At 41.9% G+C, this 72,089-nt stretch overlaps 1 protein-coding gene across 1 annotated transcript; it reads left to right on the forward strand.

Moving 5' to 3' along the window:
* The first annotated feature begins 7,167 nt into the window (after positions 1 to 7,167).
* KDR (kinase insert domain receptor) lies at positions 7,168 to 47,340 on the forward strand. The gene is made up of 30 exons (XM_040334843.1): positions 7,168 to 7,413; positions 9,938 to 10,010; positions 13,461 to 13,657; positions 16,146 to 16,276; positions 17,593 to 17,761; positions 17,865 to 18,004; positions 19,925 to 20,090; positions 23,284 to 23,398; positions 23,483 to 23,637; positions 23,745 to 23,901; positions 25,694 to 25,817; positions 27,521 to 27,629; positions 28,998 to 29,330; positions 29,438 to 29,584; positions 30,731 to 30,862; positions 33,410 to 33,516; positions 33,917 to 34,052; positions 35,062 to 35,166; positions 35,246 to 35,359; positions 36,747 to 36,835; positions 38,062 to 38,215; positions 38,449 to 38,543; positions 40,234 to 40,356; positions 40,450 to 40,561; positions 40,996 to 41,095; positions 42,505 to 42,610; positions 42,753 to 42,895; positions 44,166 to 44,259; positions 44,355 to 44,440; positions 45,644 to 47,340. The coding sequence occupies exons 1-30, from the start codon at positions 7,302 to 7,304 to the stop codon at positions 45,855 to 45,857; spliced, it is 4,038 nt and encodes a 1,345-aa protein (XP_040190777.1). The 5' UTR covers positions 7,168 to 7,301; the 3' UTR covers positions 45,858 to 47,340.
* Positions 47,341 to 72,089: the final 24,749 nt, after the last annotated feature.

Genomic DNA, 72,089 nt, shown 5'->3' on the forward strand with positions numbered 1-72,089 from the left:
CTTTGCGTACACACTGTCAAGACAAAATCTCGTCGTTCTCAAACGCGGTGCCGTAAAACACGTACGATGGCACTATAAAGGGGAAGTTTGATTCCACTGGCGCCACCCTTGTCAGCATGCAAGGGTTTCTTAGCATACACACGAACGTGTTTCTCGTCGAAAACCAGCCCGACGAGAAACACGACGAGGAAATTGAGACTCCTGACGAGGAAAAAGAGAACTTTTTCTCTTTTTTTCTCATCGAGTTCCACGACGAAAAACATACACACGACTGTTTTCCTCTGCAAAAAAGCTCTGTCACCAAGTTTCTTGATGGATTCTGACGAGGAAAACGGTTGTGTGTACGAGGCCTATGTTTTGGACTGTGGAGAAAAATTGAAGAACCCATTAAAGGTTTTCTGCTCTTGTAGTTTTCCCAGTGTTTCTCTGGTTCTCAGGTCCTTGGCACTCACAAGACCCTCTTGGAAAGGTGTTTATCAGTGGCGGTTGGTGGGTTTTTGTTTGGGGGGCGACAAACAACCGACCCCCCCCCCCACTAGACAACTCAACCCCGCCAATGCTGTCTGCCGATCAATCCACATAGGTGATTAAAGAGTAGATCCTCTTTGATTGTCTCTATGGCCTTTAACCCCCCTGGCGGTATTCCCGAGTCTGACTCGGGGTTAGATTTTCATGCTGCGATCGGTAACCCCGAGTCAGACTCGGGCTCGCCTCGCTGGATCCACAGGGAGTGTTTACTTACCTTGTCCCTGGATCCAGCGATGCCACCGCGATGTGTGAGCGAGCGGCGTCTTCACTCGATTCACACAGTGTCCTCCTGTGCCGCCGATCTTCGTTCCCTGCGACGTTACGACGCACAGGAGCGGAGAACGGCGCCAAATTCAAAAACGTAAACAAACACATTACATACAGTATACTGTAATCCTATAGATTACAGTACTGTATGTAAAAATACACACCCCCTTGTCCCTAGTGGTCTGCCCAGTGTCCTGCATGTACTTTTATATAATAAAAACTTTTCTTTCTGCCTGCAAACTGTAGATTGTCCATAGCAACCAAAAGTGTATTTTTATGTCAAAAATGGTTTTAGAGCAGCTAGAAAACAGCGATAATAAATTATAATCACTTGCAGAATTGTGCGATAGCGATTTGTGGGGAAATTCGTCATAAAAAAATTAAAATAATGACAGCGACAATTCTGCAACTGAGCAAATATCTGTGATTTTGAGTTGATTACATTATTGAATAATTTTTATTATAATTATATTATTATTTGTTATAATTATTTATAATTATTTATTATATTATAATTTATAATTTTGTTTTTAAAAAAATTCATACCCGGGATGCCTACAAGACTCTTGTTTGGTCAGATTTAAGTGAGTTATTTCTAAAAATTACAGGCCTACAGTATAAAACGCCAAATTTCCTTGCAAATAATGGTACCGCTTTTAGCACCTTTTTTTCTGAAAGAATCATACCGCCAGGGAGGTTAAGGACCGGAGCGACATCATGACATCACTTCCGTACAGGATTTTTATATTTTTTTGATCTTTTGCTTTTAAAGGTAAACAAGAGATTTGGGGTCTTTTCGACTCTAGATCTCTCCATAAAGAGGACCTGTCATCCATCTTTTTATTACAAGAGATGTTTACATTCCTTGTAATGGGAATAAATGTGCTAAAAAAATAAAAAAAAATAAGGGACAGTGTTAAAATCAAAAAATAAAAAGTAAAATAAATAACAAAAAAAATTTAAGTGCCCAATCCCTACATGCTCACGCACAGAAGCAAACACATTCGCACACGCATATGTAAACAGTGTCCACACCACACATACGTGAGGTATCGTTTTGAAAGTTAGAGCGAAAGCAATAATTCTAGCGCTAGACCTCCTCTGTCAAACATGTTAGGTATCTATTTACTCAGCATTATCTTTCACATTTTACAAAAAAAATAAAAATTGGGTATATATTATTTTCTTTTTTTTTTTATTCATTAAAATGTATTTTTTTCTCCAAAAATTGCTTTTGAAAAATAGCTGCACAAATATCGCGTGACATAAAAAATTGCAACAATCACCATTTTATTCCCCAGTGTCTCTGCTAAAAGCAAAACTATTGATTTAAACATGTAAACAAAAAGTGCCAGAAAAAGCTTGGTCGTCAAGTGGAGCGCAAACTACAGCTTCTATGAATGAAACATGATCTATGAATGGGGGGGGGGGGCTATCAATCATCCATCCACCCGCCCTCCATTCATAGGTCACATTTCATTCATAGACAATATAGTCTGGCTTCTATGAATGGAGCATCTGGGCGGAAAGTGTGGGCATAGTCTGGCACTGTTGATGCGAGCCTATCATAGTTCTTTTAACCCCCCGCTGCACTAGAAAATGATGGTGGAGAATAGTGGGGAGGGATCAGATATAGATGGAGGTGGATTTCAATAAACAGAACAGGTATCATTACAAGGGACACATCCTACTGACTGGACTGTATGTTATGTCCCTTGTGCTGATTTTTCTTTTTTCTTGTTTTGGCTGCACTTTAAAGCTGATAACCAGGTATAGTTTTCATTGCAAAGTAGGCATATTCCATTACTGGGGGATTGCTGTGGATCGTTTGGATTCCATGCTGTATGGCTGCCCTGCTGCACAATAACCACAGGGGTCACTTCCACCATTGGGTTGCATGGAGTGATGAAGCCACATGCTCCACCGTGTCCAATCATTGGGTAGCACAGTGGCTAGGTGGTTAGCACATCTGCCTTGCAGCGCTAGGGTTGTCGGTTTAAATCCCAACCATGACACTACCTGCCTGGAGACATGCTGGTAGGTTAATTGGCTTCTGTCTAAATTGGCCCCAGTATGTGTATCTATGAATGTGAGTTAGGGACCTTAGATTGTAAGCTCGGCTGGTGGCGGCTGGCAGGTTTTTTCTTTGAGGGGGTGGCAAACAACTACCCCGCCTCGGTCGGCCGGCGGCAAACCAACCCTCAATCCTTCTCCTGCCGCTGTCAGTCAGTCACCGCACAACCCCCGCCGTTGGTCGATTGGTCATCCAGCCCCGCACTTACCTCATCTAGGTTGCGGATGGGCAGTGCTCCTACATGGTGGCGGCTTCTATCGCATCTCCTTTGCCCTGCATCATGGCGGCTTCTGCCATGCGTCTCCTCCCTCCCCCTCCTAGGCGTCTAATAGGATTGCCTGTCCTTTCACCTGATCTGCTTCCTGATTGACCAGGAGGAGGATAAGTGTGGCAATAGCGAATATTCCTTCACTATTGTCACACAACTGAGTGGGCTCGGAGTGCAGTGCTCTGCGTTTTAAGCCCACCCCTTTTTTTAAGCCTATTAGAGCCTCTGGCTCTAATCACGTGCTTCAAAAAATTCAAACCTCCCCCCATTGGAATCCATGTGTCTGGTGCCCTGCATGTAGATCAGAGGGCCGGACGCATGAATGGGGAAGCGGTGCCCGTGCGCCCCTAAAGGATGGGCCGCCACTGGGAATGATGTGAATGTACAACATATATGTAAAGCGCTGTGAAAATTGGGGATTTTATATGAGTACCTCTAATAAATAAAAAATAAATACAATTGAATGAGAAAATGCAAAGCACTCTCTGAATGGCTCCCATGCCGAGTGAGTGACCCCCTGTATTCACTATACAGCAAGGCAGCTGCTGGCCACTGGACTCTGAAGACTGCGAGGATCACTGTAGTAGCAGTGGCTACTACACTGATTTACAACTTCCACAGGGATCCCACAGGTAGAAATATGTATACTTAAAGTGATAGTAAAGGTTCATTTAAAAAAATAAAAAATAAAAAACATGCCATACTTACCTCCGCTGTGCAGTTCGTTTTGCACAGAGTGGCCCTGAACGTCCTCTTCTGGGGTCCCTCGGCGGCTGTCTCGGCTCCTCCCCGCAAGAGCTAACCCCCCCTCTGGGAAGCTCTTTCGCAAGGGAGTAACCTTGCAGGCGCGCTCTTGTGTGATACACTCGGTGACCATAACCGCCAAGTGTATGACTCGGCCCCTCCCCCATTGCGCCGCGTTTGATTGATTTGCATAGGATGCATTAAGGGGAAAAAACATGAAGCTTTACAACCCCTTTAACAATGGTCGAAGCTGGACCAATGTAACTATGCAAAAAATAAAATGGAGTTCAGCTTTATAGTGAAAACCCCTAACTATAACTATTACTAAAAATGTTCCTTCTTTCCTCTCATGCTGTACAGCGGCTGCACGCTGCAGGAGCGTGCCCACGGGTCAGGCAGACTCGATGTCTGATGTCCGCTAGCGGGCCCACGATCGCCTATTACTCAGGCAGAACGGGGAGCTGCCTTTATAAACAAGACGATACCCCTTTTTAACAGGTGACATGACAGAGATCTTATCTTCCCAGTGATCTCTATCATGTCCCTGGCAGCCCATCCCCCTACAGTTAGAACATGCTGAGGGCACACATTTAACCCCTTGATGGCCCCCTAGTGTTAACCCCTTCCCTACCAGTGACATTTACACAGTAATCAGTGGATAGTTATAGCTCTGATCGCTGTATAAATGTCAGCGGTCCCAAAAAAATCTGTTCGCCGCAAAGTCGCAGTCCCACTAATTAATAGCAGATCGCCACCATTACTAGTAAAAAAATATATAAAAATGCCATAAATCTATCCCCTATTTTGTAGACACTATGGCCCAGATTCAGAAAGAATGTACGCTGGCGTATCTATTGCTACGCCGCGTAACTTCTAGGATGCGCCGGTGTATCTTTTTTCTGTATTCAGAAAACAAGATACGTCGGAATTTTGCTAAGATCCGACTGGCGTAAGCCTCTTACGCCGTCGTATCTTAGTTGCATATTTACACTGGCCGCTAGGTGGCGCTTCCGTAGATTTTCGCAAGGAATATGCAAATTAGGTAGATATGCCGATTCACAAACGTACATACGCCCGGCACATTTTTTTACGTCGTTTACGTAAGGCTTTTTCCGGCGTAAAGTTACCCCTCATAAAGCAGGGGTAAGTCATGTTAGGTATGGACGTCGGAAACGTACGAACAGCGTCGTATTTTACGTCGTTTGCGTAAGTCGTCCGTGAATGGGGCTGTACGTAAGTTACGTTCACGGCGAAAGCATTGACTATTTGCGGCGTACTTGGGAGCATGCGCCGTCCGTTGGGATACGTTCACGGACGCCGCATGCGCCGTTCGTCAAAAACGTCAATTACGTGGGGTCACAAGTAATTTAAATAAAACACTTTTTTTTTACCAAAGATAATATATCAGCCTAAACTGATGAATACATTTGCTTTTTTATACCTTTTTGGGGATATGTATTATAGCAAATAGTGAAAAGAAATGTATTTTTCAAAATTGTCGCTCTTTGTTTGTTTATAGTGTAAAAAAAAAAAAAAAAAAAGATTCAGAGGTGATCAAATACCACCAAGAGAAAGCTGTATTCGTGGGGAAAAAAAAAGGACGCCAATTTGGTTTGGGTACAACGTCGCCATGCAATTGTCAGTTAAAGCGGCACAGTGCCGTATCGCAACACATGGCCTGGTCATTGAGGGGGCAAATACTTCTGAGGCTAAAGTGGTAAAAGTGGAGTTCCACTCAAAAGTGTAACTTCCGTTTATCCGTCTCCGCCCCCCCACCGGTGCCACATTTGGCACCTTTTGGGGGGAAGGGGGAACAGGTACCTGTCTCTGACACCCCAGTGTCCCGGAAGTTCAGCCCCGTCGCCCAACCAATTAGAAAGCGCAGCGCGATTCACGCATGCGCAATTTGGGACCAGCTGAAAAGCTGAAAATCCGAAGATCATCTGGGGTGCTGACATTGTGGGCTATCTGTACAGGCAAGTGTCCATATATTAAAAGCCAGCAGCTGCAGTATTTGTAGCTGCTGACTTAAAAAAAAATTGTGGGGGGGGGGGGGCTAGACCTACTCTTTAAGCCCAAAAGTAAACATTTATAATATTACAGCTTACCAATTCTTAGATGTGATGGCTGCATTCATTTTCTTTTTAGGCTTTCTTACATTTTTCCCTGGTGATCCAGCCTGTAAGTCTGTTGTTTTTCAACAGAACAAGCAGCAATTGTCTCCCGCTGCTGCCAATCAAATCTAATGATGTGGGCGCCAGGGGGCAGAGCCGAGTCCTGCTGTCTGTGTCAAGAGACGCAGCAGCAGGACACGGGAGCACGCCCGCACCGGTGTCATGTAGGAGATCGCTTCTCGAAACGGGACACTTGAGAACAGAAGGAGCCAGGAGTTCCGCAGTGGGACCCCAGAAGAGAAGGATCAGGGCCACTGTGCATAACCAACTGCACAGAGGAGGAAAGTGTCATGTTTATTTCAAAAAAAAAAAAAGCCTGAACCCCTTTAGATAATCGATGGGGGAGTTGTCGACCCCTTTCACACTGGGTTGCTTTTTTTAGGCGTTTTAGCGCTAAAAATAGCACCTGTAAAGTGCCTCTCAGGCCTCCCAGTGTGAAAGCCCAGGTGCTTTCACACTGGGGCGGTGTGCTTGCAGGACGGGAAAAAAAGTCCTGCAAGCAGCATCTTTGGGGCGGTGCGGGAGCGGTCTATACAGCACTCCCAAAACACCCCTGCCCATCAAAATAAATGGGCAGCACTGCAGAAGCTCCTGCAAATCGCTTCGCCAGCGCCGCAACACGGGCGATTTGAACTCTTTCTTCAGCCGCTAGCGGTAGTTAAAAGCGTCCCGCTAGTGGCCGCAAATTGCTGCTATACTAGCGGTAAAGGGCTGCTAAAAACTAGCGCGCCTTACTGCTTATGTCAGCACCACCCCAGTGTGAAAGGGGTCTTACTAAAACTGGTGCAATTAGCAAACCAATCAGCTGCTAACTTCAGCTTCTTCAATGAAACTTGAACTATAAAACCTGGAAGCTGATTGGTTGCTATACACAGCTACACCAGACTCTGTGTGCATCAGTTTTAGTAAATCTCCCTCAATGTCTATAATAAAAGAGTGAGAAAGTTATAGAGTATCGCTGACCTATAGTGTAGAGAGGCTGGATAGGTGATGGAGCTCAGGGTGAAGCTGATAGTTTCTATAAAGGGGGCGGGGCTCCCTGTGTGGGCGGGGCAGATAAGATCAGGGAGTAGATCAGCCTGCCTGCTAGACTCGCACATACAGATACAACTTCGGACAGAGAGACACTCCGTGTGTGTTGTACTGGGAGCGGCACCGAGGAGCTGACTATCACTGGGCACTATCACTGGGCACAGGAGCTGACCATCTACTCCTGGGGAACTATACATTACTATATTGTCAGTCCATGAGAGCTCCTGACCTGGGATGTAATCTGTCTTCAATGGACAATCTGAGGATTAAGATGATGCTGATGGTAATTGTGCACTGCTGTCTGCTCGGGTCTCTTATGGCATCAGGTGAGAGATCAATGAATGAAAGTATTTTGTGAATGTGTACAAAGAACACAAAGTGCATCTTGCTCTAGGATTGTTTGTGTAAAAGTACATTTTATAGAGATATATATCTATGGACACATATATAAGGATACACACGGTGTATCCTTATATATAACACACTTATAACACACTTATATATAACAAACTTATATGTAACACACTGCTGTGTATATTAGCTGCTTTATATTACTAGACTTATTTTCAGAGATTACTGTACTTGTATTGTCAGGGCTGTTCATTTCAATGCTATTGCACCTAGATTTCTATTTAAGAATCTAGATTTTTTTTTATTTTTTTTTTAATCAGTATAACATTCCCTAACTAACAAGAAAAATATTAGAAGAATCTTCCCAAAACTTTAGAATAAGATGTAGGGATGCTGTTCTGTATGGACACACTTCTACTGAGCATACCTTCCTATGGTCACTGCCCAATCTGAGTGGATGGCATTCTCCAAGCACCTTTACTAAATAAGATTATAACATATTTAGAAATCACAACAAAATTACTTTTTTTTTTTTTTTAAACAGTGTGGCTGAATTACAACATCCACATAGCAGAGATTTTCTTGTATAATTGTTCAGCGTTCAAAATCCTAATACAATTCCCCTGGACAGATCTTAAAGAGTTGTATTTAGAAAAAAGGGACAGTTATGAACGCGAATAGGATTGTTCCCCAACCCACAGTGATAAACTGTTCATCACCTGATCTTATTATAAATTGTTTGCAGCATATGAAACCTTTTATTATAAATTTAGCATGTATTTTTTCATAAACTCCTAATAAATTATAATCCATACATACACTAAGGATGACATATGGAGTGTGGATAACAAGTGTAGATCCTTTTTACTCATTTCTTCTTTCTCTTTTATAAACTTCTTTTTGCTTACTATTTACTTTTCTGTAATTTATGCTATTCCATTTGTAATATATACGTAAGCTATATTTATATGTAAACTATATCTATCTATCTATCTATCTATACATATTTATTTATATCTATATATATATTTACATATTTATATATATGTATATAGATATCTCTATATAGATATAGATATCTATATCTATATATATATATATATATATATATATATATATATATATATATATATATATATATATATATATATCTATCTATCTATCTATCTATCTATCTACATAAATATGTATAGATATAAATAAATATGTATAGATATATAGATATCTATATATCTATACATATGTATTTATATCTATACATGGATAGATAGATAGATAGATAGATAGATAGATAGATAGATAGATATAGATATATGTTTATATCTATAGATATCTATCTATAAATACATATGTATAGATATATAGATATCTATACATATTTATGTAGATAGATAAATAGATAAATAGATAGATAGATAGAGATATAAATATATATGTATATATGTTTATATCTATCTATCTATCTATCTATCTATCTATCTATATAAATAAGTATAGATATAAATAAATATGTATAGATATATATATATATATATATATATATATATATATATATATATATATACATATCTAGATAGATAGATAGATATCTATAGATATAAACATCTAACTATCTATCTATCTATCTATCTATAGATATAAATATATAAATATATGTGTGTGTGTGTGTGTGTCACCAACTTCAAAAAATTAATTAACAAAAAAAAAATATATATACCTGTGTATATATATATATATATATATATATATATATATATATAGTCCTCAAAATGTTTCTGCACGTTTATATTATTGTTGAAAATGGTGAGCGCGGGAGGAGTTCTGATGATGGCATTAAAAGGTTGGTACGATGCTGGGAAAAAAAGCATTGCAAAGTAGGGTGACTATGTAGGAAAGTGATATCATTTTTTTTTCAATTCTTAATAAAGAGTTTAAAAAAGTTCAGAAATGTGTGTGTGTATATATATATTTATACCTTTAATAGTAATACTGTCTGCATTAAGTATTAGTACTCTTCTGGTGCTTTATGCAACATTACGGGAAAGGAGATGAGAAAGTACGGAGTATGCGTCACTTTCTGTAAAGTACATAGGAAGGGTGTTGGGACGCCACAGTGGAAGAAGGACAATGGTCACATGCTACCTTAGTGTGACGATATAAGGCCAGGTCCATTTTGTCTGCCTGATATTTAGAGGTCCAGTTGTTTTATTATATCAAAAGTATTTTAGCATTGGTCCAAACCAAGTAAGATCATCAGATGAGGACTCATTAATTCCAATGTCACACATCCGTTATAAGGGACATTGGAGCTAGCCTGGCAGAATAACAGGAACTCCACCCAAGTGTAAGAATTGATTTGCTTTGCATTTCTCCCAGGACCATCTGCACCACCTTCCTGTTATGATAAGCACAGTGGTGAAGGTGCACAGCGAAGAATTTATCATGTGGATGTTTCACACACTTTTCTCTTACACCCTGTTGTTTTTCTATCCTTTGCAGATTTTCCAACGTTAAGTATTAAGGAGAGTAATCTGGTAATACCTTCAAACAGTACACTAAACATCACGTGCAGGTATGTCATAGATATACTCCAAATACAATGTTTATGCGGGTTTGGTACTTCAGCTATGGGTTGGGCGCCATGTGTTGGTTATTAATGATGTTTTTTTTATAGCTAACAACTGCAATAGAAGGTTCTTTCTGTGTCCTAGAGAAACAAGAGTCAGCTTGACTCTGATACTGCCAAATGAAAGATAAAAAATTGTCATGACTCTACTTTTTTCATCTATAACTGAAGGTGATCTTTCCTTCACACCTGAAAATTCATGAACCCCTCACAGGTCATAGTGTATACACATGTAACAATATATATGAGCAACTTTCTTCAAAAACCTGATAAATACATCCCCTAGGGTAAAAATGCTCCTCGGATATACTGGTAATGGTACGCTTGTTCAGTATGTATTATGCTATGATTAAGGCTATTTGGAGAAACGCGTAAGCTGCTCTTTTAATCTCACCGCTATGTAGCCAATACGTTTTGAAGACGGATGTTCGAGTTGCCGGATCTTCTTATACTTTTTCACAGTTTGTTTCAAGTGCTTGGAGAACACTCAGATCCAGTGCATCAGTTATTCTGATGAGAATCACAATTTTTTTCGATTAGAATAAAAATCACGATTATCTCACGATTCTCACTGCATAACACCATCTTTCCCATTATGCAAAAAAAAAATTAGCTAACTTTCCTGTTTAGCTTATAATTAATTTAAGTGTATTTTTCCCCAAAAATATGCGTTTGAAAGACCGCTTCACAAATAGTGTGCCATAAAATATTGCAACAATTGCCATTTTATTCTCTAGGGTCTCTGCTAATATATATATATATATATATATATATATATATATATATATATATATATATATATTATATATATATATATATATATATATATATATATATATATATATATATATATATATATATATATATATATATATATATATATATAATGTTTGGAGGTTCTAAGTAATTCTCTAGAAAAAAATACTGATTTTAATTTGTAAGCAGCAAGTGTCAGAAAAAGGCTTAATCTTTAAGTGGTCAAACTGACATCATTTACAGACCAAAGTTCATCCCTTTGATCTAAGAGAACCAAATGATACAATATATATAGTTATATCTCAGTGCTGAGCAATGTTGATAAACATTTGCCGGTATTTTTTTTTTACAGCTCTGAGCAGAGAATGGCTTTCTCTTGTTACATAGAATTGTGGAAATGACGGATTAAGATCGTGAGGGGGGTTGAATTGAGTTTGCGATTTTTTAAAGGGATTGTAAAGTCTTGTTTTTTCCTATATAAATAACTAACATGTACCTGCTCTGTTGCAGTGGATTTGCACAGAGCAGCCCAGATCCTCTTTTTTCCGGGTCCCTCTTCTGTGCTCCTGGCCCCTCCCCCCTGTTGAGTGCCCCCACAGCAAGCAGCTTGCTATGGGGGCACCTGAGCCAAATCACTGCTCCCTGTTTCCATTCAGACATGGAGCTCTGACCCTGTCCTGCCCCCTTTCTCTCCTGATTGGCTAGCCGAGTTTGTTTGACAGCAGCGGGAGCCAATGGCGCAGCTGCATTGTCTCAGCCAATTAGGAGGGAAAATCTTGGATGGCTGAAACACTCGTGGCCATTGCTGGACAGAGCAAGAACTCAGGTAAGTATAAGGGGGCTGAGTTCTGACTTTCACAACCCCTTTAACGATTAATTGTGCAGCTCTATTCTGAATTCCTGCCTGCATATCTATGTCCCCAGAAGTGATTGCTGCATCTGTTTCTTTTTAAAGTTAATTTTACTGCAACAGCAAGACATTTTGGACAATTGTGTACTTCAAAGCAGTAAGTGCTGACATGTACCATGGAATAATGTGCCTTTGGGGCACCTGTGTTGTTTGCTGTGGGGCAATACATGGTCATATTCAAAAGGGCAGACAGGCTGCATTTGGCACAATGATATTAATGACCATGTCTCCACAGGCACCTTTTTTTAATTGGGCTGACTCGCTACATAGATGTTGTCTGAGTGGTTGCTTCAATTCTTGGGGGTTATAAGCCTATTGACAAAAGGGTGTGCTCCCTTTTGCAGTTCACCATGTAATGGCTTCCCTAAGTCAAATTGATTCTGAATTCCTGCCCTATTCTGGTATTTGTTACTGTTTTCAAGGAAACATTTCTCCAGTTCTTTGTGACTACTAGGAAAGAATTGTCAGCAGCCACCTCTGGTTTGCATAACTGTTTCTCAGGGGTTACTTCTGGGATGCTAATATGGGAGCTTTCCTCCTACTTCTCTTTCCCTTGGAAGGATGAAGCTGTTGAGGATCAGGAGTCCGCAACCATCTCAGGAGTAGAATTAGGGTCTGTCTCTATCAGAAAAGGGTAACAGTGGGCTTTCTGATGGACATGGATTGTGTGAACAAACTGAGACTGCAGCTTCTGGAGTCAAATTGTTGGATTTCGGTCCTGGCAGCTGCCTAAGAATTTTGCAAACTTTCTGCATCTCAGGAAGCGGTGAATACAATTGGGCTCACCCAGGAAAGGTTTTTCTCCACTTCGCAATCTGCTCAGCAGTATCTCATGGAGTTCTACAAAATAGTGTTCTCTAGCTGATGACCTGTCCACTTTCTGCTTGAGACCCCAATAGGTCCACAGATGAGAGGTTGGAGGCCCTTTTTAATCTTGTGGTGGGAGCAGCTCTGTAAGAGGTAGTGGCTCTAATGGGGAATTTTGCCAAGTCCTAAGTTTGGGCAAAGCATATGTGTCATTCAGAGGATTGGACCCAAGGGGATCCTGCTATTAGGCAGTTTCTTGAGGATTTCCTGAAGCCTTGAGTTTGTGGATGCCTTGGCTAAATCTTTGTAGAGCAGCTTTCCAGGTTGGTCATGGTCTGTCCATATGAAGATCCTACGACTCAAATGACAGGAAGTGAGGACTACTGTTCCAGCATGGCTGTGCCCCTTGCACAAAGTCAAGTCCATAAACACCTGGTTTGATATCAATGAAGATATGGTTGGGGTTTGATGAGTTTGGTGTGGTGGAACACGAGAGCTCTGATCTCAACCCTAATGAATACCTATGGAATTATTTAAATGCTGATTATGAGCCAAGTCTTCTCATCCAGTATTGGTACCTGAATTCACAAATGCTCAAAATCTTGTAGAAAGCTTTCCCTAAAAACTGGAGATGGTTATAATTGCAGAGGGGCCAACTCCATATTAAATGCCAACTGTTTTGGATTGGGATATTCAATAAGCTCATATAGGTTTGATGGTCAGGTGTCCACATACATTTGGCCATGAAGTGGATATATATATATATATATATATATATATATATATGGATGGTAAAATAGGAAAAACATACCTTCCATATTACTTTTAACATAACAAATTGCGTCATTATTACAAGCTATATTCTGCATATAAAGGACACTAGGCAGAAATTAACAGGATGGTGCATTTCCTTTTTTTCCTAGTGGGGAGCAGCCAGTAGAGTGGTGGTGGTCTGTAAACCTCAGCACTGATGATAAGCGTATATCCATGAGTCAGTGTAATGAGGATGTCTATTGCGAAATCCTTGTGGTGAGAGAGATCACAGCAAATGACACTGGAATATTCATGTGCTTCTACGAAGGAACTAATGTTAACTCAACTGTTCATGTGTCTGTCATAGGTAAGTGGATTTGTGTTGTACTTTTAGATTGTGTGCACACTGCATGGCACTCTCCATCTGATCTACTATATCACCTGATTTAAACTTTTAGATTCCAGTTAACTTCCAGATGTAAATCTAATGCCGTGTACACACGATGTACTTTTTTCATCAGAAATTCTGATCGTGTAGGGGCCCCATCTGAGTTTTTTTTCCATCTGTGTTTAGAAATAAAACATGTTTTATTTTTTTCCGAAGGAAAAAAAACCATAGGAAATTCCTATCATCTGTGTACAACTCTGACAGAGAAAAAACCCACACATGCTCAGAATCAAGTCGACACATGCCACGGAAGCATTGAGCATTATTTTTCTCTGCTCGTCGTAGTGTTTTAAGTCACCGCTTTTTAGATGGTCGGAATTTGGTCTGACAGTGTGTATGCAAGACAGCTTGAACGGAATTCCGACGAAAAATTTAATCGGATTTTAGGCCATCGAAAATTCTGATCGTGTGTACAGGGCATTAGTTTTGTTTTGTTGAACCCATAACAGTTATTTACTGTTTATGTCTTGCTAGAACCTTTTTTAGTTTTTGATACAATTGAAAACAGAACATCTGCCAAGTTGTCATTGCTATTTATGTGCCCACTGGGTAGGTTCACCTTCTCTATTTATACTGATGAGTGACCATTGTTACAAGGAAAGAAAGTGATAGGAAATCTAACATATTAAAGTTGTCACCAGATCCAGAGGTGAGGAGTTTGCTTCCAACGAGAAAACATTTCCCAGTGGGACCCCAACAGGGGTCCTGTTTCCTTCTCTATTTCAAAGTTAAAAAAGAAAAATGTTTCTCCTTAACACTTTAGACCCTGTTCATATATAGGGGATGCCAAATCGCAGCAAAACCGTTATAGCTGTGTGCCAAACCATGCAAGAATCACGGCAAAGCATGAGGCCCCGTACACACGGCCGAGGAACTCGACGTGCCAAACACATCGAGTTCCTCGGCCAGTTCAGTCCTGGAGCCGCCGAGGACCTCGGCGGGCCGAGTTCTCCCATTGAACAACGAGGAAATAGAGAACATGTTCTCTATTTCCTCGCCGAGGTCCTCGTCGGCTTCCTCGGCCGAAAGTGTACACACGGCCGGGTTTCTCGGCAGAATTCAGCCAGAAACTCGGTCGGAAGCTGAATTCTGCCGAGGAAACTGGTCGTGTGTACGGGGCCTGAGTGTAAATCATGCCTGACTCAGAGACAAAATTTGGTCCCTGAGTTTCTTTGGCATGACAAACTTGCATCAAGTCAACGGGCTGCCCTATATGCAAAATGCGTTTCAGCGCGTGAATCACTAGTGGGATCCCGTCCTGCTAAGTGATGTGTGAACAGGACTTTAATTATGACACTTTGATACAAGAGGTACGATGAAAGTCAGCTTAATGAATCTGACAACCCAACCTACTCTATGAATCACAACTGTGGGCTGGAACTATGAAAAAGGGAGTCATCTTCCTATCTTGTAGGTAGATTCAGTAAGAGTTAGGCCGGCTTATCAGTAGATAAGCCGACCTAACTCAGAATCTACGCCGACTTATGTTTAAGCGTATGCTCAAACAGAGATACGTTTAAACATATCTAAGATACGACGGCTTGCGCCGTCCTATCTTAGATTGCAATATTTTGGATGGCCGCTAGGTGGCGCTTCCATTGCGGTTGGCGTAGAATATGTAAATGAGTAGATACGCCGATTCACGAACGTACACCCGGCCGACGCAGTACTTTTACGCCGTTTACGTAAGAGATAGGCCGCGTAATGTTAGAGCTAGGCCCTATTGGAATAGTAATGTCAAGTATCGCCGCCGTTCCCGTGTCGAAATTCGAATTTTTTACGTCGTTTGCGTAAGTCGTCTGTGAATGGGGATTTACGTTGTTTACGTCCACGTTAAAATCAATAGGCCCGTGCGGTGTACTTAGCCACAATGCACACTGGGAAATGTAGGCGCCCGGCGCATGCGCAGTTCTCAGAGAACGTAAAAAACGTAAGGTCAAGCCCCATTAACATACAACACGCCCCCCTCAAACACATTTGAATTAGGCGCCCTTACGCCCGCTGATTTAGGCTACGCCGCCGTAACTTAGCAGGTAAGTACATTGTGAATCATGTACTTGCCTCGCTAACTTATGGCGGCGTAGCTTAAATGCCTTAAGCTACGCCGCCGCAAAGTTAGGCATAGGTACCTGAATCTACCTATTAGTGTTTACAGCAATGCACAGTTTCTGTAGACAGAATATGAAAATCTAGTAGTCAGACATACAATATGATTGTTTACATTCACTCTAATTTCAACTTCAAATTTGTAGACTTGTGTCTGATGCAGGGGATTAGTCTATCAGTTCTGAATACTCTAATGAAATCTACCCATTAACTAGGAACTAGTAATATCACACAGATGAAAATTTGTAGTAAATACCACAAAAAAGTAACATTTGTAAAAACAATGTAATGTCATCTTTAGACCAGGAATCTCCATTTGTGCCAAATGATACCCCTATTGTTGTGACCATCCATGGCACTGCTTCCAGCAATGAATCTGTCACCATACCATGCCTGGCCTCAAGACCTGATCTCAACATGACTCTGCGTACGGTAAGCGACACACTAACACGTTTTATGTTGACTATGGAATTATGGATTTTATGGTGTCTATTAAGTAGCTTAAAGAAGAACTATCATTAAAAAATTGTTCATAGTATGTAAAGGTCCAGGGGCCCAAGCACATTTAGGACTTGGTGCTGTTCAAATGCATCCCTTGGATTCTAAGCAGCGTGTTCCAACAGTTTCCCCCTCCTCCCCATCCAACAACGCTGCTAGAAAGGACATGGATTTGTGACTGACCGCTGTGGTTTCTGGAAGCTGGGGCCGCCCTTGAGGGCATGGCTTTTCCAGAGCTTTGTGTGTGTGTCTATGGCCGCACGTTTGACCACATAGCGCATGTCTTGCTAAGGCGGCACCCGGGGCAGGGAGATGCAGACAGCGCCTGCAGGGGATTTTCAGAAGCAAAAGTAAGGGACCACTCTGAGCAATACCATTGCACAGAGCAGGTAGGTATAACCCATTTTTTATTTGAATAATAAAAAAAAAAAACTTATATCAGTTGAAAGTATATGATGTTTGGGGAATTAAAATAGTGTAAAAATATTTATTGGTTATTAGTATAAAAAATTGAATTTCCCACATTAATCTTATTAAGTGAAGGTAGAGGGAAATTATTATTTTTGCTATACCCTGAACTCCAGTGGCGGCCGCTCTATTAGGGGTGCAGAGGGGCCGCCCCCTAATCCATACGTCCGGCCCCAAATCTACTGTACATGCAGAGCATATGATTCATGGATTTCTATGTTGTTTTTTTTTAACCACGTGATTAGAGACTGAGGCTCTAATTAGCTTTAAAAAAGGGTGGGCTCACCCACTTATGTGACAGTAGTGAATAAATCTGCGCTATTGTCTTCCTGCTTCTCGTCCCGGCCAATCAGAAAGCAGGTCTTAAGGTCCAATTGGCAGAGAGGAGAAGCGACCATATTGGCCGGGAGTAGGGGGGGGGGGTTTGCCTAAGAGGATACGCAGGGGGTAGCCTACATACCTCTGTTGTATGTAAAGCTTGATTCAGTAGCTTTACTTGCTGGGTGTAAATCAGAAAAATTTGTTATCAATTTTCAAAAATAATTTATTTTTAAATTTTAGGTTTTATTTTGAGACCCTCTTCCATGCTAAGCTGTTTAGCTACTTTATTGTATCTGTATGCATGTACTTAGACATGCTTCAAATTTTCCAAATCTTCTTTCAGACTATTGTGTATATATCATAAAATATGTTCCCGCTTTATCTCTGAACTAGGTGTGACCAGTTAGAAAATAATACATTCAGTGAGATCATGTAAATAATGAACAATGCTTATTTCTTAGAAGTATGCAGACAACACGTTTGTTCCCAATGGACGCAATATTCAGTGGCATTATCAGAAGGGGTTTACTATCTCCAGTGGATTGGTGAGGTTTGCGGATATGGTCTTCTGTGAGACAGCTGTCAATGGAGAAACATACAGATCCCACAGATTTATTATTGTAGTTCTAGGTAAGAACAATTCAGCAGCTCTTCAGTAACAACCATACACAAGCTATCATTTGTTCTCCAGTATTATTAATTAATAATTATTCATATTTTTTTTTTTTTTCAGAGTATATGATCTATAGACTGTCAATGAATCCATATCCTCAGATCAAACTGGCTGTGGGGGACAGGTTGGAAATAACCTGCAAAGCTCACATGCCATTAAATGTCAGAGCCCAATTCAGCTGGGACTATCCTTCAATGATGGTAATTATAGTTGTTACTTAGTGTATAGTTTTTTGTTTGTTTTTTCACGCCTTAAAATAGAACTAAATGCAAAACGTATTTGTTCATTTTGGATAGAGTAAGGGAGGATTATAACCCCTGGCATTTTTTTGCCTGTGTACTATTGGGGGAGATTTCCCTTTCCTTCCTGTAGCATAGCCAAAACAGGAAGTGACAAATTCCTCTATAGTGAGAGGATCTCTTTTTTGTTACCAGAACTAGTGTCCTCTGTTAGAAGATTTCCCATATATTCCTGTACTGGGGACGACCCAAAATATGGGATTTTTTTTTTCATTTTTGGTGGTCGTAATAAACAACACAGAAGAGTGTGTTAATTGCCCATCAAGGAACACAGCAATAAAAGCCTGATAGGTGTTCCAGTCCCTCTCCACTCTATCCAAAACTAAAGAAAAATGTTTTGCCTGTAGTTTAAAAAATTTGTAAAGACTAAAAAATGTTCATATGCACCATCAGAATAGTCATCTTCTGGATGTTCTCATTACCCATCATTGTCTGTGTGTGTATGTGACTAGTTCCACAAGTTCCACAAGTATTGGACATATACGTGGATTGAGGCCTCGTGTACACGACCAAGTTTCTCGGCAAAAACTAGCAAGAAACTTGCTGGGAGATATTTTTTTGCCGAGTAAACCGGTCGTGTGTACATTTTCGTCGAGGAAACTGTCGAGAAACTCGACAAGCCAAAAAGAGAGCATGTTCTCTATTTCCTTGACGGGAATAGAGAAAATTGGCTTGTCGAGTTTCTCGACAGCCTAACAAGGAACTCGACGAGGAAAACAATGTGTTTCGCCCGTCGAGTTTCTCGGTCGTGTGTACGAGGCCTCACACTTAAGCGTGAGCATTTTCATGTGATTTTTATTTAATTTTTTTGTTTTGTTTGTTTCGCTAATGTAATTTAGATAGATGTTACCTGTTTTCTTAGGCTGGCCATAGATGGATTTTTTTTTTTTTGCTACAGCCGGTGGGCTAAAAGAAAAAAAAAAGAATGGTAATTAAATGCACACAATTGAGTTGGTTAGAGGAATCCTCCCCACTGAAACATTGGGGTTGATCTACTAAAGGCAAATTCACTGTGCACCACAAGTGCACTGCAGGTGCAGATCTGAAATGAGGGGAAGCTCTGCTAAATTCTATCATCCAATCATGTGCAAGCAAAAATGCAGTTTTTTATTTTTCTTACATGGTCCCCTCAGATCTACAGCGACTTCCAAGTGCACTTGTAGTGCACAGTGGATTTACCTTTACCTAACTTGAAACTGCACTGAAAGTGCACTTGGAATTGCAGTCGCTGGAGATCCGAGGGGGACATGCAAGGAAAATAAAAAACAGCATTTTAGATTACACATAATTGGATAATAAAATCAACAGAGCTTCCCCTAATTTCAGATCTACCCCTCAGATTTACAGCGACTGCACTTCCAAGTGCAATTTCAAGTGCACTTTGCATTTGTAGTTTGCACTTGCTATCAGAATACACTGAACAGCGGTTGCAGCCCTTTGGCTCATCAAGAAAATATTTCCAACAAGGCTGCTCAACAGAAAATCAATCGTTAGAGCAACCACACATGGAGCAAAATGCAGTCAGTCCCTGGTGAACTGGCCTAATTTTGACCCATCTGTGTCCAGCTTTAGGTTCAAATACATTGTAATTATTGATCAGAGTTTTACTAATACAATAGAGCAAGGGACATGTCCCAGCATTGGAGTCTTTACCATCATTAGCAGCTAACTTTTGTTTTTGACACCTTGTAAGACAAAGCTGGAAAAAAGAGGGCTGATCGTAAATTTCCGGTAGTTACTCTATGAAAAAAAAAAAGTACGGTTGTATTCCTTTGTGTTAGAACATGACTGAAGTAAAGGGTATGATGTTTTTGTTTTTAGGATAATGGAGTTGCGCAAGGTAAACTCAATTCTGCACCGAGCGAAACGGAACAGTTAAGTACACTAACCATAGACGAGGTAACTTTGAGCGATGGAGGGAATTACAGCTGCACAGCAGATACAACAAGAATGAATAAGACTAACAGCACCACAGTCATTGTGTATGGTGAGTACTTTATAATGTCACTTCTCCTCAGAGCCACAGTCCTGGCTATTGCCTGGGTTGGATTTATATAAGACCAGCTGTGCCGCTAGGGCATGGATTGGGGCCTGTTTCCTTGGGAAGCTCTAGCTTGCTCATACAGACTCGGAAATCGTGTTTGCTCTCCCGAGCTGCTGCACTGTTCAGGGTCATCTGATTGAGGTCTTTAGTTATGTTAAAATTGGAAGTTCACCTTGTAAGCTAATATATTTTTATTGGACTTTCTGGTTATTTGGGACCTGTAAACTGTATATTTATAGATGTAGATTTATGTGGATGTATATTTATTGGTCTTTGACACGTGGACACCTAGTAAACATACATTTCTAATGGCATCCCAACACATGTGGGGCCCTTTCATACTTGCGGACAGTATTTCCCGTATTTCATCAATCCGTTTTTGGATGAAATACGGACATACATGTATCCCTATGAGATAGCAGGTGTCAGCGGGTGAACATCCGCTGACACCCGATCTCATCGGTCCCCGCTATGGTCCGACTCTGCAGACGGAGGAAAATCCTATTTTTCCATCCGTCTGCAAAGCAGATCGGGTGGGCGCGGACAGACGGACTGTGTTCATCCGATTCCCCCATAGGGGAGAGTGGAGATCTGACAGGGCGGTCTCCGCACAGTGTGCAGGGACCGCCCTGTCATCTGCCTGCTCAGCGGGGATCAACGGAGTGATCCCCGCAGAGCAAGCGGATAAGAAAGGTACGGATCCGTATGTGGGAAAGGGCCCTTACAGGTACATACCATTAGACATGGAGGAGCCTTGTGGTGTTCTGTAGGAGTCATTTATTTTTTTAGCCTCTTTCAAAATTAATATGCTGTCCTAATATTTGTATGCTGTCCTAACATTTGTAGAAAATTAAAGGAGTTGTAAAGGAAAAAAAAATTGTGCTAAAATTAATGTCTGCAAGGTAGACAGATAGATTAGTGTAATGATTTTGTTAAAAAACTAATAAATACCTATTAAATTCCTTCATCTATATCACCTCCGGCATTCTAGTTTCTGTTCTCTCATTCACTTCCTGGTTTGCCGCGCTCGTTCATGTAAGAACTACATTTCCCAGTATGCATTGCGGCACGCCCAGTAATTCACACCTGTAGAGAGCGTCCTTCCGCACAGATGTAGTTCCCAGGAGGGGGTGAGCACGTTACTGACCACCGCAGTAAAGCCTCCCTTCACTGTGGTGAGTAACAATCAGACAAGCAGGAAGTGAACAGAGAAGAAATAGAGCAACTTCTGATCAAAAACGAACAATGCGGAAGTGAAAAGAGGAATGTCTGCAGGTAAAGGATGCTTATTATGAAATTTTTTTTTTTCCTTTACAACCCCTTTAAACATTTAATTGTATTTATTGTTGACATTTATATTTATTTATTGTGCCTGCATGTTTTCATTTAGCTTAAGGGCCCATAAGAATTACTGCTCACATCGCAGCATGCATTGCAACACAGGGGGAGATTTACTAAAACGGGAAAGTGTAAAATGTGGTGCAGCTATGCATAGAAGCCAATCAGCTTCCAGTTTTTTTTTTGTTAAAGCATCATTTAACAAGCTGAAGTTAACCTGGCCATAGAAATACCTGATACCACAGTTGCAGGAAAGAAAATCACTTGAATACCCCATCAACACAGTCAGCGTTGATGGGGGAATCCCTCCATTGGAGCTATTAGATCCATGCAATGGGGGGGGGGGGGGGGGCTGACAATAATTGCATCCTAAAATTCTGGTTGTACCCAAGTAGATCGATTAATCGCAAGCAGCCTGGTCATAGGTGGTTTGAATCTCGGTCGTTTCCTTCTGAACTGGCCAAAAGTAGAACAGTCTATGGCTGACTTTAGAAGCCATAGACCATGCACCAGATTTGGAGTGCTGCAGTTTTAGTAAATCTCACCCATAGTGTATGTGCAATAGACTGCATGCTTGTTTCCTTCTGCTTTTTGTGCTCAAAACAATTGAATCTAACCAGCATCATGTTGCAGTGCATAAAGGAACAATCACATGCATTGACTTGTGGTGCATTGAAAACATAGATGCATTCTTTGGCCCATGAATGTGCACAGAATGACAAAACATGCATGTCAGCATTTAAAAATTGGGTTCCTTAGACTAGTCCTATTACAGACCTATTCATACTACAGCCATGCAGGCTTTTGGAAGGCCTATGTCACACTTACTAAAGGTTCTTAGACTTTATATACATTAATTTAATTCAAATGTATGCTGAATGCTATATCTACCTGCATATATCACTGCCAGAAAGTTTTGGGCATTCTATGCAAGTTTGCCCCATGTCAGTCATACGGTGTGTAGGGTGACCACATTTCCAAACTACCATTCAGGGACACCCTCCCTTCCCAAAAATCAGCTTGTGCTGTAATGAATCACAGCACAGTGATTGGACTATGGATTTATGATTTCTCCAATCACAAGCAGGGGGCGGGATTGTGCTCCTCCAGGCATTCCTTGCCAAGTATTGTCAGTGTGTAAAGCGGTGATGTGGCGGCCTTTTTTGGGGGCATCAGATTGGTCCGGGGGGTTGGCTGTGTCAGTTTCATTCCGGGACACTGTATTGTCCTGAAATGAATGTGCCCGGGACAGACCTGCAAAATGCGGGACATGTGGTCACCCTAACGGTGTGGTATGGCTATAGTTATGCCATTAACTCAAACAGAGACTCTCTACTTTCCAGCCTAGCTGGGGTTTACTTGAACATTATGGTATTGCTGGATTTTCCATAGGAATTCAAAAAGGAAGCACTCTGGTTAGAGAAACCAGGAAACTCAGCCCACAGCAGACCCATGGCTGTCACATTAGAGTTTGATGTAGGCAGAGAGCTACTATCCAGGGTTACAAAAAACAATAAAGACCCAGCAGGAGATTGCAACCTACATTGTTCCAGCCAAAACATAAAACATTAGATAGTTGAACGTGATTTCCACATCCACATGTAATATGCCTAGTAATAAAAAAAAGCACTTTAGAAAAAATAAAATATAAATCTGTTTCTCAGCTCAGGTTTTCAGTTTAATACCTGTTTTACATTTTGTTAATTGTTTTATGATTTGATCAGGTGACTTTAGTAGAACTTTCACACTGTAGTATAAAGTGCAGCATGGTTGATCTGCTAAACAAATGTATTTTCAGAAAAACCCTTTATATTAATTGATGACAACACGGAGAAGGTGTTCATAGTGAAATCTGGAGATCGTGTCAAGATACCAGTAAAATTTACAGCATTTCCTGATCCTGAGGCCAAATGGTAAGAGTTTTTTCCTGAAATCCTTTTCCGAAAAGCGCTCATATGTTTCATTCAAAAAGTAATATTGCCGTGCCTTTCTTACAGGATTAAAAATGGTAAACTCTTTCACAATCACAAAACGCCATACCTGCTGTCTATCAATGAATGCAGTGAAAGGGACTCTGGCAATTATACAGTTGTTCTTACTAACCCACGGACAAAGGATAATGAGAAGTACAGTTTCCAGCTCATTGTGCACGGTGAGTTAATTCTTCCCAAAGAAAAGAAGTAGAAAAATGTTTTATTAGGAAGAAAAATGTAAAAAGGTAAAAAGAGAAAATAAAACCCACTTTATTTTTCTTCCTAGTCCCTCCAAACATATGTGAAAAGGCAGTATCTACTTCTGTGGAATCAATTAAGTTTGGCAAACGTTCTACCCTAACTTGTACTGCATCTGGGATTCCAGCACCAGTTAACATCCAGTGGACATGGCAGCTGCTGGACGAATGCATCTCATCATCTCAGTAAGTAAACTGCTCAGGTCCTATAAATATAAAGTTCCCCTTTAAAGTTGTTGCATTCTATGCATAAGTTTAAAAAACCTTCAGTATGCAGCCCCCCCCCCCACTACCCCCCTTAATACTTAGAGAAAGAAAATCGCCGCTCCAGACAAATGCACTTCAGTGGTGAGTATGGTTCAAAACCCGATGGGTGCAGGCAATGCACAAAGCATAAATAAGAGGGAGGAGATGATGGACAGCCGCACTCCAATAAAGTGTAAAAAATGGGGCCTTTTATTCCTGTAAAACGAAAACTACAACCAGGTTGTAGTTTTTGTTTTACTGGAATAAAAGGCACACATTTTTACACTTTATTGGAGTGCGGCTGTCCATCATCTCCTCCCTCTTATTTATTCCCCCTTAATACTTACCCGAGTCTGATCTCGATACAGCTCCTGCTGCTGTCAATCACAACCAATGAGCATACACGAATGCCCCCATAGCAAGTGGCTTGTTTTGGGGGCACTCGGTGGTAGCCCTGAGCCTCAGCTGGGCACCTAAGAAGAGGAGGATTGGGGCTGCTCTGTGCAAAACCATTGCACAGAGCAGGTAAGTATACATTGTTGGTTATTTTAAAGGAGAAATGGCCCTGTGTTTTCCTCTTCCTGATGTGCCACCATAGGTAACTGCTTCCTAGGGTGGTGCAGATTTGGGCTCCATCCCGAGCAAGACTGTATGTGTCTATTGACTTACACAGTGCTGCTCAACCCCCCCAGGCCCAGCTCTCTGCTCACAGGATTTATTTGACAGCAGCCAATGGCTCCTGCTGTTGCCTCTGTGAGGGCAGAGAGAGGAGAGAGCTGCAGATGGGCACAGTGCTGGCTCGATATAGGACTCAGGAAAGTATACAGAGGGGGTGTGGGAATAATACAAACACTGGGACATTTTTTCCTTAATGCAGGGAATGTCTTAAGATAAAAAATGTCTACCCTCTAGAACCACTTTAGGCTAGCTATTCCCAAGCCAAATGGAAGGTCATGAAGGGTTTAATATTGTTAATGATGATAGAGGCATCTTCTGATGCTCTTAAGATTGACTCAACTAAGTGGTATTACAGAGTTGGCACACTCCCAACCGAGAGATCGCTAATGTAATGGATCTCTTTCTGATCAACTCATAGATACTCCTTTCTGAATGAACATTTTATCATATCTACTTTGGTACAGTAGTTTGTAGTCATAATTAGGCTTGCAGTTCTTAATGTTATCTGGGTGAAAGGCCATCCCAGAGGAAACGTGCTGATTGATGCACAGATGACAGACAAGGATCTTGTGCTAAGCCCACACGGCTTCCCTTATCAGACCCCAGCAGAGGCTCAGGCTTCCTGCTTTGGAGACCAGAGCATTCCGCTTTCCTGCTGTTGTTGACCAGATGACTTCCTTTAGCATCTTCCTTTGGAACCATAGCACTTCCTACCATCCCACAGAAAAAGTTTTTTAGGAGGCATATATGGCTCTTCTATTTAGCTTCACGTGTAGAATTAAGAACTTATGAATGAACCTGTTTTTTTTCTATTTTCTATGAGAGCCCGCCTCTGCTTCCTCCCATCCAAATATTGGATCTAATTTTGGAAAGGATGTTGGCTGTTCACCTTTTCACCCGGATAATACTATTTATTTACCATGTATTGATCTTCACATGCTCCATTGATCTAGAGTGCCACATAATGCTTGAGTGTCCTTTGTTTTATAGATCTTTGTTATGTATGCTGATTAATGCTTGTGTTATTAAAAGGTCTGCATTTCCTTTTATTCAGAGTGCACAGTGAAAAGAGGAATACTTACAGCTGCCCAAGTTGGAGGAATATTCTGGACAAACATGCAGGCAATACAGTTGAGATGCATAAAACTAATACAGATGTCATAGAAGGAAAAATAAAGGTGAATCTAATTTTAAATGATATAATAATTGTATTTTTGGTATGCTATAAAAGGGCAACAAGGGAGAAAAAGGGTAATTTTAAATTTATAGGTACATTTTATCACTCATAAAAGCATTAACAAAAGTATTTTTAATCTTTTTAAATCTGCAACGTTCATTAAAATTATACCTGGTGACCGCCACATCGACAACATTTTCTTCCTGTCTCCTAAATGTTTCCTATGTTGTCACACTGCCACGCACTCTCGCAGTGTAGAATGGTGTTGCATAGGAATGGTCCACTGGATGGTCAACTGTTATTACCATCAAGAAATTTACCCTAAGCAATGATGTGCAGTAGTTGCTTCTGTGCATGCAATCAATTTCGTACTTAAAATTAGGGAAAACATAACATAATATAGTATATGGGATAATGCGTCTCCTTGTTTCATCTTTGTTTAAAAGGTATAGATGACTAAGATAATATTGTAATGCTATGTCCTAGGCAGCAATAAGGACAACGTTCATTGAATAGTGGATTTATGTGTTCAAAGAAACAAAGCTCATGTGAGTTTCTGTATAATCAAATTCTCCTATGCCTGTTAAAGTGGAAGTTCAGCCTAAAAAAAAAATCTTTAAATCTACTTGCAGCCACAATCTAAAACTAACCTATCTAACCATGTAAACCAAAAATCGCTATACATACCTTTTCTGAAGCCTCTCCGGTGCGGTCTCCAGCGGCATAAGCTGTGTACAGGAGAAAGCCAACAACGGCTGGGAAATGACTGGAAGTTTTATGCTGAACTTCTACTTTAAGCTCCAAGCAGATATAAAGGCACAGATTATTGCAGCTAGGTAGTTATTAATAAATCATTATTGAAACTATAACTGAAATAAATATAGTATCAAGTTCTTGTCCCCACCCCCCCTTATACAGCAACAGTCACACACAAAAAAAAAACATTTATAAAAAATAAAAAAAGGGGGTTGCCATCCAGGGCCCTGGGGACCTCTGGGCTCTTTAATAAAAAAATAATAAAAAATATTTATATAAACAAAAATAAAAAAAAGACCTCTGAGCCCTTTAATAATATATATATATATATCCCCATCCGGGGCCCTGGGGACCTCTGGGCCCTTTAATAATAATATTAATAATAATAATAATATTATATATAAAAATAAATAAAAAATAAAAGAAATAAAAAATATAAAAAAAATATATATATAAAAAATAAATAAAAAAAGGGGGGTTGCCATCTGGGGCACTGTGGGCCTCCGGGCCCCTGGGAACCTCCGGACCCCTAAAAAAAAGGGGGGTTGCCATTCGGGCCCCTGGGGACCTCCGGGCCCCTTAAAGGTGTACTGCCTGTACCCCCCTGATGGCGGCCCTGTCCTTGCTATAGTCTACAACTATCACAAGGAAAGTAATGTCAGGATAGGGAATGCAAATAATTTAGCTGTTAAATGGCTTCCATATGCAGTGAATATATATATTTATATATATATATATATATATAGATAGATAGATAGATAGATAGATAGATAGATAGATACATAGATAGATAGATAGATACATAGATACATAGGTAGATAGATGTATAGATAGATATATAAATCTGGGTATTTAGCTGCTTGTCTGGAGCTTTAAAGTAACTTGAGAACATAATTCTTTATAAAATATCTGCATCACTAATACCCAGCTTTTGTATCCTTTCTTTAGACTGTGAGTAAGCTGTTTATTGCAGCAGCTAATGTTTCTGCAATTTACAAATGTACAGCAACAAATGAAGCTGGAAAAGATGAACATATTGTTGCTTTCCTTGTTACACGTAAGTTTAGAAGAAAACTACCGTATTTACCGGTAATTTCCATTATTCTTGATGAATCTTTGAGGTTATAAAAAAATGTAAAGTGTATTTATGGCAATCAGTCTTGGGTTTATTTATAGCAAGAAAAATTCACTTTTACCTGATCTGGTACCTGAAACAAACAGTAGTTTGCAGAATTTGGATAAAATGCCCCTCTGTCAGTGTTCTTTTAGATCTTGTTATATAGTTTCACTATACAATTGTTATAGGGATTAATAGACATTATAGTGAGACCAGTCATGATCCCACATATGAAATATGAATTTCCAGGTATGTTACCTACTGGCCATAGATGGAATGTTTATTTATCTGATCAGGCAAAGATTCAGTGAACTTGTACATCACTTAATTGCCTTCATGTACAGAACTGATAGAATTAGAAATCTAATAACCTGGCAAGGAAAAAACTGGTTTTCCAAGATAATGCAAAATCATTCTCTGCAGACCAAAATTAATTAGATATTTTATGACAAATACCCATGGTAGTGGGATGGGGATTTGCTGCGACATCTTTGTAAAATATACTACATCAGTAGCATATGTAAACAGAATGATAAAGAGTTTTTAGAATTTTTATTTCGTTTTTCGAAAAGGCAGTCATTCACATTTCCCGTTAATTTAGTGGGTCAGCTAAAAAATTGTTCAATCTATGGTCAGTTATCTTTTAGTCAAAGAAGGTTTTCCCCACTTAGGACCAATGTTCCAATTGCCATGGAGTGCATAATAATACACATAGTTAATGCAGGTGGTAAAGTAGAGATCAGTGGTAATTGTAATAGGTGTCTTTTGGTCGGTGTAGTAGGCGCTCAGCCTTATGCCGCGTACACACGATCGGAATTTCTGATGAAAAAAGTCAGATGGAAATTCCTATTGTCTGTGTGCAACTTCAATGGAGAAAAAAAAACCCACGCATACTCAGAATCAAGTCGACGCATTCTCGGAATCATTGAACTTCATTTTTCTCGGCTCGTCGTAGTGTTTTACGTCACCGCGTTTTAGAAGGTCGGAATTTGGTCTGACAGAGTATATGCAAGACAGCTTGAATGGAATTCAGACGAAAAATTCCATCGGATTTTAGGCCATTGGAAATTCCAATCGTGTGTATGGGGCATCAGAATATTCACAGACAGTGAGCAATGTCTGAGATGTCTGCTGACTTAAAATTATGGCATGCATTTTTTTTTTTTTGATAAGGCAGTTCAAGGAGCAATAACGATTTACAATAATATAATAATGATACACAATATAGTAACCAAAATCAAATAATCAAATTTCACTTTCATTTGTCAGCACAATGCAATATGACTACTGATATTTTTTGTCTTTCAGGGGAGCTTAGCATCAGCATGAGCCCTGAAGGCAAGCTCACCGAAAGGGACAACTTGACCCTCAGATGCAACGCTGATAGAGATACATATGAGAAGCCCACCTGGTTCAAGTTGCGCTCTGCTAGACCAGGCTTAAAAGTCAGCTGTGAAAACTTGAATGCTTTCAGTAAAATGGAAATGGATTCCACCATTGTGGATACAGATGGAGTAAATATCACCTCGGAGCTGTATTTACAAGACATCTCTTGGCGTGACCAGGGTGTCTATATGTGTAAGGCATATAATAGGAAGATGCAGAAGACTGAATGTTCTACCACAGAAATAAACATTCTTGGTAATACTTTCATTTGTAATAAAAGAGACACATTTGTATTTATATGCAAATAATAAAAGTACATGAATGTGCTGCATTGTATCTTACATTTTGCTGTTTTCACACAGCACTGAAAGTTCCCTTCATTTCCCCTGAACTGAAGAATCAGACTACCAATATTAGTGAGACGGTGGAGGTGCGCTGCCAAGCCGCTGGTACTCCTGATCCAAGGATCGTTTGGTTCAAAAATTCCCATGCTCTGGTTGGAGACTCAGGTAACAAAACATAAAAAATAATCTCATCAAAAGATATCAGATTCATTTATTACACAGGCAGGTGTCTCCATTAGAACAATGGGTAGGGAGATATTTGTCCATCCTCAAATGAATGACTGGAGTGTCATTACCCAACACAATATCTGGCTGACAATAATTGTGATTAATTTTGGATAGATTAGAGAATGGTTAAAATCCCTGACTTTTTTTTTGTTATTTTGATGTCAATGGGAAGATTTTCCTCCACTTCATATCTAGAGACACGGCAGGAAGTATAAGATCTCTCCAAAGTAAGGGAAATCCTTAGACAGTTGTCACTGAAGTAAGTGTCCCCATTCGAAGATGCTATCCAGAGATCAATGTTTTAGAGTTCCCCTCATTAAGGCCCCTAACTATAGGCCATTCCAGTTAAAGTGGTTCCAAAGACTCAAGGTTTTTTAACCTTCTTTGTGCAGCAGCCCCCCCAGCCCCCCTAATACTTACCTGAACTCCATGACTATCCAGCAATGCGCACGAGAGCCTAGGCTCTCTGGGGACTCTCACTTTTCATTGGCTGAGACAGCAGAGGGAACCATTGGCTTCCTCTGCTGTCAGCCAGAGGCAGTGAGCCAATGAGAAGATGGGGGGGGGGGGTGGGCAAGCCGCAGCTCTGTGTGTGAATGGACATGCAGTGCAGCGGTTGGGGTGCGAGCCTGCTTTGGTGTTGCATTACAAGCTGCTTGCTCTGGGGGCACTAGGCAGAAGGGAGGGAACCGGAGCACCGGTAGGTGAGCTGAGAAGAGGAGGATCTGGGCTGCCCTGTGAAAAAACACTGAAATGTTTGTTACTTTTAAAAAAATTGCCTTAAATATCACTTTAAGGAGAGAAGACGGAATCACACCATTGAGAATACAGAAAGCAATAAAAATATGACAGAGGCTCTAATCCCTCACCACCCTGCCCATCCTAAAAAAATGGCTTTAGATAAACTTCAGACTATTCAGAAGTCCATCACACAGGAAGTGAAGTGAAGTCCCCCAATGGGTACACAGATAGCAACAAAAAATCTTACAGAGGTTCTAACCATTCTTCGCTCAGTTAAAAAGTGTTGAGTATTGAGCCTCAGAATCATCACTATACCCAAATGATTTTGTTCCTCATTTTTAGGGGTTATATTAAGGGACCGTAACAGAACCTTGACTATACAACGTGTAAGAAAACAAGATGAAGGGTTTTATTCCTGCCGAGCCTGCAACGATTTGGGTTGTGCACAAGCAGAAATGTACTTTACAGTGAATGGTATGTACTGATTCATAAAATAATAATATAATTTCTCTCTCTCTTTCTCTGAATATATATATATATATATATATATATATATATATATATATATATATATATATATTTATTTATAAATATATAGATATTTTCCTGTGTTGACTTCCCCTCATCAATGTAAAGACAGACTGTGCTTATTATTATTTTGACGTTATTTTTATTCACATCAATCTTCAAGAATGTTCCAACATTTTAGCAATAAGCCACATGTTTATTGACAGGATATAATTAATTAAAAAAAATCAATGTATTTCACTTATAGATCAACATTGCATTGACAATATTGTCTCCAGAGACCACCCATAGACGTAAGACAGAGCTTTTCAAACTTACAGTCAGCAGGGTGCTGTACATACCTTCCTGCAGAACCCTGTCCCAGTACTCATTTTAGGAGCTTTGATGCAAGCTGTGGTCTGGTTCTTGGGTGGAGCTTTTGGAAATATCTAAAATCCAGTGAATGAATGAAAGGGAAGGGCCAACACAGTAAAGCCCTGTACACACGGCCGGGATTCCCAGCGGTATAAAGTCTGCCGGGAATCTCAACGGGAATACTGCGGGAAGAGCTTTGGCCGGGAATCCCGGCCGTGTGTACAGGGCTTATGCTCCCTCGGCACTGCCTTGCAGTGTTTTCTATTGGCAAGTGTAGTAAATCTTTCGGGAAATAAAGAACGCTGGGAATCCCGGCGGGAAAATAGAAAGCAGATTTTCTATTTTTCCCGCCAGGATTCCTGGCAGTTTTCCCGGCGAAACACGCCTGGTGTTCACAGTAAAAAGCTCTCCCAGCAGTTTTCTTGCCGGGAAAAACAGTCGTGTGTACGAGACTTTAGGCTCCTTTCACACTTGCAGACCATTCATTTCATCAGTTCAGATCAGTTCACATCTTTTCACAGAAAAAACAGATGTAGTTTTCATGTGTTTTTCATCAGCTACTCATCAGTTTTTCACCAGCTGCTCATCAGTTTTTTTACATCCACTGCCAATGCAAAAACTGATGGAAAATGGACTGTTTGTCTGTTTTTGGTCTGATCTGTTTTTTATGGACGACAAATAGAGCTTTGATCCGTTTCATAAAACCAATCTTGACAGATACCGGTATAAAGTGATGTAAATTGATGATCATCCATTTACACCCATTTTTCCATAGAGATGCATTGAAGTCAGTTTTTCATCCATCAACAGATGCATGTAAATTGAACAAATTAAAAGCATGTGTGAAAGGGGTCTTAGTTTGGAAAGGTAGAGCTAGATAATGTTGGATGTCCTTTGGGTCCTTTCACACGGGCGGTCCGTCTTCACTCACTGTGCAGAGACAGACCTGTCAGAGTTCTGCTCTCCTCTATGGGTGATCTGATGAAAACGGACCACCTGTCTGTTTTCATCTGATCCCATCCGATCCACTAGATCAGGGATCCTCAAACTACGGCCCTCCAGCTGTTGTAGAACTACACATCCCATGAGGCCTTGTAATGCACTGACATTTACAGACATGACTAGGCATGATGGGAATTGTAGTTCCTGAACAACTGGAGGGCCGTAGTTTGAAGACCCATGCGCTAGATGGACTGAAAATAGGGTCACCATCCGTCTGGATTTCACAGACAGGATCAGATCAGATATCGGCGGATGTCAGCGAACATGTGACTGCTGACATCCCCCACTCTATAGGAGTGAATGGAGGGCCCGATCAGCTCCGCCTAAAAATCTGACATGTGGATCTGATCGGAAAGCCCATGTGAAAGGTCCTTAAGTTGGGACATGTCTCTGCTTGACATGCTTCAGCTTCTAAGGCACAAAGGAAGTAAAATCAAAGAAAATAATTTCAGTACAGGCAGGTAAGCCTAGGGTAAGGCGATTATAGGGTGCAATGTTTGTACATAAATTAGGCAAAAACTTTTTTTTACATTTTTGTAGGGAAGATTTTTTGCTTTGTCATCTTTTTTCCCATTAGGAGATTTAATTTCATGTCCTCTTAATTCAAGAGGAGCGAGGGAAATCCCCTCTTTGAGAGTTCTCACTGTGACAAGTGTCCCTAATGGAAAATGTCCCCTCTATTCCTGTTCTAGTGAGAACTTCAAATTTTTAATTTTAGTTTACTTTCAGTCCTGTTGACAATAGTCACCAGGACAAACAGAGAAAATTGCGAAATAAAAAACGTATACAATTTTGGCCTTACAAAAACTTTAATAAATATTTCATAATTTTTTCATAAGTGGTTATTAATGGAAGTTGGTTGTTTTTTACGTTTTCTTAACAGCAGCTGGAAGGCCATGCTAGATGGGACTGTGCAGGACTAGAACTAGGACATTAAAATCTAGACTATTAGTAAACCCCATGCAATGCTAAACTCTTCAAACAGGAGAAATGTTCTGTGGAACCAACATAGCTTGCCTCATTTTCCTCAGTAGTCCTCCTTGCTCAGACTTAATGGACTGTGTTTGATGCCTTTATAGCTACCCTAAAACAGAGAGCTGTCATAAACTGTCAAATGTCCAATTGTTTCTTCCCCAGGCTCTGAAGAGAAAACAAATCTGGAGCTCATTATTCTGGTTGGCACCGGTGTGATTGCCTTGTTCTTTTGGATGCTTCTTGTAATCATCCTCCGGACCGTAAAGAGGGTAATCAAAATTCTCTACTGTCCATTAGTATTTGCCTGGCATGACAAATGAAAACTGACTGCCAGCCCTTTGTTTCTTGTCCTTCCCATTGTAATTATGTCAACAGACACATTTTCCCTTTCAATGCCAAACTATTCCATGATTTACTAAGGATGTATTAATTTGGTTTTAATTGCAATTGCCCATAAATAAAACATTCCAGGGCATTTCTTTTCTTGTTATGAAAAAATAAATTCATTATGATCCGTGTGAACACTCTTTGGGAAATGTGTGGGACTATAGAACTGAACTATTGTGGCCCTGTTTCTTCAGTATTATACAGTAGTGGCACAAAGAGGCATTATTTTGTCATTTATTTCACTGTTATGGAAAGTTAACCAGATGTGTTGTGTGTTTCCAGCCCGATGAAGGGGAACTCAAGGCTGGTTATTTATCTATAATTATGGACCCTAGTGAAGTACCACTTGATGAACAGTGTGAAAGACTACTCTATGACGCAGTACATTGGGAGTTTCCAAGAGATCGCCTCAATTTAGGTAGGATATTGTATTGTTATTATAATTACTACAACTAGCCAATAAGCACATCAATACCGTGGAAAATATTGACTCATCCATAAAATTCTTGCTCATCAGAAAAATGTATATTATGATGCCCACCATAAACCAAATCTCTTGGGGGGAAAAAAGAACACTCAAACATGGGAAAATATCGAAATGTTAAACTGGCCATAGGCAAATCTTTTTTTTTTATCAGCCAGACGGCTGATCAAAAAAAATAAAAGAACAGATTCCCCAATCCACACAATAAAGGTGGATGAATGAATCCTCCCAGCTGCATTACTGTATTCTGTCCATTTACACATATAGACGTGGCTCGGCCCCCGCCCTTCCATCTCCTGATTGGCTCACTGGCTGTGATTGACAATGGCTCCTGCTGCTGCCAAAAGCCAATCAGGAGTGCGAGTCCCTGGAGAGGCAAGGCTCTTGTGAACATCGCTGGATCGAGAGAGGGCTCAGGTAAATACTAGGGGGCTGCTGCACAAAAGTTTTTTTACCTTCATGGATTCTGTGCCTTTACAACCACTTTGAGTATACGCACCATGGGTTTGATTTACTACAGTAGTAGAGTCTGTTCACTTGGTGCCTTTTAACTTTGAAAAGAGTGATAGTTAATAAGGTGAATCTGTTGAAATATGTTCAAGGAGAGTTACTGGAAAATTTCTTTTGCCAGTACATAATTGATCGATTGAAATAATATAATCTATTATTTACTAAGCTCAATGAACATTTGCTTTGCTTAATCAATAGTCTATATTCCTTTAGTAAATTATTCCACTGTTCATATCAGATTCTACAAACAGTGATACCTCTGAGACCACAATGCTATGCATTTCAGAGCTATGAGTCTATCCCACATACAACAAATTCAGCATTTATTCCTGTTTGACATGACTTAGATTCATTATTTTGATGACATTGACTCCGTAAGGCTGAAATCCTTCCTTATAATTAATTCTCATTTATAATATCTTGCATCACACAGGGAAACCCCTTGGTCGTGGGGCTTTTGGGCAAGTTGTGGAAGCCGATGCTTTTGGAATCGATAAAACTGGCACTTGCAAAACCGTTGCAGTGAAAATGCTGAAAGGTAGATTTGAAGTTCACTACCGATCTTAACAAAATGTTGTGTATTTTATATTTTTATGACAGTATGTTTGTTTTTACAGAGGGCGCAACTGATAGTGAATACAGAGCATTGATGTCAGAGTTAAAAATCCTCAGTCATATTGGTAATCATCTGAATATTGTGAACTTGCTTGGAGCCTGCACCAAACCAGGAGGTGAGGACTTCTCATTCGGTCTACCAGCTTTCTATTTTTTTTATATCCTTCTCAATGCTGAATGGGCAACTGCCATCCTACTCTCGAAGTAGCCTGACATAAAGAAATATTTGTGCTTCAAGTTTGGTTCTAGACAGAATATTTTTAATACAGTTGGGTAGTGTGAGGACATCTCTCAGCTTTTATTGCTTTTGGAGTCACATTGTAGGATTTTTCTTTGCTCCCTGTCCTGCTTATCACTTTCTATGGGACAGGAAATAAGAGTAATCTAACAGGGACACAGGCAGCAAAGAAAATACTTTGTCAACTGTTCCTTATGCTATGCTCAGGTTTTAATAGCTTTTTTATTATATAGACGTTGCCTGTTGATGCTGCCAGTTCTCTGTTTAGTAATGGAGCTCCAGTGCCAGACTGACAACGCTATGTAGCTGCCAATTAAATCAATCAGCTTTCTTGGCAGTACCTGGAAGTTTCCCCACCTCTTGAGTATTCATTTGTACTGGGCTAGATGGGCACGTCCTCTAATGCACCTGCACTTTAATTCAGGAGGTAGCTCCAACAGGGATCAGTTTGAACCTGTCCGTCTTCCCAGTCTTACTTGGGCTTATAGTGCGAATTGGTTGTATCTCCCTTCCTGCTTTAATTGTCAGTCACTTGAATATTCTAGACCTACTGCCCACAAAAGAAGGGACATACCTCAAAGGCTTTGTAATCATGTGGCTCCACATAAATATGGAAAAATAGGATATTTAGTTAGAAATAATTGATTGTTTTCATAATGAAATAACTAGACAGGGTTTGAAGTGCCATGGATACATTGGTTGTATTTTGCTTTTCCTTCTACTGAAAATAGTTTTCATTGATGCTTGGATCCTCCTTGAAAATATTTCCCCAGTGTCTTCTTTTTCCAGTGACTGCTGTCACTAGGACAACAAAACAAGGGAAAAGTATACCCAATGGGTACACAGGAATATAATCTTGCAAGGTTTTAAAGTCTTTTCCTCCCCATACAAATGAAAGAACAAACATTGTAACTTGAACTCAATTTTAATGTAAATTATTTTAAAACTCCCATTCTATAACTGGACATACTGGGTTGAATCACTGCAAAAAAAAAAAAAATACCACCACTGAAGTCAGCCAGACTTTGTTGGACGACTTTTTATTCTTTAAAGACTGAAAAATACTCCTACAATCCATATTTGGGGTTTTTATATAAATGCAGCAGATACCTGTCAGGTGAAGTCACAGAATAATGGTGTCTTAACACTAGTGGAAGGGATTAGGTTGTCATTTTCAATGAAGATTTATCAGTTATTGCTAATCTGAATGAGGGGCAGATTGGAGGTATAAGAATACAAAAAAAGTTGCATTTTCTTTCTTACAGGTCCACTGATGGTAATTGTTGAATACTGCCAATTTGGAAACCTATCTGCATATTTAAGAAGTAAAAGGAATGACTTTGTTCTGTACAAGGTAATTATAAGTTTATGAAACACACAACATGTTCTTTTAATCATTAAATGTGTTTACATTCCTATGTGTTTTAGGCTTATTGTACTGAATTGCTGTAGATGGATTGCTATTTGGCCTCTTTCCTGTCTCCGCCCATCTGATCCCACAGACAAGAGGCCGAATGCTGTTACGTAGAAAAACAACTTGCATATTAATGCAGCCTTAGCACTAGGCACATTTATACATTTTGATACTGTATTAATGTGTATACACATAAACAGAATGGGTATCTGTTCCATTCCCATTAAAACATTTTAACCAAATTAAGCCATGTTTACTTATTTCTATTCTGGTACTTCATTGATTTGGTTCCAGAAAGCATCCTATTCCATTTACACAGGGGGGAAAAATATTTGGCTGTATAGCCAGGTTGTTTTTGGGCATCTACATGAGATACAATATACACAAGGCCTGAATTTTGAGTGGGATGTGACACATTTCTTGTCTTGGTATGGGTATGGATAAAAAGGAGACATGTTTTGTCTTGATGGATATATATAGTGGGAATTTATATATATATATATATCTATTAATAGTATTAAGGTACTTTTGGAAGGAATATGATCATATAAGAGTTACTTGATTGACTTGTATGCTATAAATTCCCTCCAACCCAAACACCACCCATCTGTGATACAGATACTTTGAGTGGAATGCAAGCGAGGGTGGGGATGAACAGTGAGCCCATGCTATTTTGAATAATGTTTCAAGCACAAGAAGTAGTGCTGTGCAGTTGAGTTTGTTGCACCTGGTTTCTTGTATTGGTCCTGTTAAGTGTGCACCTGTGGACTTGCTTGGCCAGAGATTGTACATAGACTAAATTTAAGATAAAGCTCTTGCTAATTGACTTTTCTGTATATTTTTGCATTGTGGATGAAAATCAGTGAAAGGTAAATATCTATTTTCCTGTGGGACCCCCTGTTCTCACTACCTGTAGGACCCTCTGTTCCTACTACCTGTAGGACCCTCTGTTCCACACCACCTGAAACAAAGCTTTGGGAGTAACGAACTTGGCCACTATGGTGTCCACATATTCTTCCATTCACCTAGTAATACAATTTGATGTAAACAACATACTTTAGTGAACCTTAGTAAAAAGTACAGAACATAGAAATGTAGCTGAATATTCAAAAATTGAAAGCCGTTCTCTCTACTGACTGACAAGCCTATATTTTCCTGTTTTGCAGACCAAGTCTGTGAGGTACAGACAGGCGAGACAGCACTATGTGGAAACACCTAGGGATCTAAAGAAGAGACTGGACAGTATTGCCAGCAGCCAGAGCTCAGCTAGTTCTGGTTTTGCAGAAGAGAAATCTCTGAGTGATGTGGAGGAAGAAGAAGGTAAGAGATGTATATATAGCGTAGCTCAATGTTTTTTTATATTTGACTTTTAAACCTTCAGTTTGATGTTAATAGTCTATGACCCATCACAGGGTATTTCCTTCAGGACTCATGGGGCAGAGGTCTCAAAGTTTACAATATGATAATATTAATAGTAATTTCAAAATAAGAGTTGGAGGCCTATATGATTGTCAACAGCATGCAATTTCTAATGGGATTTTTCCTATTCCAAGTTGAAGAGGTTTGCAAGAACCAGCTCGGCATGGAGGACCTCATCTCATACAGCTTCCAGGTGGCGCGTGGCATGGAGTTTATGGCCTCACGTAGAGTAGGTGCTTCTTTTTTTTTATGAGAACTTAAAGCAAAAAAGTAATTGGATGATTGGTTTACAGTGTTAACCTAAATGTTAAAGACCTTGATACAAATAGCTGATCAATCAAGTTTACTATAATGGAAATTTTAGCCACTGGCAGAATTGAAAGCAGACAAATTATTTAGAACTGTAGCCAAACTGTATTATGATATTAAATTTCATCTAGAATATACTGATGGAAGACTCAGCACCTCACTATTGGTGTTTCTGCAACATTTGTTGGTGTTGGAAGATTCCATACACTGTAATGTAGGGCTAACATAGAATTTTTACAGGTGCAGCATCATGAACAGTGAAAAGTCCAGGAAGTTTCCCCTGATCTATATTTAAATTGTTACACTGAAAATGCTTTGTGACCTTCTCCCAAAACTAAATTAAGTATATCTAAAGCTTTCTTTAAGATTTGTATAGAGTAGGAAATTGTTAAAACCAGTGGTGGCCCGTAATGCAGGGTGCAGGGGTGCCACCCTCCTAATCCTAGGCATCCAGCCATCATAATCTACATGTGGGGCACCGGATGCATGCATTCCAATAGAAGCATGTGATTAGAGCCAGAGGCTCTAATAGGCTTCAAAAAAAGGTGGGCTCGGGGTGCAGCGCACCCAGTTGTGTGACAATAGCGAATTAGTATTCGCTGATGTCTTCCTGATTCTCCTCCCAGCTCTGACCTGACCAGGGGTTATAAATTTTAACTTGATAAACGAGCAAGCTCTTGCAATATGAGTAGGGTCATGTCCCATTTTAGTCAATGAGAGCTGTCTTAATTGTCACTACTGATGTAGTTTCCTGTACTACTTCACGTGACTTCTATCCAACTTGTGTCCATAGATTTTAAGTAGGATTTGTAAAAAAAAAACACTAATGCTCAAAAAATATCAAAGGAGCTTGAAGAAGCACAATAAAAACGTGCACAAAAAAAGGACAGGCTTCTAAAAGCAGAAATAAAAGCTCAAGTGTCTGTAAAAGCAGCTTTTTTTTTGAGCTGCAGTGTGCATGAGCCCTAAGTTGGATTCTCATCTTAGATGATGTGATTTGCATCTGACATTACAGGAAGATTACCCAGGCATTCCCTCAAGTTGCCTCGAAGTTGCCTTTTAGTCCCATTGCTATAATCTTTTTATATGGACTATAGGCTGAAGGACTTTTGCAAAAATGGTTGTGGAACGAGTCATCTTAGATTCCATAATTTCTTGATATACAAGTGCTTTGGATTACATGCATGTTTCCAGAAAATAATTATGCTCGTAATCCAAGGTTTTACTGTATATGAAAGTCATCCTTAAACTGATATAAAATATGCTATTGCTACAAAATATCCCCTTAGGCTTGGTTCACACTGCTGCAGTGGCAGTCGTACGAATTTGCCCTGTGACTTCCTTCCTGATCCGACTTGGATGCTATTTAGAAGCCTTTTCAATTCTTTAAATTGCGCCCAAGTTGGACCAAAGTATTGCAGAAACCTTTTCCTAAGTCAGAGTGTTTTGTATCAGTTAAGATGGCTCTCGACATTTCATGCGACTTGGGGTCTCACAAGTCGGATACCATAGTATCCGACTTGTGAGGCAGCAGTGTAAACCGAGCCTAAAACAGAATTTCAATAAGTTGTAGACACAAATAGTTTAATACTATACTGCTGTTTTTACAGTGCATTCATCGGGATTTGGCAGCTCGTAATATACTTCTGGCTGACAACAATGTGGTCAAAATCTGCGACTTTGGCTTGGCACGTGATGTCTATAAAGATCCAGATTATGTACGGAAAGGGGATGTAAGTAATTAGAGTTCTAGGATATAATATCTTTTTTCTACTGTTATCTTGTTTTTCATTATTTGCTTCTAACTGCTCAACTTCCTCCTGAAGGCTCGTCTTCCTCTCAAATGGATGGCACCAGAGACCATTTTTGACAGAGTCTACACAACACAAAGCGATGTGTGGTCATTTGGGGTCTTGCTATGGGAAATCTTCTCATTAGGTGAGTCACACAAATATATTTCCGCCTTCACGGAGGAAAATAAATGCACAGGAAATCCGTGTGTTAATCTGACCATGATGCCAATCCTAATGATTCATCATAGAAGTTGCTGGATATAGTGTACTATAAATTATTTATTTTGTAACCCTTTACAGATAATTTTTATTTGTATTGGCTAATTCGAATAAGTTGATCCAACTCCAGTCTGTCATAGCCATTATTATGTGATTACTATGTGATGTGCCACAAATAGTGCTTGTGTTTTTTTTTTGTGCACTGAAGTGCACTGAGAGCATATTGAAAATGATTAGGTTTCTTCAACTTTTAATTAACACAATATACATTAACAAATGAAAAATAAATAAAAAACAAAAACGCATTTGCGCAACACAACCATCTGAATGAGTCCTAAATGACCAACATCTTTCTTTTAGGTGGATCCCCATATCCTGGTGTCCAGATTGATGAATATTTCTGCAGAAGGTTAAAAGAGGGGACACGGATGAGAGCTCCAGATTACGCAACTGTGGAAATGTAAGTCACCCTCCCACACAGCACACAGGAACATCAGGTAGACCTAACAGTAAAAAGGCAAAGAGGAAAAATGGGTAATGGGACTTTAAATATACCCCCATGTGCGCATTTACCACCTAGACTAATTATTTTAAACCAAATACATACAATATGTCTAAAATAATTTTGTCTTTATTTTACAAGGTATAAAAAAAACACATGTTGCTAACAATATAGTACATTACAAAGATCTGTGCATAAAGTCTTCTGAAAAGGTCAACGTGTTTCGTGGAACATCCGCTTCGTCAGGACCAGTAAATTTAAGCACATTGAAATAGATAAATCAAGGAATTTAAAAACAGATCTATAGCAAAAAATTAAGAAAATCAAACATCATAAAAAAATACAACATATTATTATTTTATATTATTATACTTAGTAGGAACAAACGATCTGTCTTCCTCCCATGTCAGAACAGGAATTTGTGTGTTTACACATAAATTCCCGTTCTGGCTCTCGTGCCCACGATCGCAGGTGGCCAGCTGACATCGCACCCGCCGGCCATGCGGATCGGGTCCCCTTGTGGCTGCTATGGCTCTTAAAGGAGCCGCCGTACAGCTACGGTGATTCACAGGAACGTGGCAATCTGCCGCCCTATAATGACGGCGTCTGGTCGGCAAGTGGTTAAAATCGTTTTTCTAGGTCAGCATTTTTCAACCAGGGTGTGCAGGCACCCTGGGGTGCCCTGAGTTTTTTTCAGTGGCGCCTTGGCAAAATGCCTAAAATTTGCCCCAAAATTGTATACAAGCCAGCGTATGGATGAAACCCAAAGCCACAGGTTTTCATTGTACACCATTACAATCTTCTAGTTGCCAACCTCCTTACGACCAATAACATCATCAGTTGATAAGGAGGATGTCAGTTGCCGGCATATCATTCTTGTTTGATCCTCCCTTGCCTCTCTCCATCAGCTTTGGTGTCTCATTAGCTAACTGAGGGAGAAGAGAAACATTGGAATACTAGTTAATACCAGTTTGCAAAAGTGTATTTGCTTTGGAAGAATAAATCACCAATAACGTTGGATGTCCTACGTGTATTGCTGTTGCTACATTATGTAAAACTATCAGAATAGTTTTTACATTTTAGAATGGGGTGCCTCCAGACTGCCCATACTTTTTGAGGGTGCCTCAAGATGGGCCATAATTTTAAAGTGTGCCTTGACTGAAAATAAGTTGAGAAACACTGGTCTAGGTGGTAAATGTGCACACAGGGGTATAGTTAAAGTCCCATTACCAATTTTTCCTCTTTGTTATTCTGTCAGGATGATACCCCTCACATATTGTAATTTAATTACACTCCCACAAATACAAACTCGAGGCATATAACAGTAAAAAGAGTTCCACCTACTAACTTGATTTTTTTGGCACTAGATATCAAACAATGCTGGACTGCTGGCATGGAGATCCCATACAGAGACCCACCTTTACTGAACTAGTGGAACATCTGGGAAATGTTTTGCAAAGAAATGTGCAATTGGTAAATAATTTTCTCTCGTTTTTACCTCACTTGCGCATATTTCCAGAAATTATCAATAGCATTCAAAAAAAGCAATTCACTGTAAGAGCATAGGACTCTACCATGTGCCATTTGTAAGAGTTGCTTCCATTTTTCTTCTTAGGATGGAAAAGACTACATTCCAATATTGACTTTGAACATTGAAGAAGATTCAGGTCTCTCAATGCCGACCTCACCTGTTTCCTGTATGGAAGGAGAGGAAATGTGTGATGCAAAATTCCACTATGACAGCACACCCGGAATACGGTACTGACCTAATTATAACCTGCATTTCCTACAAACATGACATATGTGGCAAAGCATTTTTTTCAGATTTATAATTTTGATTGCTGCCTCTTGTTTGGAAGTGATAACTTATATAGCTGTCCTATTTTTTATGAGAAACTGCAAGTAAAAAAAAAAAGCCTGACTCTAGTTGAAACATTTTATTTTGTTTTGCAAAGAGTGGGGACCAGTTAGAGCAGGGGTCTTAAACTGGTGGTGGCCCTCCAGCTGTTGTGAAACTACAAGTCCCATGAGGCATTACAAGGCTGACAGTTACAAGCATGACTCCCACAGGCAGAAGCATGATGGGATTTGTATTTTTGCAACAGCTGCCAGTTTGAGAAACCTGAGTTAGAGCCTCTGTCATGTTTTTATTAGTGTCTGTGTTCCTTTTGGAGGGATTTCCTCCAAAGTGAGTGAGAAAAGGTTAGAAATTCTGACATAGTTTTTAATGTTGTCTAAGCCTGGTAGCTCTTTGGTTTCTTGTAACACATAGCAGTCATAGTAAGGGAAGGATGAGCGATAGGGCATGTGTGTATGTTGGTGTGTGTGTGTGAGTGTTAGTAAGAGAGTCTAAGTTGGTTGTTAGATAAGTAAATACGTTTGAAAGTTCTCCCTACTTTAAGGGACCGTACTTTTGTGGCTTGGGGTCCCTAACGGGCCTTGTGACCCCAAAATATGGCACTTCCTCCCAGTTGGGGACTGGAGATGCCGTTTCTGCTATATTAATGTGTTGGCCATGTTGGGCCGAGAATTTTATAACAATCATTTGTATTCCTGATGTGCCTTTCTGGGGGTTGAATGTTAATGTTAATATTTTTAGTGAAAATTCAATAAACAAATACTTTGAATAAAATAAAAAAAAGTGAAGGATGAGCTCCCCAGCAGGATCACAGACATAAATAAAAAAACAACACCAATTTTTACTGTTCCAGGCTGTAAAGATAATTTTCATTGGGGTGCTATGTAGGCTGCTATTGTTGACCGCCCCTTCTAAAAATGCAGATCCCCTTTCTGTCATGATGATCCAATGGCTTCAATACTTTGGGAGCCAGCGACCCAGGACAGGAGAACAAGTATGCAGATTAGATGGACTGCTTAAGCTTTCATAGACTGAATTTGTCCCCATGACTTTACATTTATAATGATCTGTTCTATCATCACCCAGAGTGTGCAGGCAATGGCAGATCATATTTTGTTTGCATTTTAATTGCTCTTTTAAAATATATCTAACATTATTAATTGTCTACAGGATAATCCAAAACACAAAGAGAAATAGTCGGCCTGTCAGTGTGAAGACATTTGACGACATCCCTGTAGAGCCCGCAGTAAAAGTAGGCCCTGATGTAAGGATAATTTGTATTGGCTGAAGGCTGATTTAAAAAATTACAATACTCTTTGAATGGTCCACCAAGTATTAAAGCTGTTGTTCATATTTTAGGATAACCAAACAGATAGCGGGATGATACTTGCATCAGAAGAGCTGAGGACACTGGAGAACACACAAACGGAAGCAGAGTTATTTAGGTAGATTAAATGGCTTTTATTTCATTACATTTGACCTCATGTTTCACTTTTATTTGGTAAGAACTGTTCTTTGTTGCTTCGCATCTACCATCTGAATTCTAAACTTTTTTCTCCTGCTGTTTTCCAGTTTAAATCTGATTGTTAGTTATTAGGTAACATGAACAGTTCTTACTTAACACCAATGACAGGACCAATTGTAAATAACCAGTAACTACAATATGATTTCTTTAAACTGCTGTTTAATGATATCACCCAGAATGATATGTGAATATACTGTAATTATAGTTAATATTAGTTAATAGTAAACTGTTAATGTCTATAACTGTGCTTAGTAAATTATTATAACAAATTATATAAGGCACTTAGCAGTCAATATGATAGTATTTTTGACTTTCTCAGTTCACCCTAAATACTGGTGTAACAAGTAATATGGTCCAAAAGTATTTAACTCCTTGGCAACAAGTTTTCCTACATAGTAAAAAAATCTATAAAAAATGTTGACTGTTTCCATTAAAAAAAAGAAATCTTTTCAGCGTGCATGAGTTTCAGTAGGGTATAGTCAGCTCTCATTGAAAGCTGCCTTTTTTGTGGCCTACTTTAAATCTGGAATTTTTAAATGTCTGGACCCAGATGATGGGCATTCAAAATTCTTGACCCTTACTTTATGAAAAGCTATACTTTGAGTTAGTATTTAAATTTGTAACGGCCTTCCAGTATTGTTGAAAATATGAATATTACTGTATTTATTGGCGTATAACACTCACTTTTTTATCCTGAAAATAAAGGGTAAACTGTGCCTGCGTGTTATACGCAGGGGGCTGTGGAATTATTTTTTCCTGAAACTTCCCTCTTAAAGTTAGGGTGCGTGTTATACGCCTGTGCGTGTTATATGTCGATAAATACGGTACATTTTGTGTGTTTTATACTATTTGCCTATAGTAATGTGCATCCAGGTGTTATTGTAGAGAATAGATTGTACCACTGAACAGTTTTTTTTACAGAAACCCTGTAATGTACTGCCAACAACATCACTAGTGGTACATGTCATACCCAGGCCCTAGCTGTGACAAATTTAATCACACTAAAAAGCTATATTTACATCTATAATAATTGCTAGGGTCTTACTGATTTAGTTATGTTGGACATAGCACACTGTTTTATAAACCTGCAGTTGCAATTATTGTATTTCTAATTAATTTTTAGTATTCTGATGCCAAGTAAAAGCAAAGAATCGGTCACATCTGGATCCTCAAACCAAACCAGTGATTACCAGTCTGGATACCACTCAGATGACACGGAAACTGCACACGACACTAATGAAAAAACACAGCTGCTAAAAAGGGAAAGTTCACTTGATACCTGCTACATGGAAAAAAAAACACATCAAGCTGTTATCGAACTGAGCACTGAGGTATAGACACTCAGAACTGTTAACATCACACAATGCACTAATAGAGACTGAACGAATGGAAATCTACTCTACATGAGCACCATTGAAGGACAGTATTTCAGTTCTCTACAGAACAAAGTCCCCTGGATGTTTCAGTACCAAGTCATAAATAGCTTGGCCTCAAAAATATTGAAATTTAAAAATGTTTATACTGTTACAGAAACAGGGTATGGATCACTGGGAGCCAAATGTCATATCTGGACACTGAGTGACTCACAGATAGATTTCCTAAAGACTTGTGAGGTTGGTAGGGTACCTGCATGCCTTATATTAATGCCAAGCCTGGGAACAGATCTGCAATTGTTAACAGCAGTATGGATTTATAAACAGACTCAGCCAGAACATCACTAATGGAACTGAACTGGGTTCTATGGAAATCTAAATATGATAATAATGTTACATACAGAATTTTGAATGTTATTGACATGTAATTGTACACCTGATTACAGATATGCCACATCTATTCCAGTATTCAATGGATACACATTACAGTACTGTGTATCCTTGTTTGAGACAATTGTAAAAAATTGTTTCATAGATGAAACAAAAATAACTTCAGTTTGTGGCCCTATCTGAAGGTCCTTTTGATGGCACGAAAAGTATATCTTGATATCTGTGCTGTAAATATGAGATCATCCCAATAATGAGGCTTGTAACACTTATTTTATACAAAGCCTGATGCCACTCAACTGGTGGCCCTCAAGAAACTTTGAAAGTCTAATTTTGACTGGACAGTGTAGTCAAAGGTTCACTGTTGAATAAGCCCAATTCTATGTCATTTGAAGAACAGGAGTCAATAAATAATACACTGGCTACATGCTATATATAAGTTGCCAAAGCTTGGTCTATTAATGATGTTTTATGCCTGGGCAATATGTATTGTAATAATACACAATAATTTAATAAGAGGCGTGTAACATATGGAGCTAACTCTGCAGTAACTGTTTTGTTTTCTGTATTCAAAAATGCAAACCTGGCACCTTAATACTATGCAAGCTTAGTTTTTACAGATTTACGGGTCTAAAAAAGTGTGTAATACCCATTATGCACCACCTTATACCATCATCAAGAACCTACTTGGGTGACACTGGATATTGTCTCACTAGGGGGCAATACAAATGGTTTAACATTTAAATATATATACACTTAGTACTAAACTGAGATCTGTGCCTTTTTTTTTACAGCCACACTTTTAGGGGTTGATCTGCAAAAGGACTAGAACATATTTAAACTGAAAACTCACTTTGCAAAGAATACCCAATCAAGTGCGAGGAAAAATAAAAACAGAGGATTTTTTTGCTTGTATATGATTGGCTAATTTATGTCAGCAGAGCTTCACTTCATTTACTAAGCTATTGAAAAATTCCACTGAAAGTGAAAATTCACTTTATTAAGTGAACAGTCTAAATCAACCCCAGAGACACACACTCACACACACTTATCACATGCAGTATTATCACTAAGGTGGCGGGTTCGTTAGCAGCATAGCGCCGCTAGTTTTAGCGATTTGCCATCGTTTTAGTGGCACTTTTCAGCTGCTAGCAGGGTGCTTTTAACTCCCGCTAGGGGCCGAAGAAAGGGTTAAAACCGCCTGTGTTGCCGCACTTCCGAAGCACTTTAAAGGGGCTTTGGAAGTGCTGCCCATTCTTTCCAATGGCCAGAGGCGGATTAGGAGCACTGTATACAGCACTCCTACACTGCCCCAGAGATGCTGCTTGCACAACTTTTTTTTCCGCCCTGCAAGTGCACTACCCCAGTGTGGAGGCATAAGAGGCAGTTTTCAGCCACTTTACAGGCGCTATTTGTAGCGCTAAAACGCCTGAAAACTGTCTTAGTGTAAAAGGGGTCTACTAGGGATCAAATAAATTGTATATAGATTGTAATTATTTTCGTGTAAAGTCAATTAGAACACATTGTTGTACTTATTTATAGAGCAACATAATGTAAACGAATGTAATATATGTTATTTATAATTATGTGGACTACAATGTCTTAATTGTGTATCTAGATAAACAAATTTTACATTTAAATCATCAACAGCTGTAATGCATTTTTATTTCATGTTCTTTGTGGAATCCTAGCTGCCTGGTTTAAAGGATAAATTCACAATTATAAGGTTGTGCAATTACTGAAAGATGTGCTTGTTGGGTAGTGAATGCATTATGGTTGCATTGATAGATGCAGCCATGCTTTTAACATTGGCTGTGTATTGATTATACATTTATGTGTTCCAAATGCAGAGCATTTTTCCTGTAGATTTGTGTCCTGCACCAAGTACCAAATTAATGTCTATACAATTCATACAGTCCCTGTGCAAAAAAGGAGATGCATCTTTTCACCACAAGGGAAAGCACTAACATATAAATGTGTAGAAACTCCAATTTTTAAAAGTTCACAGATATGTCTGTAATAGACAAAATGGGGGTATTACAGTTGAAGAAATTTGAAATGAACCGTTGATTGTATATATATATATATATATATATATATATATATATATATATATATATATATATATATATATATAAAAGGAACCTTTTTTTCCTATGCAAAGAAGGCTCGTGACTGCAATAAGCCTGTTACAGAGCATCTAAAATGTTTGTTACCTAATCTAATATATGGCTCTGCTCAGCTCAAGTATGAATTGTAAAATATTATGTTATTGGTACACTAATTTTGTAGAACAATTTTATTTTAAGTTTATGGTCAATAAATGAGTGTATGAATGTGCTGACATGCTGCATATTAGCTAATGGATGGAAAAGCCTTAAAAACTCTCAATTCAAATTTCAGATAAGCTATTTAATGAATATTTAGATCAACTTTCTTTGTTATTTTTTTTTTAAATATGTACAATGTATAATTAGTTTGAATTTAAAGATGGAATAAACTATTTTTACAAAAAATGTTTCCTGACCTGTTAATGTACAATGTGCATGGTATACAGTACTTGCTATAGAAATTACAATATACCAGTGAAATTATATTTATCCTTTTGATTTATTAAACTCAAAGGACAAATTTAGAACTTGATTGTTGTAACTTTATGAGTGAGTGAGTGAATAACTTATATAGCGCTACAAATGCGAACTAAATCGCCTCAAGGCGCTTGGCTGGCATCCATTTTTTTGTTCTGTTTATCCTTCAGAATAGGTGGGTCTTGAGTTTTTTTCTGAAGGCCAGGTGATCAATTTCCGTTCGGATGTTAGTCGGTAATGCATTCCACAATCGCGGTCCTTGGACTGCAAATCGTCTTTCTCCTTTGGTCTTGTAGAGGGCTTTGGGGATTTGTAGTAGTTTTTGATTAGTTGATCGAAGAACGCGATTGGGGTTTTGGTGTTTTATTTTCTCATTTAAATATTGGGGGGCGGTTCCGTGTACACATTTGTGTGTCAGGCAAAGGGCCTTAAATGTGACTCGGTCCTTTACAGTACCGTATATAAGATGCAATATATATATACTGTATTTATGTTTTGTTTTTGGGTTTAGATAGGATTTAAAAATTAAAAGGAATCTCGGTAGATGTGAAAGAGGCAAGTACAACTTTTAATCTAAAAAAAGAACAAGCTTGGCCATGCCCCTACAGCCCTCCAAACCTCCTAATCCACTAATGGTATAGTCAGCCTTAAAGCAGAACTGTGCTAGATTAGTTTTGCAATCATGACAGCTGCTTTTAATGCATGCAATAATCCTCCAAAATCTCTCTCTGTAGCTTTATTGAAACCTCTGAATGTACAATAGTTTACTGGAGTTATACTTTAGGATTAATAAGAAGACTTGGAGCATGGGAAGAGGCTAAACTAAATATACTTTAAAGCAAAAGTTTAGCTTGGTTATTCACTTGAAACCTTCCAATTCTACTACTGATCCACCACTTGGATAGCCAGCCTTAAAGTGTAAATAAACTACAACCTCCATTGATGCAATCTTGAGCACCCAACCTTACCTAGTGATGAAATTAACATGTTCACATTCTTAAAATGATCATCTACACACGTATCTTTTAAAAGCAACCCTCTGAAGTTCCATCTGTTATCTTGATTTCTGTCCATCCGGAAAGCTGGAGATGTGGATGTGACATCAGTTTCTCACACTGGTTTATACCCACTGTGGATCTGCCAGGGACCCACCTTTAACAGGGAAACCGCTAAAGCCAATAGAGGGTGTTCTAACCTTTAAGGATTCAATTGATCCATCTAATGGATCTCTCATTCATATAGTTTGGCGTTGTCCCAAGCTTCATAGATATTGGGAGAGAGTGTTCCTAACCCTGAATACAATTTGTTTGACAGAAATAATAGGAACCCCAAAACTAGCAACTGGGAATAATTCTGGATGGAGAATTACCCATAGAGAAGTTTAGATCTCTTTACTTAGCACGTAAACGAATTCTACAAAAATGAATCGCTACTACTCCACTAGTTTATAAACAATGGGGTAAGACAATTAATTTTATACTAAAAAGAGAAAGGTTAGCATATAATCATAGAGGAGCCTCCCAAAAATGTAATAAAATATGGTCCTACTGGTTTGACCCTAGTAACTTATTGTATGATGGCTCATGTGGGGGAGACAGGGAGGACGAGGTGGGGGGATGGAGAGGTGGGAGAGAGGAGATAGATTTATAAGAGATTAAAGAGTAGAGTGTGGTAGGCATTTCTGACTGAGGGTAATATTAAGTAGTGTCTATAGAAATTAGGCTGTCTTAACTTAAGGGGTGTTTGTTTGTGTTGTTAGATGTTTTTTTGTAGGTTAGAAGCTTACTGTAGGTTTTATTTTTCTTTAGATTATTTGATTTATTTCTTCTTTTTTAAGTTCAGAAATGAAATGAAATGTTTGTATTTTTAATGTTTAGTTTTTTCCTTTGTCTAACTTTTGTATTGAATAAGCAATAAGCAATAACAAAATAAAAAAAATATTTGATTTAAAAAAAAAAAAAGATTCAATTGACCAATAGCTAGGATCCCCCCTTATGTACCGTACATGTTCCAACTTACATATAAATTCAACTTAAAGTGGTTGTAAAGCCTAAACATTTTTTTTTACCTTAATGCATTCTTTGCATTAGGTTAAAACATTTTTAGGTGTCAGCATCCCCCCTCACCCCCTCTTTTACTTACCTAAGCCCTCATTTGATCCAGCACCGTGCACATCTGCTCACCCCTCACTTCCGGGTCTCACTGGCTTCGCAGGGGCATCGGGAGCCATTGGCTCCCAGTGCTGTCAATCAAAGCCAGTGGCAAGGGAGCAGGGTGGGGGGCAGGGTCGAGCCCTGCTGTCTGTGTCAATGGACACAGCAGCAGGGCTTGGGTGCCAGCACACACGAGTGCCCCCATGGGAAGCTGATCCACTGCACAGAAGGGAGTGGCAAGGAGTGCCGACGGGGGACCCGAAAAGAGGAAAATTGCGGCCACTCTGTGCAATTCCATTGCACAGAGCAGGTAAGTATAGACATGTTTTTTTTTATTTACATTTACAATCAACTTACAAAGAAACCTACAGAGTCTATATTGTTTGTAACCTGGAGACTGCCTGTATAGGCTAATCTCTTGCCCCTGGCACTCTCTTCAGCTGTTCACCCTCTAAAACCCATGCCACCGTACATATAAGCAGACATTCCTTCTGCTGCCTTGGGAATCTCTTCAACCCAGGGGTTCTTACTCTAACTCATGTGTCAGCTTGACCTCAGAAGCTGTGCCCCACCCTGTCTACCACCTTCTCCCTCAGAACAACTCTTTTCCTTTGGAGCATGTAGGGTCAAAAATGGTACCTGGTACTCAATGTCATCAACCCTTTCCTTCTCTAGAGGGACCATCTATCCTGTTTGGTTAGCTGGGATCAGTACTGATTGTTCTCTTACCTATCAGGGCTCTGAATTCCTAATGTTGCTTTGCACCCCAAGTTTTCCTCAGGGTGTTGGCTCCAGTGTCTGTCCTGGTACATTCTGGCGGCATTGGCATTGTAGGACACGTTTTGACCTTTTGAAAAGAACAGTCCCATCCATTTTCTTTTCCTTCACCTACTCTTAAGGGCTGAAAGCAAGAAACCTGCTAAGCTTTCAGAGTCATCCTCAGCATGAAGATGCACCTCAGCTTTTAAAATTGGATGCATGGTTGCTAATTCTTGTGGATCCCTGGGTAGTTTGCCCCTGAGGCAAGCATGTGCAGAGACTGCCCCTTTAAGTTTAAAGAATAATCTCTTGCCTCTGGCACTCTCTTCAGCTGCTTATCCTCTACACTCCAATCCACTTTCCAAATTAACAGATATTTCCTCTACTCCCTTAGGGGCTCTTCAACCCAGGGATTCTTGCTCTTACTCTTAGCTTGACCTCGGGAACTGTAATTCTAACAGTGGTACCTAATACCCATCAATGTCATCAGTCCTTTACTTCTCCAGAGGGACCCTCTGGGCTGCCTGGTTAAATATCAACAGTGGTTGTTCAGTGGTTGTTCTCTTACATAACAGGTCTCTGAATATTCTGTTTTGATAAGCACACCAAGTACTGCTTAGGGTGTTGACTCTAGAGTCTGATCTAGTACCTTCTCATGGCATTAGCAATGGAGGACACTCAGATGAGCAGTTACTATTTGCCCTAGTGAGCGATTTTCCCCTAAGGGCTAATTGTCTGGTTTTGTCAGGTATTGGCACTGGAAACTGTCTGTCACTTGATAATATTTACCAGTCTGGTTCTCTGGTCGAGGGATCTACAGTAAGTTTGAGCTCATGCCATCACCATTAGCCAGTAAATACCCATCCCTCAAACTTTGCAGGAGCATCAGGCTTTGAAGGACAATCCTCTCCAAGGCTCTTCTAATCTCGTTTCCCTTTTCATTCTACCTTAACCCCTTATTGTGTTGTTGTGGGTTTCCTAAACAGACCTGTGTGTCCACCTCTAAGGAGCAGGTAGTTCCTGGCTTGATCACTTAGTTTCCCAGTCAGACAGTTGATAAGCACTTCTCTCCTCATTTTTGTGGCTTCCTCTCATTGGAGAATTATGGCCTCCTGTGCTAAATTCTGGATTTGCAGCACTGGTGGTCCTATATACATCGCAGGATCTCTCCTTTACCATGTCTTTTAGTTCAGAAACAATGGAACACCATCTAGGTACTGGTGTGATTTCATCACCAAAGAGGAATGGGTGTCCTTCCTGCACCAGGAGAGGTAGTTTGGTTCCTATTGTGGATGATACAATTAGTCTTAATCTTACCTGCACTAATCTCCTAAGGGCGATCCCATGGAGGCCAGTTATTCCCAGCTAGTAGCTTCTGAAAATACTGTAGGTGGGAGGTTCTTGCACCAGGTGCATCTCAGACCCTGCATTACAGTTGAAGAATGTCAACGGAGGGCCCCTCTGGACTGTCTGCAGATAGAGCAAAAAAGTCTCCTGCTGCAGGTATCCTCTGACATTAACAGGGAAAGCCTTTTTGACTTTATGGAACCTGTTCACCTGGGGTTAGGCCCTCTTTATTGGTGGATTCTGATATTCACGAAGAATGCACTTTTTTCCCTGGTAAAGTAAAACTAAAAGCAACATATTTTTACTCTATCCAAAACTAAAAAAATAAGGTTTTGCCTTTAGTTGCACTTTTAGGACTCTCATGGACTGCTTTTGTACATCCCGACAGTAGATGACCAAAAATGTAAATCTTTCTGTGTCCCTCAATAGACCAGAAAGAAAATTTGATTTTTTTACTCAACATAAAATAATTCTGGGATCGATTAGGGAACTTAAGGTACTTTGTGTTTATGATCATGTGCTTAGTATTGCATGCTACAAACTGACCCATGCTGGAAATAGGGGGTTTATCCTGGGCTGGCCAACGGATTTTTTTGTTTGCCAGTGTCTGGTCCTCCTGTAGGTAAACTGTCCCTGGGTATGTTTTCCAACTGTGTATTTAGCAGCTTGCCTGGAGTTCAGCTTAAATACCAAACATTAGCTTAAAAAAAAGCTTCAGTCCCAGTCACATTGTTTTAAGTATAATTTAATGTCTGATGTCTAATTAACCTGGCATTGTCAAAAAATCTATGTACCTCTAAATATGGCAGGGTTTATTATGAGATTCCCAGATGATTCCCAAAACAGAAATAAGTTGAAGCACAATTCCAAAGGATAAATGTCATCAGTATATGACATAACCATTAACAACACCTGGACATTGTTACTGCCCAGCTGTGTTTCTGAAAAATAATCACGTACTTCATTCTTTTAGCAATATGTATTGTGCAATATTACATTATACACAATAGGTGCTAATTTAATTTAGGTGATTTTAAGAAAGAAACACTATATGGAGGGCTGCCATTAGAAGTCATGGTGCCCCGTAAAACATACCTGACAGACACCCCCCCAAGCCCCTCCCCCCACACACACACACTTGGGATCCAAAGGAGAAGAATGATGTGGTGCACTCAACATACTGCTGCATAAGTGTGGAAAAACTTCACTAACAGCGGGAGGGCTTTAAAGCTTGAGCCTATGTTCAGAGTGCAAGGGTCAAGAGTATGTAATGTACAGAGTAAAGGGATCAGAAGTATGTAATGTACAGTGTGTAGCGGTTAGAAGTATGCTATGCACAGTCTATTATACAGTGTGTAAAGGTCAGGATTACTTGAGACAAAAGTGCAGTTGCGTGGCGCTGTGTAGCCTCCACATTATGGCAGACCTACCTGCCTGTTTTCCCTCCTTCAACAATAACAGGACAGAGCTGAAGCTTTGTCGCTTCCTCTTTCAGTGCCTCCATCTTTTTTGCCACCTCTTCTGGTTTCCATGTCACTCCACTTTTGCTTTTGGATGGCACATGTGCCACAGGCAGTGTACACTAATTAAAAACTTGTCATGGAAGAAGAGAAAAGATGCTTTTAGCAGAAGCAAGGAAACTCCATCTCCTAGCAATGTTTAAAAAATTAACTTGCCTTTGCCCACCATAGTGCCAACACAAAGAAAAAGCTATTTGCCTTGTTTCCTAGGAAGTCAGTTCACACCATTGTGTTACAATGGGGTGCGCTGAAAAAAATAAAATACTGCGTTCAGTGGTGCAGCTCTGTCACGTAATCAGTGAGCCCGACATGTAGAAGAAGGCCTCTCATACAGCTAGGTTGCCATTGGTAGTGAGACAGCAGCCAAAGGAGCACAGAAAGGTATGACTGCCTGCAATCAGTCCAACAGTCTGAGTGGCAGCAGTCAGCAGAGGATGTGGCAGCAGAGCAGGCTGGTAGTAGATGAGCTGGCACAGAGCTTGGCCAGCAGTAGACTGTAGTAGGCAGCTGAAAGCAGGAACCAGATGAGAGCTTGCTGGACTGAGAGCTTTACAACTTTATACCTAGGCATCCCCATCCCCAGCAAACAACTTCCCCCATCAAGTAAGCCAAGCCAAATCAGCAACGGGAGATCGATCAAGCAGAAACAGGAGGCAGACGCAGAATCCAAAGACAAGCAGAGGATGGGGCAGCTAGCAGACAAACACAGGTCATAAGTAAGCCGTATCAGGATCAGAGGTCAACACAGGTATCAGAAATGACACACAGAAGCTGCAGATCAAACAGCAATGAGCCTATACTGAAGCTTGTTTAAATAGCCCACTTGGCACCAGCATTAGTGACAGATGCACCCATGCCCATGACTATGCACATATGCCCGGCCAGTTGCCAGTCTGCGCATATGTATGCAACGAGAAACTCCATCTGCACTATGAACATGTCTTCCCTGACAAGCTCACTGGTGTGAATGAGCCCTAACACAAAGCACAGATTTCTGGCATTCAGGTAAACATTTCCAACATTCCTCCCCAACCCCCAAATGCAAGCAAAATCTTCCCTAACATAAATTTACCCAATAAAGCAAATACCCCCACACCCACCCAAGCACAAATCTCTTCCATTAAAAGTCCACCCAGTGCCGGGACAAGGTCATCCAACGCTCAGGGCAAAGATGCGCCCCCCCTTCCTTCCCTTAGGGTTAGCATTGACATTGATGTCACTATTCCTGTCAGCCTTGTAACAGAAACAACTGCCACAGGGCGCCCCCATCCCTACAATAAGTCATTGCACCCAAGAAAAATCCCTCCTTCGAAGCAACTTTCCCCACCCATCACAGGACTCCCTGCTTACAAGACATATCAGTCAGGCAGGAATTCACACCCTGTACACCAAACTTCAGAGAGGCAGGGAAGCTTCTCTCTCTACAAGAGGCAGTCATGGACCGTGTACATACTACAGGAGGCAATCAGGGACCATACACAAGCCACGGGGGGTTGTCAGGGACTGTGCACTTACTACAGGAGGTAGTTAGTGACCATGCACATACTACCGGAGATGGTCAAGGACCATGGACATGCTACAGGGGGCAGTCAGGGTTCATGCAGATACTACAGGGACCATGCACTACAGGAGGTGGTCAGGGACCGTGCACATATTACAGGAGGAGGTCAGGGACCGTGCACATACTACAAGAGGCAGCCAGGGACCATACACATGTGACAACACCAAAGAAATTAAACTTTGCTGCAATGTAATGTAGTATACAGCTTGTATAACAGTGTAAATTTGCTGTCCGCTCAAAATAACTCAATACACAGCTATTAATGTCTCAACCGCTGGTAACAAAAGTGAGTACACCCTAAGTAAAAATTTCCAAATTGGGCCCAAACTGTCAATGTTTTGTCTGGTCACCAATATTTTCAAGCACTGCCTTAACCTTCCTGAGCATAGAGTTCACCAGAGTTTCAGAGGTTGCCACTGGAGTCCTCTTCCACTCCTCCATGACGACATCACAGGGCTTGTGGATGTTAGAGACCTTGCGCTCCTCCACCTTCCATTTGAGGATGCCTCATAGATGCTCAATAGGGTTTAGGTCTGGAGACATGCTGTCAGGGAAATGGCCGTGGAAGTACTGGCAATCATGCCAGTAGAAGAAATTGCCGAAGGCTGTGTCAGGGAAATGGCCGTGGAAGTACTGGCAATCTTGCCAGTAGAAGAAATGGCCGCCAGAGGCACATCATGTGACAGGTGGATCCCCCTGCTGGCCTATAAAAGCCTGCCACTGTCTGACCCAAATTGCTGGATTGTCGTCAGCTTCCTGTGTCTGTTTACCTTGTAACTCCTGGCTTGACCTCTGCTTTTGGCTTGACCTGTGGTCCTGATTATCTCCTCGCTCTGACCTTGGCTTGGCTGACTACTCTTTGATCCACTGCCCACTGTTTATGACCCAACTTGCTCCTGTTTGCTCTTGGACTGTTTCCTGGTATATGACCTTTGGCCTGGCTGCGAACCCTGCTCCTGCTTTACCTTGCAAATGCCTACTCAGGACTTCTTCTTGCACGGCTACTGACATCGCTACCCAGCGCACCCAGCCACATTCTGCTTACCAGCCTGTTGCAGCACTACTGGCAACCCGTGCACCTTTGGACACTGTCAGAACCTGAAATTGATACCCCTAATTAAAATTGAGTGGAACCAATTGCCCTCAGAAGTCACCTAATTAGTAAATAGAGTCCACCTGTGTGTAATTTAAACTCAGTATAAATACAGCTGTTCTGTGAAGCCATCAGAGGTTTGTTCGAGAATCTTAGTGTACGAACAGTATCACGAAGGCCAAGAAACACATCAGAAAGGTCAGGGATAAAGTTGTGGAGAAGTTTAAAGCAGGATTAGGTTATAAAAAAATATCCCAAGCTATGAACATCTCAAGGAGCACAGTTCAATACATCAATGGAAAGAGTATGGCACAACTGCAAACATGGCCGTCCACCTAAACCAGGGGTGCCCAACCTTTTTAAGAGCGTGGGCCACTTAAGCGGCTTGGTAACCGATCACGGGCCACAATGAGCGTAGCGGGACGATGGCAGTCCACTCTATAGAGCTCACTGAACTATTTTTTTTTTAGCGGATTGGAGGTAAGCGTTTTTAAACTGACAAAAGTCCGTTTATCTGCCACCCCTAGAGGTGAATAGAGGGTCTGATCGGGTCGGACGGACCATGTGAAAGGGGCCCAAGGCTGCTTTCACACTGATGCTCTGTTTACCCGCACCGCGGATTAAACTGTGGCTTTGCTGCAGGTTAGCTGCACTTTGCCATAGACTTCTATTATATCCTGTAGGTGTGGTGCACTTTCAGAAAGCACACCAAACTCACAGGTAATAGAAGTCTATGACTCAGTGCAGGTACCCCGTAGGTGCGCTGCTCTGCACCTGTGGATCAGTTGAAAGCAGCCCAGTAACCACTGCAGAACACATAAGCCCATATATACACTGTGATTTTAGTAATAAACTTACCTATAATAACAGTATTCTATTCTATTCCAGAGTAGGAGGTCGCGGGCCACATCAGAGAGCTCCGCGGGCCACATGTGGCCCCCGGCCACTGGTTGGGCACCCCTGACCTAAACTGACAGGCAAGGAGAGCATTAATCAGAAAAGCAGCCAAGAGGCTCATGGTAACTCTGGAGGAGCATCAGAGATCCACAGCTTAGATTAGAGAATCTGTCCACAGGACAACTATTAGTTGTGCACTCCACAAATCTGGCCTTTATAGAAGAGTGGCAAGAAGAAAGCCATTGTTGAAAGAAAGCCATAGGAAGTTCCATTTGCAGTTTGTGAGAAGCCATGTGGGGGACACAGCAAACATGTGGAAGAAGGTGCTCTGGTCAAATGGGACCATAATGGAACTTTTTGCCCTAAAAGCAAAACGCTATGTGTGGGGGAAAACTAACACTGCACATCACCCTGATTATAAAATCACCTTGATATGATTAAGCGCCTGTTATAGCATGAAACGCGTTAGTTTATTCTATATCCCTCATCTGTACATTATGGATTGTCGTTCTGAATTATGTATCAATAAAGGTGATTTTATGAAACTGTGGCCAACCATATTTTTCTTCACACCTTGGGGATTGAGTAGTAATAAATATTGTAACTTACCAGCTTCAGCAGGGAAGACAGAGAATAAAGATGCAGTCATGTGCTGTGACGCTAAAAAGTGTGTGTGTGTGTGTGGGGGGGGGGGGGGGGTCGGGTCGTAGGAGAAAACAATTTGATGTACCTCAAGTACCGCCAGACTCATAGAAGCATTAACAAAAAGTGTGTGTCCCTTTATTATGTACAACTGATAAAGGAGAATTTATCAGAACTGGAAAAGCTAGAATCAGGGACTGTGAATGACAACCAATCAGCCTCTATGCTTTATTTTTAAAGCTTAATTGAACAAGCTGAAGATATATGCTGCTTGGATGCCATGCACAACTGCTACAAATTCTGTCAGCTGCAGCCTTGATGAATTTCCCCCATAAGGTTGCATCCTTCCTGCTATGTTTTGCTATGTTATAAACAACATTAGGCCTGGGGATATCCTGAAAAAAGAAAATCACTGCACTAAATATAAGTACACACAAACTTTTAGACATAACATTTAAAAAATGTACATGATTTTTCTACACACCAAAATCTAATACTTGGTCTAAGCCTACCATAAAGTGTAGCTGTAACAAGCCTCCAGGAGTTATAACGTCAATTTTTTTTTGTTGCTTAGTTGTTTCCAAGTCAGCTATTTCAAAGGTCAACAGTGGCATCCTCCAAATTTTCTCTCAGCACAGGTTCCATTACATACTGTATGTGGCATCACTTTATAAACACACCCAGAGGAGCACCAAGCCTAAGCACTCTCCCCCAGGCCTGCCCTACATGGCTTCTAGGAACAGACCTTGATAAAAACTGAAAAGTAAATTCCCACTGAGGTCACTTCACAACTGTTTAGACCACAATGGAAGAAGAGGAATTGTCTTGGGCAACACATAAAATACACTAATGCCGCGTACACACGGTCGTTTTTTAAAACGTAATTTAAAATGATCGTGTGTGGGCTTCACATCGTTTTTTGGCTTCTGAAAAATGTAGTTTTTCGTGTTGTAAAAAATGATTGTGTGTGGGCAAAAACGACGTTTTAAACCTGTGCATGCCCAGAAGCAAGTTATGAGACGGGAGCGCTCGTTCAGATAAAACTACCGTTCATAATGGAGTAGGCACATTCATCACGCTGGAACAGACAAAAAAGCACGAATCGTCTTTTACTAACATGGAATCAGCTAAAAGAGCGCCGTCCTACGTGTTGTACGTCACCGTGCTTTGTTCATCATTTTTCAAAAACGATGGTGTGTGGGCAACGTCGTTTTTAATGATGAAGTTGGAAAAACGTCGTTTTTTGGACATGCTGAAAAATAAAATTTTATTTTCATGCCGACCGTGTGTACGCGGCATAACAATAAGGATTGCTGATTAGCAGAAAAAGTTAGGTAGATCACAAGTTAACAATCACTGATATAGATAATGTACCTATCTGAGTAATAAAACAATTTTTTTTGTAATATGTTTTATTATAAATGTAGCAATATGGACTATAATTGCAATGAACATTTATTCAATGCCCTATCTGTATATTATCTTATCCCTCTAATGCTCGGTGTTACTAAACTGACATCATATTTGTGAGCCCAACCAAAGGGATTGTGGGATTAGTAGTTCCACCAGATGGCTATTCCCCTGCATGGCTATACGCCTGGACCACATATCCCAGGGATCTTTGCTACTATCAGAGAAAAAAACAGAGACCCGCCCCAGCCTCTCTTCTTCCTGGGCCTCATGTGTGATGGAGAGTGAAATCCCAGAAAAAAAATAGCTCTCGCGCAGAAGCGAACATGCAAGCAAGTCCCGCCCACATATGTAAACGCCGTTCAAACCCCACATGTGAGGTATCGTCGCGTGAGTTAGAGCATGTGCAACAGTTCTAGCACTAGACCTCCTCTGTAACTCAAAAATAGTAACCTGTAAAAAAAATTAAAGCGTCGCCTATTGAGATTTTTAAGTACTGAAGTTTGGCGCCATTCCATGAGTGTGCGCAATTTTAAAGTGTGACATGTTAGGTATCTATTTACTCGGTGTAACATCATATTTCACATTATACCAAAAAATTGGGCTAACTTTACTGTTTTGTTATTTTTTTTAATTCATGAAACATTTTTTTTCCCTAAAAAAAGGCGTTTGAAAAATTATTGCGCAAATTCAATGCGAGAAAAAAAGTTGCAAAGTAGCAAAAAAATTCGGATTTTTACATGAAGGAGAGTGCCATAGGAAGTGCCAAAATAGGTGGTTAAAGAGCCCTTATACCATTCTTGTTTAGTTTCATCTCTCATTAGGAAAAAGGTTGAACAGGCCGGCCTGGGTTTCTCTTTCTAGAAGTATTGTCAGAATCTATGCTTAAATTTGCTTATCCTTTCAGGTTATGCTCAAGTGATATTTCATTGTGCATAGGTATATATATTATGCTGTTGTTGCCAACTGTCTTAACTGTTTTACTGGGGTACTGAGCTGGTGCTGTTATCCAAAGCTCAGTAGAACTATTACCTCTCTTGTACAACTATATCTTATCTGAAGCATTCCAGTAAACGTTAACAGAATATAAGCATATTAAGTGTCTTATTACTCAAAGGTGTTGCAAGGATGTCTGAACCCAGAGTGTCAGATGGGTTGGAATGTTCACAGAGTCATGGTGATGCAGATGAGCAGGTTAATCTAAGCAGTCCTCAAGGTGGTCGTGCTACATAAAAGTAAAAGAGGGCAACATAAAACTAGTGCAATATTTGACACTGTTTTTGATAAACTTACGCATCAATATCTGGTTGGATTGATGTAGTAGCAATTCTCAATGAATTCTCAGGGTGCTCATCAGATATTTTGGTTCTAATTTTACCCTTTGTGTACTTCATCCTTGAAAATAGTTGATCAAAATATAAGTGCTTCTGAAAACTGATGACCTGGATAAAGCATGATTGTGAAGAGTAATCTTTGGGGAAATAAAACACATAAAAGTCCAGTGTATATATATATATATATATATATATATATATATATATATATATATATATATATATATATATATTATATAAAAGTAAACTGCGCCAAGTAGGAAACCAGATGTCAAGCTGGTATAAAGCAATGATAATAAGTAATATGAACAAAAGCACATCCAGTCCAGTAAAAAGTTCGTAGCAGCACCACCGTGTGTCAGCAAAAACTTTAGTGTGAATACACCATCACCAAACGGAAAGCCGCTTACCAGAACCACCCAAATATTAGGCCTGTAGACAGATTTTATTCAAAGGCTCCACATCAGATTAGCATCAGACTGGGGAGGGATCCAGGGAGCAGATCTCGAATTACACCACATCAATGATTGAACAAATCCTCGGTCTGTCTGACAGGAGGTCTTTGTACGGAACACTGTGGTTCTGTCAGCGTTATTAGAATTCAGGGCAGCATGACTCATACAACAGCTCTCCGGTGCCTCCCCCTGGTTCTAGAATGTTGGAGAATGTTATGGAAAGTAGAGGGTGAGGGGCTAGGAGGGGCTGTTCTGCATATTTAGGGGCCAATCCCTAGAAGGTGGGTCCTGGCAGGGGACCAAATAAGCCCTTAACCACTTGCTGACGGCCGTACGACTTTGTACGGCCTCAGCGCGGCTCCCAATCTCTAACAGGCCGTCTTTTTACGGCCGCCCCTTTGCACGTTCCCCGCGCGCGCTCCCGAGCACGCAGCAGGGAACTGCTGCGCTGGCCGTGTCCCTTGGACACAGCCAGTCACAGATCGCCGTGAACGGCCAATCAGAGCGGCCGTTTCCTAGGCGATCTGTGCGGCCAATGAGAGATGATCTCATATGTTTACATATGAGATCATCTCTCATTCCCGGCTCTCGCAGACAGCGGTGCTGTCAGGGGAGAGAGGAGACGGATCTGTGTCTCTTGTACATAGAGACACAGATCGGTCACCCCCCCCCAGTCACCCCCCTTCCCCCACAGTTAGAACACTAATTAGGGTACACATTTAACCCCTTCCTCACCCCCTAGTGTTAACCCCTTCCCTGCCAGTCACATTTATACAGTAATTAGTGCATATTTATAGCACTGATTGCAGTATAAATGTGAATGGCGCCAAAAATGTGTCAAAAGTGTCCGATGTGTCCGCCATAACGTCGCAGTCCCAATAAAAATCGCAGATCGCCGCCATTACTAGTAAAAAAAAAATAATAATAATAATAATTCTGTCCCTTATTTTGTAGGCGCTATAACTTTTGCGCAAACCAGTCGCTTATTGCGATTTTTTTTTTTTTTTTTTTTACTAAAAATATGTAGAATACGTATCGGCCTAGACTGAGGATAAAAAAAAACGTAAAAAAAAAATTGAGCTATTTATTATAGCAACAAGTAAAAAAATGTTTTTTTTTTTCAAAATTGTCGCTCTATTTTTGTTTAGAGCGCAAAAAATAAAAACCGCAGAGGTGATCAAATACCACCAAAAGAAAGCTGGGGGGAAAAAAGGACGTTAATTTTGTTTGGGAGCCACGTTGCACGACCGCGCAATTGTCAGTTAAAGCGACGCAGTGCCGAATCGCAAAAAGTCATCTGGTCAGGAAGGGGTTTAAGTGCCCACTGCCCAGTAAGGAAGTGGTTAAATAGACATGAGTCATGCTAGGCAGGTAGTTGGATGGAAGATGGAGATGCAGTGCTGAGGAGACTGTTGGTGGCCCTTGAGGTGAGCACCCTAGTTTTGGGGGGGGGGGGGTGCTGTGCCTTGGGCTGGAACTTGGGTGCTGGCCTGGAAGGATCCTACCACAAGCAGTGCTTTAACTGGGCCGGAACGCGGCGGTACTCAGTACCGCCACTTCCAAAAATGGCCCTGGAGAGTACCAGCACCTCTCCGTGCGCCCAGTACGTGGGTTTCCCATACCGGAACGCAGCCCCAGGCCAGGAATATGATGATCAGTGGCGGAACTACCGCCATAGCGACCCACGCGGGCGCTATGGGGCCTGCAGCCGAGTGGGGCCCGCTGATGGGGAGGCAGATCGGTGCACTTTGACAGTTACAGAACCGATGCTGTGTATCTCTCCCTCCTGTCGGCATCATTTCTGTAACTGTCACAGCGCACCGATCTGCCTCCCTGTTCTAGCCACATGTGATCCTCCTATAGGTGCCTGGTCTCCCCCCAGCGCTGCCTGCTTTCCTCTCCCTAAAAGCTGGGGGACACTGTAAGAGCGGGGGAGGGCTTTCCTGTCTTAATGCACAGGCACTTCTGTGAACTGCCCAGGGGTCCTAGGTGCATGGGGGGCCTTTGAAGTTTCCACCCAGCAGGTTCGGGCAGCAGTGGTAACAGGTCTCCTCACGTTGGCTTTACAGGTCAGTTCTGGCTGTGTCTGCAATGCTCTCTCTCTCTCCCTGGCATCTTCCTCCCTTCCTCAGCCACTATCTGGCCGGCCGTCCTGCTCCCTGTCGTCCTCACACAGACCCATTCATCTTTGCCTGTCACACTGCTCCTCTCAGATGGTTGTTATCTCTCCCCCTCCCTTCCCTGACTTTTCCCTGCAGACACTTTACCTTCACACATGTGTGTGTGTGTCCCAGGATCTACAAACATTGAACAGTGGCGGCTGGTGCTCAAAATTGGGGGGGGGGGGGGCGCAAAAAAAAAAAAAAATTGAAGCCTCACTGTGCCCATCACATGCAACCACTGTGCCATGCCACCAAATGCAGCCACTGTGCCATCAATTGTCACCACTGTGCCATGCCATCAAACAGCAACTGTGCCATCAAACGCAGCCACTGTGCCATCAATTGTCACCACTGTGCCATGCCATCAAACGCAGTCACTGTGCCATGCCATCAAACGCAGCCACTGTTCCATCAATTGTCACCACTGTGCCATGCCATCAAATGCAGCCACTGTGCCCCTCAATTGTTGCCACTGTGCCAATTGTCACCACTGTGCCCTTTAATTGTCACCACTGTGCCCCATGATGCCACTGTGCCCATTGTCACCACTGTGCCCCATGATGCCACTGTGCCCATTGTCACCACAACTTTTCATGTTCAGTATTGGGGGGGGGGGGGGGGAGCACCGGCTCCTAATAGAGTACCGCCACCTCTTTTGGCCCACTTAAAGCACTGACCACAAGTGAAGTTGGATGGAGGCTTTCCTGAGAGGCAGTCAGAGCAGGGAAGGGACAGAGTGAGAACATCAGCACGGTGCAGGGACTGACAAGGGGCGAGACTGCCACATGTAACAGGTCTTTCTTGAAGTCAGCGTGAGCTTGTCTTCATCAAACCTTGCCCTGGGAGATCTCCAGTGAGTCAGTCAGGTAAACTGGTAAAGATGCAGCCAGGTGGGTTAGCATTTTCTGCAGAAGTAGTGCTAGGACCAGGGTTTACATGCAAGTTGGAGCCGGTACTCCAGGATGCAGTTCACAACACACGTGCTACTTTTCCCAAGAGACTGAGGGAACCCTGTAAAGGCCTGTTGGCCTGTAAAGGGCTGTTGCTGATCTAACAGAGACTGTTAGCCACAAAAAGAGTGAACCAAACTGAGCTGTACAGAGGATCAAGACAAATTGTGCAGGAGGATAAAGTGGAGCTGTATATAGGGAGGAAGTTGTCCCTGGGTTTGTCACTTTCAAATTGGGCATCCCATAATTCCTATCCCCATCCAAGTTATTATCCCCTCAATAAAACAACAAAACAAAGCTCAAGTACTGTTTTTTGTGTCTGGATGCAAGTTGAAGATGCTATGTGCCTGGCTGCGCAGCAGCGGGGAACCCTGTCACTTGCAGCCCCTAGGGGGTAGTGCTACACAAACAATTCCCCCCCAAAAAACAAGTACGTTTACTTTTTTTGTGTTTGGCCGCATTTATAGACGTCTTGGTCCGCATGTGGTCTTTGGGCTTGGACCATCCCTCTCACATTTTTCTATGTAGCTTTTTCCCCAACTGCAAACTTCTGATTGGTCAGGAGAAGACCTGTAGGCCAGTCTCCTCTCAGACACTTTCAACTGTTTATATTTCAAATTTTGCGGGCTTTCATACACTGCAAATTATTTCTCATGTTGACCAATGTGTTGGTTTGTGTTTTATACTTCTGTTATCTATCATTTTAGTGCTTGGTGTTATTTTTCCACCAGTAGCACTGACAAATAGGTAGATTTTTTAGGTTTTAATAAATGAGATATCGTATATACTTGAGTATAAGCCGGGTTTTTCAGCAAATTTTTTTGTGCTGAAAAAGCCCCCCTCGGTTTATACTCAAGTCTCCCTGATCCCTGTGCCCATCTGCAGCCTTATGATCTCCTGGTGCTGTGATATACAGTCTAGTCAGTGGCCGTGCAGTATAACAAAGCCCCGCCTTCTCCTCGTCCTCGTCCGTGATAGGCTGAACACTGACTCACTGCTGGGAGACTGAGTCAGTGTTCCGTCACGGACGGGAAGGAGGCAGGGCTTTGTTACACTGCACGGCCGCCGACTAGACTGCATATCACAGTGCTGGGAGATCATAAGGCTGCAGATGGACACAGCGCCAAGAGATCAGGTAGGCAAGCAGATGGGCACAGTGAGGCTGTGACATGCAGATGGACACAGTGACGCTACAAATGGGCATAGTGAGGCTGCAAATGGGCACAGTGAAGCTGCAAATGGGTACAGTGAAGCTAAAAATAGACACAGTGAGGCTGCAGATGGGCACAGTGAGGCTGCAAATGGGCACTGTGAGGCTGCAAATGGGCACAGTGAGGCTGCAAATGGGCACAGTGAAGCTGAAAATAGACACAGTGAGGATGCATATGGGCACAGTGAGGCTACAAATGGGCACAGTGAGGCTGCAGATAGGCATTGTTGACCCTCTTTTCCACTTACAGTAGCTGCTGCAATTCTCACCCTAGGCTTATACTTGAGCCAATAAGTTTTCCCATTTTTTTTCAGGTTGGCTTATACTTGAGTATATACGGTATACGGTATACCTTATTAGCAAATGGTTATGCAAATAAAACAAAAAAGAGGTGCCATGTGAAGAGAAATTACCAGCAATGCAATTATAAATAGAAACATATCCTGCAGGTCTTTTGCTTTTCCCCATACATGAATACAGTAAGAAGGACATCAAACATTTGTGAGAAAGCATGACTGTGTAGGTGAGTAAATGACTTGGTATGTACAGTAGCCGGCTGTACAGGAAGAGGAGAAGAATGCACTGCAATGCCTCGGAGAGGAAGAGGAAATGGGATTCTGTCTAACAGATGAAATTATACTGCACAGATTTACAAACAAGGAGGAAGACTTTGGAGGCTTCTTATGAAAAAAACAAGAGAAAAGTGGACATCAAAATGTAGATGTTGCCTGTATTGACCAATCAGAACACTTGTTTCATCTCCATAGAGGATAAAAAATGAAACGCTTTTGATCACTATGGACAAGTTACAATTTTAATTTCTTTGGTGATCTTTTTCTATGTTGTTCTTTTTCAGAAAGGCTACATTTACAAGGCCGCACAGGAGTGACCACCAAAGCCAACCAGTAGATTCTTGCCATTGGTTCACAATGCACTGCCACTGCGGCTGTCAGATTGTACTTCATACAAATGAATGTCTGGGGTCGCTGCTGTTCACATGTAACCGATCTTCCGAGTGGTTACGTACAAATTGAGCCCCTGACCGATCCTGGATGCAGATAGTATGGGGTGGAATTCAATACAGCTGCTGCGCCACTTTTCTGGCATTAATCCCTCTTGTCAATGTATTGTGCCAAACTAATTAAGCATTCTTATGAAAGTGGAGCTGATTAAAGCGGGGGTTCACCCCAAAAAAAAAAAATTTAACATTACATTCAGAGGAGTTGTCATAATGACAATCTTTTTTTTTTTTTTATCCCCGTACATACCGTATTTTCACCGCCGCTTCCGGGTATGTCTTCTGCGGGACTGGGCGTTCCTAATCGATTGACAGGCTTCCGACTGTCGCATACTGCGTGTCACGAGTTGCCGAAAAAGCCGAACGTCGGTGCGCAGGCGCCGTATAGAGCCGACTCGCAGTCCGGCTTCTTTCGGCAACTCGTGACGCGCTGTATGCAACGGTCGGAAGCCTGTCAATCAATTAGGAACGCCCAGTCCCGCAGAAGACATACCCGGAAGCGGCGGTGAAAATACGGTAAGTACGGGGATAAAATAAAAATAAAACAGCCGATTGTCATTATGACAACTCGGCTGAATGTAATGTTAAAAATAATTTTTTGGGTGAACCCCCGCTTTAAGACCAACTCTCTTTAGGCATACAGAGAAAGAAACAGATTTTTCAAAAGTGTCTTGTGTGCCTTCTACAAGTGGAGCAGCATGCACAAAATTAAAATGTACCTAGACAGGTACAGTGGGTATAGAAAAGAATCACCTCCATTTAAAATAATCACATTTTGTTGCTTTGCAGCTTGAAATTAAGACAGACAGTTTTTGATTTATAGAGCTGTATTTACTAGTGCAACTTATAACATCCAAGTGAAAGACATAACACAAACATGTCATAAATAAATAAATAAATAAATACATTCAAAAACAAAATCACTGAGTTGGAAAAGGGATCACCCCCCTTATGTCAATATTTTGTTGGACCACATTTTGCTTTAAAGCGGATGTCCGCTGAAAAAAATAAATATTAAAAGCCAGCAGCTACAAATACTGCAGCTGCTGACTTTTAATATCAGCACACTTACCTGTCCTGGAGTCCAGCGCCGTCCGCAGCAGATGACGAGCAATCGCTCGTCACTCTGCTGCCCCCCAGCCATCCTCGGTGAGGGAACCAGGAAGTGAAGCGCTCCGGCTTCACTGCCCGGTTCCCTATGGCGCATGCACGAGTCGCGCTGAGCCTGCTGACCGGACCGGGGACTGGGTGACAGCAGGGGACTGGGTGACAGAGGGCTGGGTGACAGCAGGGGACTGGGTAACAGGGGACTGGGTGACAGAGGACTGGGTGACAGCAGGGGGCTGGGTGACAGCAGGGGACTGGGTGACAGAGGACTAGGTAACAGGGGACTGGGTGACAGAGGACTGGGTGACAGCAGGGGACTGGGTGACGGGGGACTGGGTGACAGCAGGCTGGGTGACAGAGGACTGGGTGACAGAGGACTGGGTGACAGAGGACTGGGTGACAGGAGGGGACTGGGTGACAAGAGGGCTGGGTAACAGAGGACTGGGTGACAGCAGGGGACTGGGTGACAGAGGACTGGGTGACAGCAGGGGACTGGGTGACAGAGGACTGGGTGACAGCAGGGGACTGGGTAACAGGGGACTGGGTGACAGAGGGCTGGGTGACAGAGGACTGGGTGACAGGGGGCTGGGTGACAGAGGGCTGGGTGACAGAGGGCTGGGTGACAGAGGGCTGAGTGACAGAGGGCTGGGTGACAGGGGGCGGGGTGACAGAGGGCTGAGTGACAGAGGGCTGGGTGACAGGGGACTGGGTGACAGAGGACTGGGTGACAGAGGACTGGGTGACAGAGGACTGAGTGACAGCAGGGGACTGGGTGACAGAGGACTGGGTGACAGCAGGGGACTGGGTGACAGAGGACTGGGTGACAGCAGGGGACTGGGTGACAGCAGGGGACTGGGTGACAGCAGGGGACTGGGTGACAAGAGGAGTGGGTAACAGAGGACTGGGTGACAGCAGGGGACTGGGTGACAGAGGACTGGGTGACAGCAGGGGACTGGGTAACAGGGGACTGGGTGACAGAGGGCTGGGTGACAGAGGGCTGGGTGACAGCAGGGGACTGGGTGACAGAGGGCTGGGTGACAGAGGACTGAGTGACAGAGGGCTGGGTGACAGGGGGCTGAGTGACAGAGGGCTGGGTGACAGAGGGCTGGGTGACAGGGGACTGGGTGACAGAGGGCTGGGTGACAGGGGGCTGGGTGACAGGGGGTTGGGTGACAGAGGGCTGGGTGACAGAGGGCTGGGTGACAGGGGGCTGGGTGACAGGGGGCTGGGTGGCAGGGGGCTGGGTGACAGGGGACTGGGTGACAGAGGGCTGGGTGACAGGGGGCTGGGTGACAGGGGGTTGGGTGACAGGGGGCTGGGTGACAGGGGACTGGGTGACAGAGGGCTGGGTGACAGGTGGCTGGGTGACAGAGGGCTGGGTGACAGGGGGCTGGGTGACAGAGGACTGGGTGACAGGGGGCTGGGTGACAGGGGACTGGGTGACAGAGGACTGGGTGAAAGGGGACTGGGTGACAGCAGGGGACTGGGTGACAGAGGACTGGGTGACAGCAGGGGACTGAGTGACAGCAGGGGACTGGGTAACAGGGGACTGGGTGACAGAGGGCTGGGTGACAGCAGGGGACTGGGTGACAGCAGGGGACTGGGTGACAGCAGGGGACTGGGTGACAAGAGGGCTGGGTGACAGCAGGGGACTGGGTGACAGCAGGGGACTGGGTGACAGAGGACTGGGTGACAGCAGGGGACTGGGTAACAGGGGACTGGGTGACAGAGGGCTGGGTGACAGAGGACTGGGTGACAGAGGGCTGGGTGACAGGGGGCTGGGTGACAGGGGGCTGGTTGAAAGGGGGCTGGGTGACAGGGGGCTGGGTGACAGAGGACTGGGTGACAGGGGGCTGGGTGACAGGGGGCTGGGTGACAGGGGGCTGGTGACAGAGGACTGGGTGACAGGGGGCTGGGTGACAGAGGACTGGGTGACAGGGGGCTGGGTGACAGAGGACTGGGTGACAGAGGACTGGGTGACAGGGGGCTGGGTGACAGGGGGCTGGGTGACAGGAGACTGGGTGACAGGGGACTGGGTGACAGAGGGCTGGGTGACAGAGGGCTGGGTGACAGGGGACTGGGTGACAGGGGGCTGGGTGACAGAGGGCTGGGTGACAGGGGGCTGGGTGACAGGGGGCTGGGTGACAGGGGACTGGGTGACAGGGGGCTGGGTGACAGAGGACTGGGTGACAGGGGGCTGGGTGACAGAGGGCTGGGTGACAGAGGGCTGGGTGACAGGGGGGTGGGTGACAGAGGGCTGGGTGACAGGGGGCTGGGTGACAGGGGACTGGTTGACAGGGGCTAGGTTACAGGGGGCTGGGTGACAGAGGACTGGGTGACAGGGGGCTGGGTGACAGAGGGCTGGGTGACAGAGGACTGGGTGACAGAGGGCTGGGTGACAGAGGACTGGGTGACAGGGGGCTGGGTGACAGGGGGCTGGGTGACAGGGGACTGGGTGACAGGGGACTGGGTGACAGGGGGCTGGGTGACAGAGGGCTGGGTGACAGAGGGCTGGGAGACAGGGTGCTGGGTGACAGAGGGCTGGGTGACAGAGGGCTGGGTGACAGGGTGCTGGGTGACAGAGGGCTGGGTGACAGGGGCTGGGTGACAGGGGGCTGGGTGACAGAGGGCTGGGTGACAGAGGGCTGGGTGACAGGGGACTAGGTGACAGGGGACTGGGTAGAGAGAGATTATACAGTCCAGATTACAATTTGCAGGGGCAGCAAAGGTGACAGAGAAAGGGGGTGCACCATGCAACCCCCTCTCTCTCTCTGTCCCCTTTGCTGCCCCTGCAAATTGTAATCTGGACTGTATAATCCCTCTCACCATTGCATGGTCAAACCCCCCCCCCCTCTGCACCTACCTTTTCTTCCCCTGCAAATTGTAAACTGTATAATCTCTCTCTCTCTCACCATTCCATGGTCAACCCCCCCTCCCCTCTCTGAGATTATTAGACAATTTACATTCTCCAGGGGCAGCAAAGGTAGGTAGGTGGCAGAGAGAGGAGGGGGGGCCCAGGGGGTGCACCGTTATATGGTGAGAGAGAGAGTCGAGAGATATACAGGATTTCTAAAAAAAAATTTCCTCACCTTGTGCTCCAAGGGTGGCCAGGCCGCGCGTTATCTTCTTCTCCTGTGCGGCTGAAGACACGTGACTCTGCACTGGGCGGTGCTGGCGCCGCACGGGAAGAAGGAAGAACATCTGACGTTTGTTTCTTCTCCTGCTCGGCTCCTCCCCTCCCTCAGACACGTGACACGATCGCTCCAGAGTCCAGACAGTCCACACAGCCGCGAAAGTGCAGCGGCGAGCATGGCGGCCGCAGATCGCCGGCGGCCGGCCGCCGCTGCTTTTAAAAACATACAGGCATACAGGAGTGAGGTGAGGGACATTAACATGACAGTCACTGGAGAGGGCTAATTGAAAAGTGCGGCCGCCGCCGTGGCCCGGCCACACAGGCAGCTAAACCGATTGATTTTTGACAGACAGCAGGCGGCCTGCCGGGAATTTTCCCGCTATCCCGGTAGGCCAGTCCGGCCCTGAGCGCTATACAAGTTACTCACTCAGATGAGACTAAAATTTAATTAATTGGACATCAAAGCATAT

This window comes from Rana temporaria, chromosome 1 (genome assembly GCF_905171775.1).
Source record: "Rana temporaria chromosome 1, aRanTem1.1, whole genome shotgun sequence".
Lineage (NCBI taxonomy): Eukaryota > Metazoa > Chordata > Amphibia > Anura > Ranidae > Rana > Rana temporaria.

Coding starts and splice junctions, on each gene's coding strand:
- KDR (XM_040334843.1), top strand. CDS start 7,302: ATGAGAGCTCCTGACCTGGGATGTAATCTGTCTTCAATGGACAATCTG. Junction 30,863..33,409: donor AATGTACTTTACAGTGAATG/GTATGTACTGAT, acceptor TTTCTTCCCCAG/GCTCTGAAGAGAAAACAAAT. Junction 41,096..42,504: donor GATTACGCAACTGTGGAAAT/GTAAGTCACCCT, acceptor TTTTGGCACTAG/ATATCAAACAATGCTGGACT.